We start from the raw sequence: 72,089 nt of genomic DNA on the forward strand, positions 1-72,089 counted from the left end.
CTTAAATTACCTTGAGAGTTCTAAAGCCAACATTCCCAGCTGACAAATTTTATTTCTAGAGTTAATGGTAGAATAAAGGACCTATGTACTAAAAATGAATTGTGGCCCTAGCTTGGCTGGTGGAAGTCATATTGGGGCTATGCCAAAAGCCTTTTAACATGGTCCATGTGGCCTGACACAAAGAGGGGCCTGCCACCACGGCCTACAGCTGGGCTTGGGAGGGTATGCAGGCACTGTCGCTGGACAACTAGGACAAACTAGGCAAGGCTGCCACTAGCTGGCTGATAACAAGTCTCGGTGTGAGCCCTAAATAAAGCAATTATATTAGAACAGCTCAAGGCACAGCCACTTAGAGAAGAAGCCCAGATGCTCTTTAGTTCAGGGTACCAAAATGTCAAGTTTACCTTCAGCTTAGTGGATATGCTCATGAAAGGAAGGGAGAGAAGGAGGGAAAGAGAAGAAGGAGAGGAAGGAGAGGAAGGAGAGGAAGGTAGGAAGGAAGAAGGAAGCGAAGTTTAGCTGAAGGAAGGGAAGGGGAAGGAAGGGAAGGAAGGAAGAAGGAAGAAGGAAGGAAGGAAGGAAGGAAAGAAGGAAAGAAGGAAGGAAAGAAAGCGGGGAGACGGCGCCAGAGCATTTTGGCTTCCTCAGTTGCCATCACAAAGTGCCACAAACCGAGTGGCTTAAACAATAGGAATTTGTTGTCTCCCAGAACTGGAGGCTCAGGAGCCTGGGATCAAGGTGCCAGCAGGAACGCGCTCCCTCACAGCGTTAGGAAAGAGTCCATTTCGGGCCTGTCTCCTAGCATCTTACCAGAAACTTGCTCCTTGGCTTGTGGGGGCAGACCTCCAGCCTTCACATGGAGTTCTCCCTGCGTGTGTCTCTGTGTCCAAATTTCCCTTTCTTATTAGGTTACAGTCATTGTGGATTATGTGCCCACCATACTGCCAGTATGACCTCATCTTAACTAATGACATCTGTAACAATCCTATTTCCAAATTAGGTCTCATTCTGAAGTAGCAGGGGTTAGGACTTCAGCATTGGGGTAGTGAGGGTTAAGACTTCAACATCTTTTGGGGGACACGATTTTCCATTTATAACACTGAGTAGCATAATCGATTAAAGGAAGGTGACGACCAGGCAGGACTTTTGCAATGAGGGGCTGGGTGATCCAAGTTTCTCTCATTTTAGGTACAGATAGTTTGAACTGGTTTGAAGGCTGAAGGTAATTTTTGAACACAGGTTCTGTGTGGGCACGATTTCTCTCTTTACTCATTCCAAGACAGCTCACTGAGGGAACCTAGGCCAGCCAAGGCAAATGCGAAAATACAGGCCCAGAGCAATCGGTAGAGTTAAATTCTGTGCTTGTCGCCTTAACGATCTGACTGATGTTAAAGAGCTGGATTTGATGTGTGCCGGAGAGCGGTGGGCAAATAAACCTGCTCAGGCAAAGACCTTGACATTTTTTGAAGGAAAGATATTATTCAATTACTTCTCCTCTCGCCAGCACTGACTTTCAGGCGGCCCGGCACTATACATTTTCGGCTCTTTGGAGTAAATCACTTAGCAAGAGATTTCGTGTCATTTCAGACTGAAAGAGACATAGGACTTCTTCTCCGCCCTTCTTTGAATCAACGTGGCTATTTTCCAATATTAATAAAAAGTGCCATTTCTGTAACACTAAGCTCGAACTCCATTCTCTCTCCCGAGTTCCAAGGATTTGATGGCAAGCTTGGCGTACTAAATTTTACAGCTCCAAATCAGTGTTGAACACAACAGCGAGCCCAGTGCCCTATGGTAATATGAGAGCGTGATTATTTTTGGACCAAAACCGCTTTACACAAGCACAGCTGCAAAGGTCTTATTCCACTTGCAGGAGATGGTCTTTCTATTCCGAATAGTATCCAAAAGCCATAGAAACCAAGCTCAGACAGCGTTATTAATATGAAATAAAGTTATGTCACACTTAGTTTTCAAAGATAGTAAATCCACCAACACCAGTTAAATGAAATAAATATTTGAAGTCTGAAGTGAACATCTATGAGAGAGCCAGGAAAAATGAAATTTTCAAATCTGGTTTAGGAAAAAAAAATGTCTGTTTCATTAAAGATTAACTGTATATTGACTACAGAAATGCTATTTATTCAACGATAAAACTTCTGTTTAAACTGAAATTGTTAAACATGCAACATGGGTGGACCTAGAGGATTTTATGCTAAGTGACAAAAATCAGACAGAGAAAGAAAAATACCATATGATTTCACTTCTGTATGAAATCTAAAAAACAAAATTAATGAATAAACAAAACAGAAACAAACTCATAGATACAGAGAACAAACTCATAATTGCCAGATGGGGGGGTGGGGGTTTGGGAGGATGGGTAAAAAAGGTGAAGGGATTAAAAAGTACCAACTGCCAGTTTTAAAAATAGTCATGGGATGTAAAGTGCAGCATAGGGAATATAGTCAATAATATTGTAATAACTATGTGTGGTGCCAGGTGGATACTAGACTTATCAGGATGATCGCTTTTTAAGATATATAAATGTCTAATCATTATGTTGTAACGTGAAATGAATATAACGCTATATGTCAACTGTAACTAAAAATAAATTTTTAAAAACTTTTAAAAGAAATTATTAAAGATAAAAACACAGCCCTGTAAAGCTGACTGTACAACAGAGTGGTGAGCAGGGGTCACGAGTTTCTGGAAACATCCAGTCCAATCATGTCGCTTCACTCCTTAAACACTTTCTTGGTACTCCGTTGAGTTCGGAGAACCTTTCAAAAAGCCTTTAAGAATCTAGTCTCTGGTTGACCCTTAGCCTCCTCTCTGAACTCTGCTTATCTCAGTTCCTTAACCCTCCTCCAGGCTCCCATCGCTCCCTTCCAGGCACGTTGTGCATACAATACAGGTCCTGCTCTCCAGAAGCCTTGGGTATCTTCACCCCAGGGGTCAAGAGACAACCTCTGAAATGGGCTGGGTGCACCTTTGTGGTCACCTGTGTTGCAGCTATTACCGTATGTTTCATACTAGAAGGTCTAGAAGTCTACCTCTCTCACCAGCTGCACGCTCCTTAAGAGCAGACACTCAAACAGTCCATTTTATTTGGTCAATACATGTTCAATAATTAACTGTTGAATGAACAAGTGAAAGTTATCATGAGATGTTCACTGACCATATCTCACATGTGATACGATAATTAAACGTGTTCGCCAAAAATAACTAACAAAATTAAACTCTATTTATAGCAAATCAGGTGTCGTGTAAGAGAGAAGGTAAGTCATTTTACACAGGTTCAACAAATATCTGTATTTCCCTGTGTAAAAAGAAATGTATTTATAGGTTCAACAAAAGGCATGTAAAAGAATGTTCATTGGAACACTATTCATAAGAGCCTCAGTCTGGAAACTACCCAAATGCTCCTCAACAGTAAAATAAATAAAAATTATGTATCCACCCAATAGAACACTTCACAGCCACGAGAATGAACAAATTACCACTGTATGCAACAACATGGATGAATCTCACAGACATCAAGTCGAGCAAAAGACACAAGAGTAAACAAAAGCCGGCAAAACTAACGAACTGTGTTAGAAGTGAGGATAAGTGTTACCCTGGTGATGAGTTTGACTCAACGGGCATAAGAACGCTGCTGGAGACTCTCCGTTCCTTGATCTACATGCTGTTTACACAGATGTGTTTAATTTGTGAGAATACACTGAACTGGACATCTGATTTGTTCATTTTTCTGTACCTATGTTGTACTTCAGTACCAAGTTGTAAAAATGGCCTCTACATCCATTAGTTTTCCATATTCAGTGCTATAGAAAAAAGCCGCTATGGCGAAGTCATTGGACTTATATTTTAAATAATTATTCACTAAGAGGATCTGAATAATGTGAAAGTTTTAAAAAATCATCTAAAAATTTATGAACAAAAATATGTGTTTTGGAAACAGATACAAGCAAGGAACTCTGGTCACCTTGATGTATTTCAGAGTCCTGAAATCCATATGCAGTACCAATTATAGATCTCTTTTAGGTTTGTTTGCATGCTGCTTTAAATATATGTTTTTTGTTATTATTGTTGTGTTTGTTTGTTTTTTGTCATGGGAACTCTGGCAGAAATTAAACCTCCTAAAATATTATTAAGCATATAAAAGTATATAGCTATATTATTGTGCTTCCAAAAGGCCTTCCACTTATTCAGTCAAGCAGGTGTACTGATTTCTCAGGCCACAGCCACTATCATTCAGGTAATCTCTACGCAAACAAGAGCCCAACTGCCAGGTTCTTCACACTTTCCAAAGCCAACAGAATAGGTCTGGATATTACTCCTGGAAAAAAAGTATTATTGGACCATATAATTTACAAAAAATATTATTTTTCAAATAGTGGCAGCTTTGTTCTATGGCAGAGGTCAGGAAATGTTGTCTGAAAATATCCAGAGAGTGAATATTTAGGCCTTGCACACCATATGGTCTCTGTCACAAGCATTTAACCCTGCTCTCGTAGCTTGGAATCAGCCATAGACAATAGGTAAACGAATGAGTGTGGCTATGTTCTAATAAAACTTTATTTACAAAAACCTAAGCGTGCCATATTTGGCCTATGGACTATAGTTTTCAAGTCCAGTTCTAGTGGGATAAAAAAGGTGTTCTGATTTTTTTTTTTTTCATTTTTCCTATGTGGCTATCAAACTAGTGTTATCAACATTCACTGGTTCCTAACCTAAGATAACCAAATTTTTGGATGTCCTTAAACTCTTCTCAATATTAAAGTTTGATGAAAATAATACCTTTATCTAGCATGCATAGACTAACAGAAATGTAAGTCTCATGCTTTTCACTAGAAATCCCCCAAGTTCTTATTTTAAAAATATTTTTCCAGCCTCTTTTCCTAGCTAATTACTATTGGCCCTTCAATGTTTAGCTTAAAACTCAAGTCTTTACAAAGCCTTCCCTGATGCCTCAGCCTAGGTCATCTCCCCTCACATAAAATCCACTACTTCTTGATATTACTTATCTCAGTCGAATAAGCAACTTAGAATAATTTATTAACGAATGACCTAGATTCTAAAGCCAGACTGCCTAGGATTAAATCTCAGCTCCAAATTTATTAGCTTTGCAACCTCTGACAAGTTGTTAACCTCTCTGTGCCCATGTCTTCATTTTTAAAATGGAGATAAGAATAGTAACTTACTATACAGGGTTGTTGTGAGGATTAAATAATTAAATGCGTGAAGTACTTCTAACAATACATGCATGTAGTAAAAATTATCTTTCATTAGTAATAGTTAATAATTGAATATTCATCTATTCACTTAGTCAAAAAATATTGATAAGGCAACAACTATATATCATATATCTCTCCATTATAATATGAGCTCCATAAATGCAGAATTACCACGAATTTAGTGGTTTATAATAACATCATGTATTAGCTCACAGCTCTGTAGGTCATAATCCACTTAGATCTGTGCTCAGAGCATCACAAGTCCAACGTCAAGAGGCTGGCTACAGTAGGCCCTTATCTGGAGTATAATGAGTATTCATTACGTGCTGTGTGGTAGGCAGAATTTCTTACTTGAAACTATTCCCCATTCGCCCCTGCCATAGATTCCATGCTCTAATTCCTGGAGCCTGGGAATATAATGAGATGTCACTTCCATAATTATGTTATGCTATAAGGCACAGTTGACCTTAAAATAGGGAGACTATCTGGATAGGCTCATTGTAATCACATGAGCCCTTAAAAGCAAAGAGCTTTCACTGACTGGTGGTCAGTGAAGAAGTCAAAGATTCCCAGCATGCAGGGATTAGATGGATCATTACTGGCTTGAAGATGAAGGTGCTTTAAAAGAAAGGATGCAGATTTCCTTAAGGAGCTGAGATGGGCCCTGGCTGTCAGTCAGTAAGGAAAGACCTCAGTCTTACAACCACAAGGAACTGAATTCTGCCAATAACAGGAACTGAATTCTGCCAATAACAGGACTGAGGAAGAATGAGCTTGTAAATGGATTCTTTCCCACTCTCCAAACAAGAGTCCAGTCCAGCCATCATAACTTCACCTCATGTTGACCAGAGGCTCATATCAATGGAAAATAAGTGTATTATTACTGAATAATGAATAAATGACTTCTGCTTAGTATAAAAAAAAAATGCATAACTAAAATTTATAAAGAATATTTTATAAAAGACTCATTTAGATTGAAAGTTGAGAGTAACTTTCTTAAATAACTGGTACTCACCAGGTAAACAGTGAGAGTAAACTGCTTAATTCATTTACTCAGTCAGCGACTACTTTAAAAACACTGTTATAGGCATTGTGCTGAAGGTTTGATGAAAAACAGTTGAGGACATGCAGAGTTCCTGTCCTCCCAAAACTTACGTCACAGTGGGAGAAGTCAAGGGATAGTGGTTAAGAATGCGGAGACTAGAGAATGACGGCCATCTTCAAACGTGGGCTCCAACTCTCACGAGCTACAAAATGTTGGGCAAGTTACTTAACACTCTGCTTCAGTTTTCTAATCTGCAAAAGTTAGATAACAATACTATGTGTTCATAACAAGTATTGTGAGGATTAAATTAGTTACTTAATTTAGCTGTCTAATATTTGTTACTGGTAAGCACTTAATAAATGTTCAACACATTTGTTGTTAATATATTTAATCGTTAACTAATTTTGAAGGGTAAAAGGAGAGATTTCTCATAAAAGGTAACTCTTACACTGAGTTATTTATTACAAAATCTCATATGTAAAAAGCATGCCGCACAATGTTTTTGCAAATATTGAATCAGTCAACATGAATTTCTCTCTCCTCTCAAATCCTTAAAATTGACATAAACCCCTCATGCATTCCCTCTCAGAAAACCTTTTATTTATTGATAAGAACTTTATTTTTAATTTCGTTGTTTTCTTTGCCTTTCTAGTCTATTAGCAAACTCTTTAAACCTCGGTTATAGTTTTACCGAAGGTCATTTACTTGGAGGAATGGTTTCTTGCACAGAATAATCTAAGAAGTAGAATAAAACCACTCGTGAATGTGAAGTTCTTCTGCCGCCCTACATTCCTGTAAGAACTGAAAAATGGCTTCAACGGAAAGGCTTTCATGTTTGTTTATTTCAAATAATTTTTATTGAAAATCTTCCTGAAATATGTCAAACTTTCGCTTTGCCTTAGTAACCATAAGTCGATGGTAATAACATAAGTTGTCTTTAACGACTGAATAAAGCTTTTCCACTCTATATCATCAATATTGGTTGTTGTCTTGTCACTGGCTTCATCCTCAAGTGCTAAAAATATATCTGCTATTGAAATTTTCAGATTAGTTGTGCCTATTTGGAATTACAACAATATATCATGTTCTCTAAATTATATCTTAGGGGTAGCAAATGCCAGTAAATACTAAACTCTGGCAAAACACAAAGGAAATTAAGAAAGTGGTAGTGTATGGGAGAATTATAATTTCCCAGCCCCTTGAAGTCAGGCCTGGTCTTTATCTGAATTAGCCAATGAAAAGTTAATGTGAGCACAAGTGAGGTCTCTAACTCTGAGGCTGAAAGTTTTGAACCAACATGTGTTCCATGTCATTGTCTTCTTTTCTTTCTGCCCAGAGACTAGGAATATTCCAGATGGAAACAGTTCCATTAGTCTGGATCTCAGAGTAAAGGTGGCATGGAACATCCAACTTGAGACGGACTTACAGCAAGAATGAGAAATATTCAATGCTGTGTTTGTTACCACAGTATAACCTAGCATATACTAACACATATAATAATAGTGATTCTTTTATCAAAGAGTTTTGCATTTTTCTATATAAACCAAGCACAAAGTAGATATTTATAAAGAAATACAAGCAAAGCCTGTTTCTAAAGGAGCTTACAGTATTGTGGGATGAAAATACTACTGACTTGTACTCTCTTCGGCAGCACATATACTAAAATTGAAAAATACTACTAACTGGAGAATTAGGTTACTCGCAAATTGCCTTCCATCTATATTCCTATCCCTGCATTATAAAATTGGCTGGTCTCTATGACAGAGCAGAGAAGATGAAGCATTATGTGAGGCAGAGATAAGAAAACCTCCAGCGAGGGGTCCTTCCATGAACCTAAGTAACAAGGTGGCCGGTCATCTTTTCTTCTCGTAAGCACATCCCATGGCAGGCACATGAGCGTACACAGGGAAACAACGCAGCGAGGAAGTCGCGAGAGGCTGTCAGGAAGTGGACTTCGCTCTCGTGGTCGACGGGGAGGAAAACGGAACCCACTCAGCAGTCAGCACTCTTCCAGCTCGAAAGACAGTGATTCCCAGCAACCCTCGCTGCCGACTCCTCCACCACCCAGAACTGCACCCCAGGTCATCGAACACTACCGTGTGTCATGGGACGTGGGAGGCCTGGTAACAGAACCGCAGAAACTCAAAATGATTTGGCCGTGGCCTGCGTTTGGTTTTCCCAGGAGTCTGATACATGGAAGTGAAGCAAAGGAAGCCAGCACGACTTGGGTCTGATGGCTGTTCTCTCTGCGCTTCTAACAGGGGGACACAGCGTTTTATGGGCCTCGTAACAGAGTTTATGAGGCTTTGATGGGCAGTTGGCAGCAAACGCTGACTACAGTGACCTGATGGAAAACCGCTCTTCTCTGCACCTACAGGAAGGGTTTATGGCTGTGCCTGTTGACTCAGAGCCCAGGCAGAGTGAGGCCAGGGGCATCAAAGCCATGGGGCTCGGAAATGAAGTGGAGAGAAGAGCTTGGCTCTGGCAGGTCAGCACCAGGAGAGGCATCTGCCAGACTGGGATCCTAGGAAGGCAGAGATTAGTCTGAGGGCATTTAGAGATGCTTTTCCTCCACCCTCACACACTGCATTCCTTGGACATCTCTCTGGCTTGCTGTCCGAGAGACTAAGCTTTGAACACATGGGACCAGACTTCATATTCTACCCGCTCCCATGACTTTCTAGCTGTGTGACTCTGGGTAATGCATTTAACCTCTCTGATCTTCTGTGTCCCATTCTTGCTTAATAACAATTCAATGAGATTATTTTGATAGGAGTTCTTAAAACAATGCCTACCACACAACGACCATTTAGAAATCAATGGTCATTCACTAGAAGATCTAGGCTTGAGACTCAGTTGTACCTTCTTAGGCAGGTCAATTAACTTAACAGATTTTTATTTTCTTCTCTGACAGCATGGAGGAGATGGGAATGGGATGGAGGAATAAACTAAGATTTTGGATGTGAACGTGGTTTGTAAATTTTAAGGTGGAATTTTAAAGGAACCACGCAAATCCTCAAAAGTAAAATTTTTAATAATAATAATACTATCCAAGCATTAATATTGTGTGTGCCATGTGTCAGAGTCCCTTCTAAGCACTTTACCTATCTTAATGCATAATCCTCATTCCATGGCTATGAGCTACCTACTTTATAATCTCCATTCAGTAGAATGGAAGAAACAGACAAAAAGAGGTTAAAGAACTTGTCTAAGGCAAAGCGACTATTAAAACTCAGGCAATCGAACTCTTTTTTCCTTTATTAATTTTCTATAATATCCATAAATATTTTCAAATTTAGATATACATTTTAAAATTGTCAGACACTCAGATTTGTGTTTTACTTAATGAACCAGATGGCTGGTTCTCCGTATGCAGTAAGCGTAGCTACTGTGTGGCTTATCAAGATTTATATGTCTTTAGCTTTTTCACTGCACAAATGTTAACTGAGTGCTTACAATGTGTTAGGCACCGTGGTAGACACTGGCGGAAGAACAATGGCAAATTTCTTAAAATATTTATCACGGTTCCTCTGTCTACTAATTACAGAACACTTAGTCACTGCTTCATGCAACCTGGCCTCCTTCAACCTGGCTTGCAACCCAATCACTCGAATTAACTATATTCTCAAATGCCACATTCTAGTCACTTATATCAATGTGTGTGTGTGCATTTTCATCATACCAATTTTATTCAAAGTCTTTGTTTACCATCTTTTATTTAAAATTCTCCACTCACTCAGCTTAAATAATGACACGTTTCCCCTCTGGAGAGTAGTTTTCATTGACTCATTTTTCTCCTCAAGCCATTACACATGGAATATTCAATGACCCCCCACTCTGCCACAAAACCAAACCCTACGCCCTGACCTTCGGTGCCCTTCAAGATCAAATCTCATACTCTTTCTCTGGCTTTACCTCTCACTACCTCCTTCCTATGAAACCTTGGTCGTTCCTCATCCTTCGCTTTTTGTCCTATCTCTGTGTGTTCGTTCATCCAGCTTGTTCTCAAAATCGACTAACTTCTTCGTTTGATTCAAGGTATCCTTCTCACTTAGGCTGAGCCCCAGCTAGAAGCATGTTTGTTTCCTTCTCCATACCCCAAGGGTAACTTCCCATGCCCCTCTCAAGACACTTTCCATATTTTACCCTGAACTATAGACCATTCTACAGTTGTCCTTTAGCTGCTAGGAAGCTGTAAATGCCTTAGGGAATGGACTAGTCTTCATCATTATATTCATTCTCAACCTTAGCACAGGTTTGTACTCATGGTAGATATTCAGTAAGTGCTACTGGATGGTGGGTAGATGGATAAATGTATGGCCACATGCTCACATAACTCATAAACTAATCTTTCTACTAAGGTATACGTTCTATGACTTAGAATAACATTTGATTAAAATATCTTTATTGGCATTTGTTACCTGCTGCCAATATTTTAATTTTAGAAATTATTCTTAATGTTTACCAGTAGCAAAATTACAAGATAAAAGCTTTGAGGGGAAAAAGTGATCGTTGCTGGCGGCACTGGATTAGAGCTACGGCCACACCTCCGCAAGCCCGCAACGCCTCTGTCTCCTCCCCTGAACTAAGACGTGAAGGTAAACAGGGAGCTTCTTGTGTCCTTCTGGCTCTGGACGTGTCTAGATCTATATTGCATCCTCCTTGGGTAGTTTAGACCCAACACATGATATTTCTTCAAACAAGGAAATAAATATTAGGAAGGACATTCCATCATACGCCATTAACAGCATTATTTATTTGCCATGGTGGCTGGGAATAAAGCAGGTTTCACGCTTGCCAGTGGGCTGCTGTAGAGGAAATTCTGAAAAGGGTATTAATGAAAGAAGAAAATGCCAGCCACCAATAGTCCCTGCCAAGCCTAAATTTCTAGAACTGTGTGTGAGACTCTGAATTATGCTGAACAGTGGTTCTCGGGAGATACGCACAAAGACACATATCCACATGTGTATATACATACAGACATATACATATGCATATACATGTGTGTGTATGTGCACATATACACACGTCCACCTGTATATGGATTGTATGTACATATGTATATATACATATATGCACATATACATATTTGTACGTGTGTGTATTATAACACATGCAAAAAATAGGAGCTTTAAAGGAACAAAAAAACAATAAAGTCAGAGAAGTGTGGTAGATATGGAGAGAACACCATTCGGTTGACATAAAACAGTTTTTCCATTTATGTGCTGAAAAACCAAATGAAATGGACCCTATTTATCATGACTCTGCTGGTGAAGTTTAGCTCTGTACTTGTCAACAAGGAGCACAGAGCAAATAACAGAGAAGAAATATGGATAAGCAATAAATATATTTTCTATCGTGTCCTTTATTTTATCACTAAATTCTTCCCAAATAAAACAAAATAATAATAAAAGCAAAGTAACCTTTTTTTCATTTTTCATAAAGACATTTGCTGAGAAAGGGACTTTAAGAGAGCCTTTGACTCACCTGCACTTACTCAATGTCAAGTCAAGGTGACAAGAGAACAAGGGACGAGTGGGAGAGGCATTCTACAGCGCATCAAGATTCGAGCCCTCGTCTTTTTTGAAAAAGAAAATAAAAAAGAACTGCCATTAACGATCATCAGAAACAAGGTATGGGCCTTACCGGTGAGACTGTATTCAACTAATTTCTTCAGAAAAATGAAAAAGCTTGATTTGTTTGGACTTAGTGGCGTGGTTGAAGCGGGGGACGGGCGGTCCCTAAGATGGCTAATTGTTCCATGTCCATCAGACGCAAGGCCTTTTACAAATGTCATCCCATGGATTCCTCAGAGGCAAAACCCTTTCCCCCCTTTTTAACATACGGGGCTATAGAAGACTGAGTTCTAAGTAATCAGCTTAAGGTCACCCAGATAGTAATTGGTAGGCACAATATAAGTCCAGTACATCTGCCCCAAAGGCTATGCTCTGGGCTTCATAATAATATTCTTGAATTCATTTGTTACTTTATATTTCAATTTTAAAGTTATCTCATAATTTTGCCTCTTACAACAAATAAGAGATAACAAATAAGAGATAAGGTTGAGGAATTATAACTTTAATTTCATAGATAGGTAAACTGAGCCTCAGGGAGTTTAAATTATTTGGCCAAATTCATTTTTAAGTGTAGCACCTAAGACAAAATATTCTGCTTCTGCTTTTAAAGCTAGTTCTGCTTGACACAGAGCAAACTGTATTTCACCAAACCTCCATATCAAGACATATGTTTTAATTCCTTAACATGTGGCCCTATTTTGAAATAACAGATAAGAATTATACACACACATATACACACATTCACACACACTCACACAGATACACATATACTGCACTATAGAGTTACTTTAATATATATTATATACTGAAATGTGTGATTTGTCATTAACACAAGATTCTCAAACTGTTACACTGTAGGAAAGCTGAATAAAAAATATCAGAAACTCCTTCTGCCAAAGAAAATTGCATAAATACAAAAAAACCCTAATAGCTGTACTCTGTAACAGTAATAGAGGCACGAGCTTGTCTTTGCTTGATTGGACTAAAACGGCATTTTAATAGAATAACCTTCAGTTGACATTTAGCTAACTACTATTTCACGGAATCATGTTTCATTATAAAATGAGAGCCAATCTTAGTAGTGATTGCAGCACTAGTTATTATAAAAATGTTTCTTATTTTATTCTTCCAATCAATACCAATCCAACTCCCATTTGAGGATTTGTTTTCCTGCTTCTGATTTGAAGAAATGAATAGGGGACAAGGAACGTTCCAAAAGGCAAGATCCTGAGAAACGAGGTTGCTTTACCGTTCCAAAGAGCAGACACGTATGTTAGCACCTTTTTACTTAGAACCACCATTGGAAGCTAACTATTACTTCTCCTTAAATAAAAGAAGAAATTGAAATCAAATGCATCCAATGACTTTGCCAAGGCTGCAGAGCTTGTGTGTGGCCGAAATGAGTCCAAACTCAAATCTAGTCATGTCCTGTCCACTGTATCCCTTCTTTATACTAGAACTTAATTTGACTTAACCAAAGCTGAGAAAGAGAGAGAGGGAGGGAAGGAAGGAGGGAGGGGACACTGGAGGCTTCTCCTGTCTCCCAGAGATATCCCTTTCCCTGTCTGGTCTCTGGATGCCCTGTAATAATGTCTACGGAAATGCAGATGATCATATCTGATTCCTTCAGGTATCTTGTCACACCAATTTATTCAATAAATATTTATTGGGTACCAGAATATACTAGGCAATGTCCTAAATTCTGGAAATATGCGATAGTAAGCAGAAGAGGCAGAAATCCCTGCCTGACTATGTTTACAGTCTACTTACTGTTGATATCTGTGTCATAACTTCTAGTCCTAGGTAAGAAAGTCCCTGCCCCTGTGACCTCCTCGTCTCAACCCCAGGCCTCCATTTGTTTGGGAGATCGCTAAACCCGTGCAGATACCTTCTTCAATTGTGTGTAAACCACTTTCTATGCATCAGAATGCACTAATGTCTTGCTAAATACAAGGCTGGAGTTGCCCCAGGCTACGCCCTGATGAATAGAAAATACTGTTCCTTCGAAGGGGATCAGTAGAAAATTGTACATAGACATCCCACTCCTTGCCCTTTGATCCCCGTTTCCCTGACAGACACCCAACCCAGAAGAGAGCTTTCTAGGTCCCCTTTCTCTCTTCTCTGTTTTCTTATAGCATGTCCCTCTCATGTCTTATTTCAATCTCATGATCTAATCTTAACAGAAAGAAAGTATAGCTATCCAAAAGTATATATATCAAGTATTACAAAAATACTGTCTTTATTCAAAAATGATCCAACCATCTTCAAGTTCATCGAGGCCAGTTTAACAGGAGCCATGCATGAGGAGAACTTTAGGGCAAACACACAGCCATGGTCATGGTAGTTAAGGCAGCTGTAATGGCAAGGATGACGCCTAGTCTCTTTCTGCATAACAGAAGAGATGGGGGCATTATTCGCCACCTCAGAAGACAATAGGAAATCTGTTAAGACAGTTGGCTCAGTTTAACATGCCGGCATTGATGTATTTGTGTAATATGTGATTGACCATGTCCATCTATCTTTCAAAAACTTGGCTGAGGATCAGTCACATGAAGTGATATTTGAAGCCATGGAGAGATTATCTCCAACGATGAGGTCTACGGTCTGCAATAAGTTAGGAAGACAATGTTTCAGATGGAAAGAGAAGAAAAAGGAAACAAAATCTATACATTTCAACCAAAATGTAGGCTCAGAGATATTACACATGTGAGAGAATTTCAAACTATCCGTAGATGAACTGCTATGGGTGCTTTCTGAAATACTCACCACATTTACCTGTCATTGAAGTAAATTCATTAAAAAACAAAAGATACCCCAGGGTCAGAAGTCCTTTGCATAAACTAGTGGTGAGGGATAAAAAAGCATATTTGAGATATCTCTACAGGAGAGCGTACAAATGTAGGCTTCCTGCAGAAATGAATAACTTTCTCGAACAAATTCTTTAAAGTCTGTGGCTATGCTTTATAGCATGAATTGAAGTGACACCCCATGGGAAAAACAGCACTTCCCAGGGGGGAGGGGACACCAACTTGCCCCTCCACTGGTTCTCAAACAGCTAAGCAATCAACTCTTCTGAAAAACAATCTCCAAAGATTTCTCCTTCAGATTTATCAGAGAACAATTAGTCACACTAGGACAGCCCGACAATTCAGAACGTGCGTCACTATAGAGTTATCAACTGGGGCTCATTTTCTACTATCAGTTTAACGAAATTACTTCTTTTTCACTCAATTTTATGTCAAGGTGTCTATTAGAAAAGTTGGTTCTGTAATTTTAAGAGCTTTCAAATTAAGAGCACTATAAATTTGCATAAGTGTCTCATGGGGAAGTAATGGGAAGGCAAGCTCTCTCCCTCCCACATAACCATATGCTGCTCATCCTTTATTCCCCAATCTAGTGTCGCAGTACCTCATGTTCTCAACGTAAGGTCCAAACATTCAAGATGATACAACACAATCAGCTCTGGAAAACGAATTATGGAATGAGAGATAATCATACATTAAATTATCTCTAGGGTTTTGAAATGTAATCTACCATTCTGTGAAACATCACACATTTTTTTTCTCCAAAATAAAAATATCCAAACAAGGAAAAATCATTTAAAATGTACTCATAAACCCCATTGCCAAATAAACCTATGAGAGAATCTGTTTATCATTCATCCATTCATTCATTCATTCATTCATGTAATAACTAGAGCTGGGTTCAAATCCCAGCTCTGTCACTGGTCACATGTTGAGTTCCAGATACTCAGCTAGCCTGTGCAGAGAAATGCCTTTAAAAAACTTAAACAGTGACCTCAAGCAGCTTACAATCCAGTGCGAAGTTAGGCATGCAATTAATAATTACCAAGTGAGTTACTGGATGATACTGATGCTGATGGTGATGATGATGTTGATGGTGAAGATGGTGAAGATGGTGAAGATGGCGATGATGGTGATGGTGATGGTGATGATAGTGATGGTGATAAATAATGATATAGTGATGATAGTATTTATGATATAATGGTGATAGTGATAAGTAATGATAGTGATGATGATATTTATGATAAGCATTGATGATGATAAATGGTGAAATGATAGTGAATATAGTGAATATAATTATGAAAATAAGCGATAAGATGATAGTGATATTTATGATGATGATGGTGATAATGCTTGATGATAAGTAGCTGATAATGGAAATATGATGACAATGGTGATAGTGATGGTGACGGTGATATTGATATTTAAAGCCGATGGTGAACATTTAAGTGAAAGATAAGTGAAATATTTGCGAAAATAAGACAATAATGATAGTAATGATGATAATATAACAGTGATGATGATGGTGAAGATGGTGATGATGATGATAGGTGAAGATGGTGATGATGATGATGGTGATGGTGATGATAGTGATGGTGAAGATGATGGTGATGGTGATGATGATGATGGTGAAGATGGTGATGATGGTGATGGTGAGGGTGATGGTAGCAGTTACATACACAAGGGAGCTCAGAAGAAGGAATAGGTAGGTCAGAGAAGGCATTCTAGCAGAGCAGAAACTTGAAAAGGCCTTGATGGAGGAGCAGACTTCTAGGCAATTACAGAAAAGACGAGGTGCCACACAGGGAGAAGCCTTGGCAAGGCCTGAGAAGATGATGAGGCGAGGACGAGCTGGCCACGGGTGTGTTGTGTTTTGCCATATCCCCCTCACTCGAGTGCTGACCTCTTTAGAGTCCTGCCCTTCTTTCCCCAAATCCCTACTGCAATCTTCAGCCTAAGACCATCCTGTACGTGAGACTTTGCCTGCCTGGCTTTTCTCGTTCCTAGCTCAGATTTTAAGACTGCTTCCCCTAAAGAAAGGAATTATACAGATAATACTAAGATGTCTAAAAATTTGTTGGCTATGAATTAGAACTGCATTTATTTCTCACCTCTCTTCTCTACCAGCTGTGACACTGAGCATAAGTTTAACTTTCTGAGCCTGGGTTTGCTCATTTGCACAGTAAAGACTAAACTTATTGGGTCATTTGAAGATTGACTGGTCAATACCATATGGCCCTAAATAAAGACTGAAAACAATTTCTTCAATGAGAATATCTGAAGATAAATTTTTGGCAAATTTGATGTACATTTTTATAAACATATTTAAAATATTTAAATGCATACTTATAGTAATTAAATTGTTATGCACTCATATAAAATAATGCTTTATGTAACTAATGCTTGGATTTAAAATACTGCTTTTTCAACTCATTAAATACAACCTATTTTATTCTAATTGTTTACATACATATTCAACATCGGTACCTTCATCACCACTCAAGTCAAGTTTCAAGTCTTCTAACACCAATCACCAAAGCACATCATCCTCACTTACCTGAAATACAACACTTTTTATGCTATAATATCCTTGTATAATGCTGTCTCTGGAATTTTATCCCAGGATGCAAGTACCCATTTGCCTTCCCTGGATGTGCTATTAAAAATATCCAAAGTTTTAGTCCAGCTGGGTAGAGAAAAATCAAAATAAAGAATTGGAGAATGACAAAATTAAATTTAGAAAAAAAGGGAAGGAAAGGAAGAGAAGGAAGGAGGGAGGGAGATCACCGAAATATAGCTACATCTATAATGTTATTAATATAATTAGAAAATTATTGCAAATATAAAATTAAACATGGAAGAGAAGATAAACAATATTCTAATGTAATACTAATAACACTGAATTTAAAACCCTAAGTCGTTCATTATGAAGAGGAAGTTAGGTGAGGAATTAAGAAGAAATAAAATAATACTAAGCGTTCATATTGCTCGGTAGACAATCAGATTTCCTTTTGTTCTTTTTTATGTTTTCAATCATAAATAAGCATGCATGTATTTAAGGAAGAATACTTCTCCTTTTAAAACCACAAGTAATCTCACTCCACCTCATTTTCCTTTCCCCAGAGCAATCACTCTCAATTTTTTGGGCTGAATATTCTTATTTGCCTTCTTCAATCATGCTTTTACTACTATTACTTGCTTTTTCAGTTTTAGAGTTCATCTCTTGCCTTCTCCGTGGAAGATGATTTAGCTCTATTTCCATTGTTAGCCTCCAAAATGCACACACGTTCTCTCTCTTCCTCTCTGTGAGTCTCACGTATGCTCACGTGTTTTTCATTACCCACAGCCTCCCGACATGGTTAAATGCGTTCGCCTTATTGTAACCATGAAGTGCTATGCACAGGTAGTAAGGTGAGTTACCCTCCCCCACAAGGTTAACTTTTAGAAGAAGGCTCTTTCGGAAGCACTAGCTCGAACTGGAACAGACTATAATCCCCTCACCCTCCAGGAAGTGTCGGCTCACCCACAAGCCTGGAGAAAGGAGGCTCACGAGATGGGCTATATCCCTGTAGTGGAAGTTGATCTCGGAGCACAGCTGATGTTGGGCACTCGCACATCTTCTCCCACCTCCACGAGGCATTCTGAATCCTGTAATCTTGGAATGTTCTGGTGGCTTACCCTGGTGGTGTGATCCAAACCTTAACACCTGATTGGAACACTTGATAGTCATATCCTCCTGGGGTCTGGGTTGCTGCGCATATCCATCCACGGTTACAACGGGACAGGTGTGCACCAGAAGGTACCTGAGAAGGTCATCTGAGTTCCTCGTTTACTCCTCCCTGCCATCATGTGTAAGCAGCCCTATCTTTTCCACTCGATAAGGGTCACTTGCTCCTGCCAATCTCTCTGCCTGCTGGTCTCAGGGCACAAAGAATCTAAAATACGCTGGTAGCAGAGATAAATTATAATTCAATGGGTCCTTTGCTTTATCTGTTGGTCTCTTTTGAGATTAAAATCTCCAGCCCAGCAGAGCTCAGAGTTGAGGAAACAGCAAGAACAAAATCCTCTAGTGGGTCACTGCAGATGATGGTTAGCGGGGCCCTTCCCTTCCTGCTTCCATATCCTGGTTCTTGGACCCGTATGACCATCCTTGTGTGGTCAGTGTCATGTAAAGGTCTCTGATTTAATAGTATAACTCTACCCTAAAGAACAGCCTCCCATCTTCTGGAGTGTTTTCTGGAAACTAGCACTTCAGTTATACAGCTAGAAGGCTGTTCTAGTGTTCTAGGAAGCCAGTTGCTTTGAGATGACATCGTACATGACATGTCCGGTGGACCCAAGGATAGGGCAATGGGCGTGGTCTCAAGCCTCGTTCACTAATAAGTTCCCTGGTGGGATGCTAAGCTGTGTGGAACTCAGGAATATGGATCAGGCATTCCACAAGGACTTGGATAGTGGTAATAGCTAAGACACTGCAGGCAAGAAAAGAAATCTATACCTGAAATAGACGAATGGCTAATTGAAGGTGGAAGGGACCTGATGTCAAATTGCCACCAAATGGCTAGATGGTCCCTCTGAAGAATAGTGCCACATAGGGCTTTGGGCTCAATGTTCATCTCTGTTGCTGAAAATTGGACAACTCAGAGGCAGCGACAGCTGGGTCAGCCTTAGTAATGCTTGAACCCGTACATGGCCTCCATCTCTGCCTCCGTGACACTACAGCCATATGCCCATCATGCCAAATCCAATGATCAAATGTTAACCGATTGAATAATTTTGTCTCTGTTATTTGCCAGCAGTAGTAGGTAGTTGCGGTAAATAACCAGTACGTAATTCTTCACCTTTCTTCTCCCCTATTCTGGAGACTTGAGTTGCGTTCACACACAGCTATAATAAACACCCAATACCTAGAGATCACCCAATAGATCATTGATTCTATTGCTCGTCTGACACTTTGCTTGGCACTGAGAGGTCTATACCCTATCTTAAGCATATAATTTATAGCAAAATTTATAACAAAGAAATCTTCTGTTGTAGGTGTTTAAAAGGGAAGGAATTCTGTAGGTTAGTACTAAGTATTTCTTGAGTTGTACAACCAGTTAAAGCCACTTCTCAGTATGACTCACAGTTACAACTTAATGACAACTATCTCCAGATCCTTAAGTAATTACCTTTTAAGTACTCATTTCTCACAACAAAGAGAGAAAAATCTATCCGTTTGTATGACTGGGAATCTCATGGAAATAAAATATTAAACGTGAATTCTTTTAAGAGCTTCTAAATAGGAGCTGCAGGGGTCCCGTTCGGTCAAAACTCAGCTGTCACCCCTTCCTCTGTTCTCACTGTTCCCTGGACATTCCTGTGCTTTTTCTCACATCTCTGTCACTTTCTATTAAGTGATAGCGTCTTTGAGGAATCCTGAAGTATCGCCGGGGCTCAGTGGAGGCTGGATAGCACTTGGTTCTAAATGCTGTGTTTCGTCAATGAATTAAAGCACTGCCTTTTGATAGTGTAACAGGAGTGTCACAAAAAGCAGGTCAGAAAGGGAGAAAACAATTACAAGTAAAATGACATTGTCTCGACATAGAATTCTGTCAGTCTTTGAAATCATTTCAAGAATAGGAGCAGGTGGGGACGTCACCAACTCTTAAGATACCTTATAAATCAGTGACATAAGCAGCAAATGAGGAAAAATCCATCCCGCTACTGGAAACCAGGGCAGGGTGACACTGCACAGAGATTTTTATCAGAGGTGATAAGGAGCAGTATAACAGTGCTTACACAACGAAGATGTGTGTTTTTCACTCACATAGCCGTCCAAGCATATGCATTCCAGATGTGCTATACCGTTGCACATTGTCAGAACCCAGGCTTATTCGATCTCGTCTTTCTGCCACCCTTAATATTCTCCCATGTCACGTCTAAGGTGACTCTTCTAGCAGGAAGAGAAAAGAAAAGGACTATATGCTTCCCTTTCCCTTTAAAGCCATGATATCACACATGCCACATCTCTTTCCCCTACCTTTTCCCTGAATCTAATCACATGGTCAAAACCAACGGGGAGGGAAGATGGTTGATGTTTTCTTTAGCTGGTCAGGTACATGACCAGATAAAACATCTATGTGTATACAAAAAAAATAAAATAAAAGAGAGAGAGAGAGAGAGTTATTGAGGAAAAGCTAATAGTCTGTGCTGTAATACAGTTTGGATATAATCAGATTAATGTAAAAGGAATAGTAACTCCTTTTGTATGAAGAAGAGGTCATATTGTATCTTGGGAAAAAAAATGGACAAGAACTTAACAAAACCACTGCTATCGAAATTGGAAAGTCTAGTAGAGAAGGTAGAATGGACTTGTGACCCACGAGAACTCCTGGCAAGGTGCTGGCAGCTCTGACGACAGAGGCCACAGAGATCAGAAAGTCCACAGCAGCATCTGTGGGTGTCGGGAAAAGAGAACTACCTAGGAGTGGGTTTCAACAAAACGGCAAAGCAATTACCTGGGCCGGAGGAAGTTGTGGCATCAGCTTCCCTTTTCATCCCCACCATCTACCTGTTCCCCTTCACTGAATCTCAGAAATGGCTAAATGAATGTAGAGTAAATGGCAACTCTTTCTTTATCTCCTCATAAAGGGGTCTGCGAGAATCAGACAGGAAGCTCGCTGCCAGGACTCATTTCACCCTACACAATCTATACAAAGGCAGCAGAGCTCTCTCTTTGTGAAGATGAGCAAAAAGAGAGAACTGTTGAGACATATGAAAGACACTGCGTTTGAAAAGAAAGAGAACCGTCTCGAGAAAGTGCTGAATGGGTGTCAGCAGAACAGATTTGCTGCAAGAAAGAATATCTTTGAAAATATCTCTATTTTGTTTTTAATGACTTAGAGAAGACATATTTCACTAAACGACTAGAAAGTAGTCATTACGCGGGCACGATCTAAGACCAGGAAGGATTACGCGAGGATTAAGCAGAATCGCTGAATCGAAAACTGCAATGTAGGTAGTAACTGAATACAATGAAAGAACGAATTAGTGAAGAAAAGAACTAGCCTATTAATTATTCTATATGTCAAAATAAAAAAAAAAGAGATGAAAACAAAGAGAGAAAAGATTAAAATAATGCATGAAGATGCAAGAGTGTTTAACATGTGTTTAACATAACACTTCACATTTCGAAAGGTCATCCAAAGACCAAGAAAAATAAGTAGAAAGAGATACACTCATACCTATACTCAATAGCATCTTTACTTTTCAAAAATAAAAGAGAAAAACACCCACATGTACCCACTCAGAATAAGGAAGAAGAGGAAGAGGGAGGGAGGGAGAAAGGAAATAAAAGATAATGTCTTTGAACCTCTAATAAATACAGACAAGTTCAAAAATGTCAAAGCCTGTAACCTTGTTCACTTGTCTACAGCACCTACGAGGTGCCAGCGGATAGTAAGTTCTCAATAAATGGGTTAAATAAATGAAATTTTAGTATTTGAAGTGAACAAACTTTGGAATCCACAATTGTACAGCAAGCCATATTGTTGTCCTGTTCTGAGAAAAACAGGAAGACGATCTCATAAGCAAATTCAGAAAGCACACGTCGCTCCCACGCGCTTTGTGAAAAACATACTCAGATCTGCATGGCAGTTCCCTGCGAAATGAGTGGAAGAATGGACATCAAGATACAGCGGCATCACGGGATTAACAACCGATAATGAGAAATTAAACTAAACGTACAGGAAGTCTAAACAGTATTGTTAAAGTTTGTATACTTGCGGCAAATGAGGAAATACTTTCTTCAAAGAACGATAAATAAAAATAATATGTAATTAAATGCTTATAATGTTAACATCATAATTACATAATTTAAAATACACGTTTATTCTAAATCTAGGTTTTAAGTCCCAGATAATGTCAACAAAAATTGGAATGTGGGTTAAAAAGTAGCAGAATAAAACCATGCTGACTACATGCATAATTTTTCATTGTTGATAATTTCAAAAAATGTTACAAGTCATAATTTTTAAAAGTGAATTTACAAGGAAAGATGTGAACGGATGGACTGCAGTTTGCCTAAGCTTGTACTCAGATGCCCAGAACGCACGCTGGGCACGGCTTCACCCCTGTCCTTTCTCGGTCCAGATGCCTGCCTTTCTGCGGCTAACTTGTCAAAACGGATTTCAGAAAAATTTCATGGTGCACCAGGAACTGAGAAAGTTCCTACCTACCCTGAAATTTGCATCCCTTCACTGGTAGCCATGCAAGTAAAGGATTCCGGCATCCGGCCCAGGGATTCTTGCTGCCTACCCCAACCCTCCTGCCCGCCCACAGACACCTCAGGCTCACACCCACAGCATTCCGCGAGCCTGGGGCCATCAACAGCTGCTTTGTATTGTGCTTTCAGAGTTCAAGTTGGTGTTAAGGGACTTTTTGGCATTACTCCTCTGTTATGACATTTTGACTCATGTGGACCTGAGATTACCCACATGGAGATTTTTGGCCAGGCCCTCGCAGTTTCCAGCCAGGGTTTACAAACACAGTTGGGAAAAGATGCTCTTCCCAGAGGTGTGCATGGATTATCCCAGCAGGAGTAAGCATAGGACTAAGGAAGCTTCCAGCTCACTAGTTCTAGCTAGTGGCCCTGAATCTGAATCTGAGAGCCTTCTCTTGTGTGTAAATTCACTTACATTTGCATGCTGGGGTGAGCATGTGGGTGGGGGGGGTCCCCAGGAATTCATAACTCTTCACATCTTATAACAAAGCCACCCTGTGAAGGACCAACTCAGCAGGACCTAGAAATGTATCCATGGTCCCCATCCTGCCTCCCACACAGCATTCTCGCTCCCTGAATCACTTCTCAGACGAAGGCGAAGGCGGCAATAAGGAACTGTTGAAAAGCCACTGTACTCCCTCGCCTCTGTTTGCTTTTCACACCTTTCCTGCTTTGAGGGGGATGTAAAGGAGCCGCTTCTGAGCACTGGGCTCCATTGAGGAGCGAAAGTAAACAGGAAGGGAGAAGGTTCACAGAATTCTTTGTAACCTGTATGTGAAATTATGTCAACAGGATGCTGAGAACAAGCTCTGTCGAGGAAATTCCACAACTGGATGATGAAAATATGTTGGTACCCGAACTCACTCACTCACTCACTCACTCACTCATTCATGGAGAGGCCCGGATGGCTTGCTTTGATCTAAGGACCAAATTACAAGGAAGCTTAGAAGGAGAGAGTTTAGAAATGAAAAAAAATAAAAAGTTCCTAATGAGTGAGACCGTTGCTTGGGGGCAGCTGGACTGGGCTTCCACCCGAGGAGGAGCAATCAAGTCACAGGTCCAGACTTTCTTTTGATTTGGGTTTAGAGTTTAGCTCCCGGGAGAAGTGATATACGTTAGTTTGTCAACAGCATTTAGAAATGTTTAAAATTTTTCTGGAAGGGGACTAACTTCAGTCTCAGAAAGAGCCCATCCAAGTTAATAAAGAGATACAGGGGCAAAAGATTCCCTCCCTCCTCTTCCTTCACCTACCCCAGGAAACCTTCCCTCGTGGGAATACTTCAACTCCCCCCTCAGTCTTTCTCAGAGACATCAAAGGACGCTGTATTAGGTTTAATCGTTTACGATTGGAATTTGTCTTTATGAAAACACCGGGCTGTGTAATTTATGGAAATCAGGCATGCAGGCATCTCCATTGTGCTAAGAGGCATTATAATACAGTAGGGTTGCAACAGATCTCATGATACACGAAAATACTTTGTGTCTAAACACTGCCCAGAGGCTGGAGGGGGATTTAAAATCCCACTGGTCATCACGAGGGGACATTTCAAGAATAACCTAGTTTTGTTTTGTTTTGTTTTGTTTAATGGAGGAAGGAAGCACCTTTTTATATTTGTTGCATTTTTTGGCCTGCAGACTACATGATACATCGCTTTATGTTAAGGGGGATTCCAGTGTGCTGTGTTTCTTTGCAAATAAAAGGCAGGATTACAAATGCTTCAGATAACGCTGTTTTAGGGTAATTTTCATTCCTTTGAGCTAGAAAGTCTAACAATTCTGAAAAATATTAGAAATTAGAAAATCAAATTTTCAGAGATGTCTGGATGATTCCTTTTTCTCTTTAATAAAGTATTACTCAAGCATGAACTTGGCGAGTGAAAAAAATTGGGGGTTGAAACATTTGGTCTGCGATGTTAAATTTGAAAGAAATGCATTTCTTTTTCTTGACTCCACGTTTCTTGGAAAAAACTCTTCTCTGAAGGTTTTAGAAATAAAAGTCAGCAACAATAATAATCATGATAGTTGGTAATAATAAAAATAGCTTTCCTGTACACATGCCATTTGTTTTTCAAATGCTAGCCACATATATTTATTAGTTGATTAAAGTACTTTCAAGTGCCTGAAAATTTGGTCTAATTTGCCTATACAATATTTTGTCTCAGCCAGTCACAATTGGCCAGGGTAGGAGTGGTTTTTAACCAGCAAATATTGTCCTGTCAGGAATCCAGTGACATTTTAGCAGGTGTTGCTTTGGCTTTCTGGAACTGCATAAAGAAATTCCAGCACCCTGACATGTGCTGAAGGCTCCGTGGAACCGCTCAAAGACTGCACACTACTTAATAGCTGGTTGCATCATTTTTTCCTGCTAATGACACTGTGAACATACAATATCTGATTAAAAAGGAGAAATGGGGATTAACTTTGATTATTTGGAAAGAATGTGGCTGCATATCACATAACTTCCTAAAACTGGCTTTAAAAAAAAACTGGCTGCAAATCACTGAAAAACATGAAACCCAGTGGAAAACTGGATCAGATGTGCCATATTTATAGCCATAGAAATAAACACATTTCAAATTCTGTTTGTTGGAGGTCTTATTTGGAACAAGAAAAATAGTGCTCCTTTTGAAATGGGAACCCTGCCATCTAGTGGGTATTTTTGGTATCACATCACAGGTCAATTTTTGACAAATAGGTAACTAGACTCTCAAATACAGGATTTTATTACTCACTCCACTTCATTTTATCCAACAACACTTTTTCAATCTGTATTGCCATTTATCCAATGGATACCTTTTTAATTATTCACAATTAGTCTATAAAATAAATTCTATGTCATTTTCTAGCTAATTATTCCTTTGCCTGGAGGCCAAATTTCAGTGGCTCACAAAAAAATGCTTTCTTTTGTTTTACTTTTGATTTTGGCTTTCTCTCAAGAAAAAATAATCCAAAGGTAGGTAATAATATTCTAAGTCATTTTCGTGCTTCATTGAGTCTTTAACTTTACTTTTGAATTTCCTAATAAACAGTTAGTCACTTAGTTTTTATTATTATTAGTTTCACGTACGCAGTACATTGGTTACACATTTACATAGTTCATTTAGTTGTTTAAAAATCATAGCACTATGTATGTTAAAATTCATTTTCTAAATTTGCTTTAAAAAATTTTTTTTAACAAATTAGTAAAGGACTATCACTTCACTAAAGAAAACCACACAACTGGGAAAAATTATTGTCCTATCATATTAAAATATTATCTTCAAATAGTAAGGATTCATTTACATGCTTATTCAACAAATGCATTTTGGATCCCTATTAAGTGTCAAGCCCGGGACACTACAATAAATAGCATGTAGTGCTTCCTGTCTTCAAGAGCACCTGGGTACCAGCGTCGGCACACATACGGACAAATAATGGTGCCTATCATGGATGCTCTCTGATAGAAGCAGGTACATAATGCACAGCAGAAACTGGTAAGCTCAGTAGTTATGCTGATCTGAAAAGGTTTCACAGAAGGAGAGATACACTTGATCTGCACAGGAAGGATGAGGGGACGTGTCCCAAGTTTGACGACTGGGTGGAGGGCATTTGGGGAGGAGGAACAGCACAGAGGGTCGGAATTGTGGAGTATCTTGATGTGATTAAGAAGAGGAAAAGCTTAGTGTGATCGGGGTATGTGTTTAGAGGTGCTGTTCAATTAATTAAACCAGGAGGCTATTAGACTGAGGTGGCTCTAATACCATAACAGCTTATATAAGCAAACCCAAATCCAAGTCTGTAAATAAATGCCTCAAGGTTGTGAAATCAAGGAAAACCAATTGCATGAGCCAATTCCTTAAAGTAAATATCTATCTCTAGAGACAGAGGTAGAGATAAACATATATCCTATTTCTTTAAGTTGAGCAAATCTGCTCATATAACAAGGTCAGTAAAGCAAATAACCATCATCACTGCGATGCTTTTGGAGGTCCATCCCCACCCAGGACTCTCTTCGGGTCATTTTATTTCACTCCAATTTCCTCCCTGCTCTTCACATTTCACTTTCTTCCATGCATTACTTCATTACTACTCCTTTGATTTAGCGATAATACCAGAATTCCTCAAGTTTGACTTTCGAAGATCCACCAGTGTGTGTGTGTGTATGTGTGTGTGTGTGTGTCTGTCACTCTCTCTCTCTACACACACACACACACACACACACACACACACACACACACACACACACACACACACTCTCTTATTTTCCTGTGATAGGTAGTATCTTGACCCCACAAGACACATCCACAGGACTAAGGCACTTATTCTCTAGAATGAGAGTAAAACTACCTTCCATACAGGCTTGCAGTGAGGATTAAATGATATATTATGTGTAACCTACAGGGAAGGAGCAAAAGTCAGGTGGCTGCGCTATTTTACTATTATTATGAGGCTTTAACAGCCAGGACAGGAAGCAAGGCAAAAATGGGTCAGACTTAGGAACTAAATTTTCTAGTCTCTGTTCTCCGCCTGATGAGGATTCTGGTGACAGCCTTCAGAGCTCCTACCTTTCTTGTAGATCCTTCCTCTAATTGGTAATAGAAACCTTTCATAGGTCCTAACTCCTGATGTCGTGACTGCTTATCCAAAAACAATACAGCTCTTGAGATTTCTCCAACTGCATCACCTGGACATAAATAACTGCAATCTTGTGGCAAATGTCACCAAGTTACTTACTACATGCAGCCTTCATCAGTCCCTCTCTGAACGTGAACCTGACATGGCTTTTGAAAGTCTATGAGAAAAAAATGTCAAAATCTTTAGCTGGATATTCCAGGCCATGCTCAACTTGGCCTCAATCTATCTTTCCTTCCCATTTCCCTTGACTCATAAACACAAACTCTGCTCCTTATCTAACTCAATCCACATAGTTCTTTTTAATGTACTTTCCTTGCTAGATACCTTTAATTAAGCTTCCCCACTCACTCTGAGCGGCTTGACCATATCACGTGTACCCTTTAAAGGACACCGTGAGTCCTTTTTACTCTGTGGAGCACGGTGGCATCCTCAAACACAACGATCTCGGGAATCCTATGGCAGTTACTCTTCTGCCTTGGAACATCTTAAATGACATTCGGAAATCAAATTTACTTTGAGTATTCATTAAGTGGTAGAACTACGCAAGGTCTGGGACACGGGTATTGATATGTTACACAACACTTCAACTCTTAAACCAGTGAGCAGACACATATTTAACTATAATGTTTTTGGAGATGAAAATTAAGATCTCTTTTGTGGAAAATGTATGTATGTGCAGCCGAGAAATGGAAGCGACGCACATGTCTTTCGACGGGTAAATGGTAAAGCCGTCCATGTGACACACCCGCATCATGAAACACCACACAGTAACAACAAGGAACAAAGCCCTGATCTAAACACTGACTTAGATAGCAAGGGAATTATGCTGATTGAAAAATAACAGCCTAAAAAGATTATATTCTATATGATTCCACTTATATAGCATTCTTGAAATGACAGAATTATGAAGAAAGAGAACAGATTAGTGGTTGCCAGGAATTGGGTTTTGCCTTGGAGTCAGAAGACTCCAAGAGGAACACTGACATAAAAAATATAAGCTACAGACTTTCTTACATATTCCCTTATTATATTTGACTATGCACATATGTTATAGTTTTCTTAGAGAGCGTGGAGATGAGTTGGTCCTAGGTAAATAGAAAATTCGCCAATTAAAAATACAGGCAATGATGAGCTCCAGGAAAAATTTAAAAGTTTTCAAAAAATGAGTTCTAACCTATATACTTTGGCACACCAGTGAATAATATTGATACAATCATAATACCATAAACATTAAATATTGATGCAACCAATTTGCTATAATTATATTATGTCAATGAATGAAGAGCAGTATTCGAAGAAATGGTGAGGAGAAAAATAAGGATTTTACAAGAACCAAACCTTTGCCTTTCATTACAGAAAGACATTAAACGATGTCTAATCTTGGAAAGTTTCGATCCAGCAATAGAAACATGTTATTAGGTGATGCGATCTTAAATACTATAAGAAAAGAAAGAACAAAACTTTTGAAAGTTATTTCCCCTAAGAAGGAGAAAGCCAGGTTTGTTTTCAGTTTAAAAAACATCTAATACTATTTTAACCAGAAAATCATCAGAATTATTAAACTTTCAAAAATTATGAACAAGTATTAATATATAAATATAAAACTAATCATTTAAGATCATATTCTTTGAAACCATTAATAGCAATGCTATAACCTAGATAAAAGAAATAATCAGAAATGCAAACACAAATGTATTAAGATACTTCTCAAAGAGTTCATAATAAAGATTGAAAATAATCTAAATATCCTCCATAACTTTGAAAAGCATAAGCCAGTAAAATGTTTGCAAAGAACATTAATAGATTAGAAAATCCACACATTTGGTTAATGCTATGTAGTAAAAAGAAATGTATAAATGATATCGATCTAGTGTAAACACAAGTATGACACAACTATGCATCTGTGTATAAACAGAGGGAAAAGATTTAAAGGAAATAACTAACATTTTAATAGTTGTCAAGTCTGATGATAATTTTTGCTAATTCTTTTCTGAATTTTGCAAATTTTTCAAATTTCTAAATACCTTCCTTTTATAATCTGAAAACAAATATTTAGTCTTCAAAAACAAATCAATCAATTGTCTTTAATAAGTTTAGAGTGTAGGATTTTAAGTAGGATCCGTTTGATGTGGTGCTGCCTTCACTGTCATGTGGACAAGAATCATCTCTGCTTTTTATACCTACAGCATGGACTGCCCAGCAGGAGCTCAGGGAACACCTGTGAAGCCTAAACCGGAAGCCCTTCTGGGTACAGATTTCTGAAGACCCGTGTGGTCATGGCTCCCAGCTCCCAGAATGATAACCCTTCCGGTAAACATACCTATGCCACGTCCACACGTCCTCACTATAAAAGCAGCATTATATTTTACACTGCAGAACTTCATCTTTTTTTTTTTAATATATATTTTTCAAATTAGACCTGCTCATTTGTGGTGAAGCCTTAGAGCAGCTCCTGATCAGACTGCCTCATAACCACAGGAAATTGTTTGAGCAGTGTGTTGTTAATTTGCTGATCATGTATAACATCGATTGTATGTGATAGAGCAAGACAAGTTTGGGTACTAAAAAGCTCCAGGAAAAATATAATCAGAAAGAAGTGACAGCACACTAGACCAACCCTAGAACAAAGCAATTAACGTCAAGTCTGCTGAGAGGTACACATGAGCCCAACTGGGCAAAGGGAATATGATCTATTTTCAAAACTTAAGTCAAGTGCCATGACACCACTTTGAATTTTTGAGTCAGAATCGTGCTTTGATTGACTGAAGGTATATATACTCGATAATTATGGTGGTTGTCAGAGAAAGGCAGACATGATACCGTTCAAGAACAAAGTCAATGCCAAGTTGACTGATTTAACTAAGTCTTCAAATGTGATTGGAAGTTGAGTGAAAATGATTGAACTTTCTGCCCTTGCACCTGCAGCACACAAACCTGTCTACATTTTCACAACCTATCATTTTAAAAAGTTTCTTTTTTGTGTCAATACAGGTGAATCTGAATTTGTATAAAAGATGCATTCTTATGGCCATATGATTGTCTAAAAACTGAGGCAAGCTTTCTCCCAACTCCAAGTATCATGCCAGAGAAATATTCCACAGGATAAAAATATTCATCCCCAAATCTTTTTAAAAATAAAATATTAAGCAAATATTTAATGCACCTATATGCACCAAACATTGTGAGAGGTACTGTCATTTGAATACAATAATTGATATTAATATGACTCGCAGGTTCAAACATCAGGTCTGCCACTTTGTAAATTTTGTAAGTCAGGCAATTTACATAACCTCTAAGTAGGACAAAAATATAACTTGTCATCTAAAGGTGAACTTTTTGACTTTGAAAGGGACATTTTTCTCTGCCGAGAAAACAGGTGTAAGTCAAGACTGTCCTGGCAAAGCAGGGTATACGGTCCCCCTACCTCTAAGACTTTCTCTTTCTGTAAATTGGCACAGTATCCCTAAAGGTGACGAGAGGACCGTTAGAGGTGACGGGCATAGAAGCACCCGCCAGAGTACTTGCACGCAGCGGTCTCTCACTGACTAGTCGCTCTTTCTCTTCATGTTCTAATTCTCTTTCCCCAGAATTTACAGGGGAAACATTCAAGACAAAACTCATTTCATAAGCTCATTCCACAAGATCTTTTTTCTTTCAGTCTTGTCTGAATCTGCTTTTCCAGATTCACTGTCATCATATTTTTATACCAATTTTCCAAACATGCATAACCATGCTGAAACACACATATACACACACATTCCATATTCTACATCATATGATCAGTATGAACCTGACTTACTAGGTTTCTCACTTTCTTAGAACAAAATAAGCTTTTTCATGGATTTAAGCCTATCTCTGTAATGCTTACCCTGTCTTGAATTACCAATTCTTTTTTCTTTATCTAGCAGTCTTTTTTTTTTTAATTTCAAGATCTAGCTGAAATCTCACTTCCTTTCTGAGAGCTATCAGTAAACATTTTCTATTTAACCAACTACCCCACACCTTAGGGACTCATGATTCTGTGGATCAGCAGTTTGGGTAGGGCTCAGCTAGGTGACTTGGGGCTCACCTGTGTGTCTGCAGTTGACTGCCAGCCAGGTCAGCTGGGGGCTGGCTGGTGTGGGATGGCTCAGTTACAATCCACATGGTTTCTCATCCTCCAGGTCAGGCTGGGCTGTACAAAGGGAAACTGGGTAAGATTCTGTGAAACTGTAGAGGAGGAAAAAGTTTTCCTCTACCTACTTAGGGTCCCTAGCTGGGACCCTAAACTGACAAAGACATATTAAAAGAGGAAAGCATACAAATTTATTTAATACAAGTTTTACATGACACAGGAGTCTTCAAGAGGAAATACAGACCCAAAGAAACAGATGTGTGTATTTTATGCTGGGTTTGATGAAGAGTGGACAGTGGGAGAGGAATGTGGCAGGTTGAGGAGTAGGAGGAAACTGCAGTAAATTGGGGGAAACTTAGCAAGAACCATTTGTTAGGATTCTTCGTGATGTCCCTTCATCTCCTGAGATAAGGATGCTCCTTTATCTGGGATTAGGGAGGGCACCCCTCACATGAGTGTTTTATAGCCTGTTTCAGGAAAGAAAGGGAGAGGAGGGGAGGAGTTCACAGCGACCTTCCTGTTTCCGCCATTCCCTCAAACTCTTCCAGCTTAAAACAGTCGACATGCCAAGGTATCATTATTTGGGGGTAGCATTTCCTGAACCCCATCAAAAGCAAGTGGATGTGGGAAAGGCCACTTAGAGCCTGGGTCCAAACCTGACACAACGTGACTTCTGCGGTCTTCTATTGACCAAAGCCAAGTTGCCAGGCCAGCCCAAAGTCAAGGAGTGAACAAATAGATTCTACCTCTTGATATGAGGAGCTGCACACGGTCACTGAAGAAAAGGAGGTAGATACAGGGATGTGTGACAGATTGGATTTATCTGCATAATCGATCTGTTAAATCTGCCTCTACTCTTCTAGAACGAGTTAGTAAACTTATTCGATATGCTCCCCTAGAATTTACCCCTGCTTCCCCACATATTTTTAACCTACTATGTGCTTCTAAAAACACATGCCTTCTTTTGTTTAGCTTGGTGTTAATAAAAGTATACTACAGATATTATATAGCACCTGTTGAACTAATGAACTGACAATATGTAAAGTACTTATATATTATTGAATGTAAAGTGATTAAACAGTGGTTATTTTAAGTTGTTGCAACTAAAGCTGAAAGAGATAGATATTTAATTGCAATACACAAGAAGGATCATAACATCAATATTTCCCCCAGTGGTGGGAATTCATTTTCAGCTTAAAGTCTAAACAAAAACTGTGATCACTATATGATAATAACAATAGCCTTAGGTTGTTCCATGTAAAATTCTTAATAGTCAACCATTTGACCTACAAAAGAACAGCAAATTTTATAGTTTAACCTAATAACAATGAAGCAGTGTTATTCTTTTCTGATCATCAGTGAGCCTGAGAAAGCAACACAGTTTATTTTAGACAGTGGTGCTGAAAGGCTGAGCAAAGCAAAGAGCAGGCATGCCAGAGGGTTTCATCGTAGGGAGTAAATCCTTTTAGAATTAAACGGATAAGGATGTATTATTGACAATAGTCTTGGATGCACGTTGAGAATAATTAAAATTCATAGATTGTATCCTAATAACCTTTACAGACTAGCGGCAACAGAAAATGTGAAGTTGATAGGGAAACGATTATTGCGACAACGTGGGAAGCTGTGGTATGTGACATTTCTCGTAGAATCAAACCTCAACATCGTGTTTGCCCACTGAGAACTTTGTGCTGCACTACAGCAGCGAACAAATCTACTATGAGAATGATAGGAGGCAGGAACTAATTCTGCAAAGAGAAGCTCGTGATCACAATGCCTAAACACTGGCAGAAAATTGAGTCATGAATACAGGTACAGACTGTATATTATAACAATTCTATGACTGTGGGGACGTCTTCCCAAAGAAAGAGCTGCTCACGATCCTTAAGATGAGCAGAGATGACTGTGGTTTGTTCCACTGCGACTTGAGTGGGGAGGACACGCTTGCAGTGACTGCTCATGTTTGTTCAATCTTCTGAAAGACAGTAACTAACGTGCATTTACTGCTTACTAAGTGCCAATCAATTTGCTATGTGCTCTGTGGGCAATCTTATTTAATTCTCCCCAAAACTTTGGGAGACAGATACTGTTATCTCCATTTGCTAGCTCTAGAGAAAATCGATGCTTAGAATCCTTGAATGATTTGCTCAAAGTCACACAGTAAGAAATTTGCAAAAATCGAGATTTAACACAGGATATGCCTTCTTAGTTATTATCTTGTCGACATTTTTTTAAAACCTACTTCTGGCCAATTATTTTCTAGTAATTAAAAAAGAAAAGATTGATTTTGGTTTCAAATTTGTGTTTACTTCCCCATAAAAGTCCCTGATTCTTATCTGTATCTCGAACAATTCAAAGACAGTATTTTAAACAATGTAGGTGTTTAATAGATATTGTTAGCTAAGTCAGTGTTCTAAAGCATGCGTTAGCAAACGTATGTCCCACAAACCCAATCCATCCAGCCTATTGCCTGCTTTTGTGAGTAGTTTTATAGGAATACAGCCAAACCTACTCATTTACCTATTATGACTATTTTCATGCAGCAGCAGAATGGAGTAGTTGCAACAGAGATCATATGGCCAACAAAACCTAAAATATTTACTATTTGGCCCTTTACAGACAAAGTTTATGGAATCCTATTTTACAGTAAAAGGAAGCACATCCAGTATCCAGCAAAATGATATACTGAGTACTTCTCATTCTTGTATTATTAGAAAAGTTTCAAAACTGAGAAATTCCAGTCTAATGGAGGTATGTCTACGAACTGCAATTATTTTGTTAATCCACTCTTTCAGCATCGTAATTAGGCTCACTGGCAGGAACATTATGTGTTTTCTTTCTTTTTATTTATTTATTTTTATTATATATTTTTTGTTTGGAAGTTCTTTATGTGCTTTATTTCATTTAATCTTCATAAGGCACAGTGGGTAGAGATTATCACCGCTATTTAATCAATAAGCAAAGTAGAAGTTAGAGAGATTTGTCACTAGCTCCTTGGAGGAACCGGAATTTGAACATAGCCATCTTGGTCTCCAAAGCCAGGATTCCATTTTTGCACTGCAGTTTCAATCCATTCTTACGTGGCAAAAGTGTCTTGATTAATTACTTAAGAACATATAATGCCCTTTATTTTAAAATATCAGCAGTCATTTTTTCACCATTGTCACATAAATCAAAACATCCCATTAACACTTGAAAAATGTCAAGTCCTGAGAGGTCAGGTGACTGGTGTTCCCCATTATGCAATGATTTACAGTAAAAGACAGGAAGAGGCAGCATATCTGCAACTGAAGGCATATGATTTCTTAGTGTTCCCACGTAGTTTGCAACCTTAACATCATAGAATCTTAGGGGCGGACAGTTACTTAAAGATCATTTTATCCGAGGCTTGAATTCGCCCTGAGTATGTTGAGAGATTTAGCAATAGGATCCACATTGATGATGCGTTTGGTCAGGTCCAGATACTGTGATGGACATCTAATGTGTTTCACCCCATTTAATCTTCACAGCACCTCTGGGAGAGAGGTATTAATTTCATGAGATAAGAAAACTCAGGCTTGGTAAGATCAAGTCATTTGCCCAAGGTCACGCAACTGGTAAGTAGAGAAATTATTATTGAGAGCCACACTGTCCAACACGAAAACTCATCCTCTGTCTTCTTCGTCTCTTCCCATCATCAGCCCAACAAGTCTGAGATATTAATGGACCATCTAGTGAGACTCTTTGTAAACTCTGAAAGACCGTGAAATCACAGAGTGACAGTGAATATATTTCCTATTACAGCAAATATACACGTGGGAAGAACTAATGACATAAAAGTCATAAAGATCTTAAAATCTCTCAGAGACAAGTTTATTATAAATAAGTTGTCAACCACGCCTCTCTGACGGATGTTAACAGAAAACCCACACCATCTACGACTTTGGGCAACACCAACCAGCTCAATTTCAACCACATTTCAGCTCCCTCACAGTTTGGGCAGGGACAATCATACTATCAGGTCTCTGCTGGTTACCACCGAGCACCCTGGTCCAACAATCATACTTCCATCAGTCTCTGCTGGTTACCACTGAGCACCCTGGTCCCAACAATCATACTATCAGGTCTCTGCTGGCTACCACCGAGCACTCCTGGTCCCACCTGGGATAGACTCTATACAGGAAGTAAAATATTGATAGACATTACATTTGGGGGACAGCTTTGTTGCCAGCACTGGTCCAACACCCCAAGAGGACTCCGCCCCCTCTCCACCCCTCTCACTATTCATGCATACTCCTATCTCTACCACTCCAACACAACCCTTTCTACAGGACCGGTCCTGGGCAACGCCGAGTAACATCATCTGAAACCTTGGTGGGTTTAAGGAAGTGAGGAAGTGAACTAGAGTAAAAGGAAGAAAGAAGATAGGTTAAAAAAACGATGGTTACCGACAATGACTGTGTACTTAAACAGGCACTGTGCTAAGTGCTGCAGACCCGTTTATTCTGTAAAACAGCACTTTTATTGTCCCCATTTCAGATGATAAAAGTGAGCCTTAGGATTAGCTTGTTCAAGCTTACACTGAGCCAAGATCTGGATCTTACAAGCAATTTTAATAAAGAAATCATCGAAAGAAAGGAGGATAAATTAAAGCGCACATATACACACGCATACAGACATGCACACTCACTCACACAAATTCAGAGCGAAGGCTCTCAGACACCAGACAGGGCCAGTATTCTCTCCCGTGGTCTTCCAAGGAAGCTATATTTTTAGAGAAACCCCAGGGTCTTCTGGTTCACTTCTGACATCTCCCCCACTTTTCCTTCATGGTTTTTGGCCTGGGCGTGGGAGCCCCTGTTCCCCATTTGTAGTTTCCTGTTCCAGCTTCATCCTTTGATTCGCTTTTATCCAGACCTCAAGCACTCATCTCTGGCCTTCCTCTAGCTCCACGCCCGCCCCTTCCCCACACACCTTACAATGTCAACTCAGCACACTAACTCAGGGCTTTCTTGAGATAACTTGGGAGACACCAGCTAAAGTCAAGCTTTCTGAGTGTTACTGTCCTCATTTTTAGGCTGGAGATCATAATGCCTGCACTGAGGATCCTTTGCAGGTTAGAGATGGTGAATGTAAGTGGTAGGCAACGAGCAACAACTAACTATTATGAAAATCTCAAGCCCAGTACCTCCATCTCATGTAAGGTTTTTACTTTAACTATTGAGAAAACCCTAGGTTTTGTTTTCAACGGGACATGGTCATTCAGCAGCTGATTTTATAGCTCTAGCTATTCATCGAGTCAAAAATTATTACGGCTGTATTTTTTGTAAAGGCTGAATAATTTTATTGCCCTCAATGAGATTGGTAGCTGAGGAAGCTGAGGCAATGATGAAAATAATTAAATCATGTGCTTCAGGGCACAAAGCAATCAAACGCAGATGAATAGAAAGAAATTTTGCCTTCCCGTCTGATTCTTTTGACCTCCTCCCAGCACCCCCACCACCCACCAGACCCTGATACTATCCACTGGGAGAGAAGATGAAGCGACTGTGCCTTCCGTAGCCAAACAGGCTCTGATCCCGACAGCCAGATAATGAGGTTGTGCCAGAGACCAGCTTTATTTTTTGGCTCCCCTCCTCCTTCAGCTGACTGTGTGAGGACTCCTAGTAGCATTATTTATTATAATTAATTGTTTCACTTCACTGATCAAAAGCTGCTTCCAAGGACAGTCCCTGAAATTCATGAATCTTGACATTGTAAGCCCCATAAACCTTCAATGAGAAAGGGCTGGACTTGAGTGCAGAAACGCCCCTGGCGCACTTGAGCCTGCATCATCCATTCTCCGTGCTGAGTGGCGCAAGTGTCCAGCTATGTCTAGCTTTGGGACCTTTTGATGTCTTCTCTTGCCTTGAAGCCCCCGAATTAAACAGTGATCTTGTGCCTCAAGCTGTGGCTGTCTCTTCAAATAGCCTTTCAGTGAAAGGCATCCTTGTTAATGCAACACGTGACATATGGCTCATTTCTAGATGATTAAAGAGAGCAAACTTTGTTCCCCAGTGACATCAAATGGGCTCCCATACAAGCTATACCATTATGATGTCATGCTACACAAAAGCTTCAAGAAATTCTATTTTAATATCCGATGTCTTCCTTATAACTTAGAGACTCTATGATTTGAAGACTCTTCCCTCCCAACTCTTATAGAAATAAAAAACGAAATATCATCATCATCATTGGGGTAGGCAACTAAGCTCTGTGGGAAAGTTTACTGTATGACGGTTTCATAAGAATGATTCCAATGACACATTTGCTAGCTGTCCTTTCCTTTGTTACAGCTCAGCATATAGTCTGTAAGCACCTGGAAAGTGATTTATCCATCTCACATCTGCTTTCCTTAACTTCCTTTATCTTCGCTAATGCGTAGCTTGACCCAGACATAATACTCAAGAAATACTAGCTGGCTGATTCGCTCTCCCTTTTAGACTCACACTCCCTAAGCATTTGTTCTACTGTTTATTTGCGGCCAGCACGACTCTAGCTTTTTTCATCTTAAGTGTGTGTCTCCTCCACTGGCCTAAATAGAGGAGGAGTGCAGGAGAGAGATGAAGAGATTCAGCCAAAGTTAGCATGTGTCCAGGGGGCGGGACTTTCGGCACAGGCAATCCATCAAGGACACTGTGTATCGCAAAACATTCATCGCTCACATTGACTTCCCATCAGAGAGCTTCTGCAACCCGCTTCCACTCGTCCCTGTAAAACCTTTACCATAGATTCCCTGTGGATTACTTGGACATTGCCCCTTACTGCCCCCAGACACTGGTGTGCCTTTTCTTCATTCACTGAGAGGTGATTTTCTGAGAGGAATTGACCCTCTAGTCCATGGATCACTAGAATATAGGGGTGGATTACGGACTGTGATATAGAATAGGGTTACTCCTTTATTGGGGGTAATAAGGAAACTTTTGAGATTTGTATTTCAGACAAAAATATAAAGCGCTATTTACTTAAAGATATGAAATTTTTTATACTTTTCTATCATATGTAATTCAAAGATAAAGAACTTTATCTGCTTCTAGTTTATATTCTAGATTTCCTTTTCTCAGTAAAAGGAAAGTCTCAAATCGCCAAAGACTGTCACTTTTTTTTGTTCGAAGTAAAAAAAGGAACACGTAAATTTTTCTCTCTAGGGGATGACAAATCCAATTCTCAATTAACTAAATGATTACTTATTGAGTTGCCAATACAGATGAAGAAGACTGCTTAGAGCATGGGAAGGTGTAAGTTACAAGGAATGATTAAGAAACACTTCCTATCTACAAGAAGAACATAATACAAGCTTATGGGTTCATTCAAACTCCTGTGCTCCTAACATTCCCAGTGTTGATGAATTACAATAGTCACACAGCCTCCCAAGCCAGCGGTATAGATTCTACCTCTTTAACATCTCCGAATTACTTTCGCCCACAACATCCTGCTTCAGTCCAATAAGCCAGTAGTTCTTAATTCTTAAAGTGCCCCCTAATTAGTCTTCTTCAAATCCTGAACACCTTTACCTCCTCAAACCATCCTCTACACTACAATCAAGTTGGTCTTTCATAAGTAAAGTTTAATTGAACTTGTAATTTCCTTACTTAGGATAAAAATGTAGGTATTTTAGCTTAAAACATAAGGTCTTTCATAATTTGATTCTCTAATTCATCTTTTGTCATTTCCTAAAATCTTTAAACTTGAGGAGGATGGGGTCAACATCTTTCTTGTACAGCACTGTATCCCTTCAATGCCTACCACAGGATGTTCCACACGGTAGGTGCTGATGACTGGGATTAAATAAACCCTCTGCTCCAATGAAACTAACCTACTTGTTATTTCATGAATGGCCCATACCAACATTCTGTCAGAGTCTTTGGCTATGCTTTTGCCTCTCCCTGCAATGTTCTTAAGGACAAGCTCAGTTTGAGGAAACCTTCCTCCAGAAGCCTTTCTTGTTCCTTTTGACTGATTAAGATGCCCCTCCACTGTGCTCCCATGCCCCTCTGGCTTAGCTCTGTTTGGAACTTGCTGCACACTCTGTGATAACAGATTAATTATCTCCAGGTTCCTCTGGTGTAAATGCTCCTTGACAGCGGGACTCCTGTCTTAATTGGTTTTCTACATCCAGCGCCATCATTGTACCAACTTAAATTAGGCACTTGATGAATGTTTAATGAACGTATGAATGAGCTGAATGAATGGACAGATGCATAAAAGGGAGCAAATAAATGAATGGATAGATATATAGAACAGCTACACAAGGCAGTATGTTCTATTACGTGTAGGCACGTAAGGAAGAATACAATCTCCGAGGAGGAAGACCTCTCTCTTAATTAACTCTTTAAAGATGACTTTCACTTTAGTGTTGAGGGGACTTTCAGGTGTGAAGAGCAATCATCACTATTCTTTCCTAAGTTTAATTTACTAATTATTTTATAGTTAATATTTTTCTAAATATTCACAACTACTTCCGTAACTCACAACTCAAAACTATATGGATTTAACAAATTAAATATCCCCCACCATTCACATCGATCATATGCTTCTTAAGTCAAAAAAGTAAAATTCTTATAAATACTCTAAACACCTTAAAAAGTAAATATGAAATAATAGAGTAAATACAAAATAATCAGTACAGAGCCTGGCGAATCCCTGTCATTATTCAACTCTCAACCAAGCATCATTTCTCAGATAGGTTTCTTTGATCACCAACCTCCATCCTTCTACCTTATGTTCCTCTGAAATTCCCTTTGCACTAATTGAACTTGTACTTATATTTTTCTCTCTAACTGCATATTTTCTCTCTCTACCGCTAATCCATATATATTCCACACGAGCAGAGTTAATATCTAATTAGTTTAGCTCTATGTATCCAGTATATAATGCAGTGCTTGCACATTACTCGGCAATCAATAAAGATTCATTGAATGATCGCATGTGTTTGTTTAATACCTATAAGCTCCCTGCGAGCAAACATGTTAATTTTTTTTACCACTGTTCCTTTAAGCACACACAGAGATATATACCTGATATATATACAGTACTAATAAATACTTGGTGAATAAGTGAATAGAATAAAGTTGCTATCTCTTTTAGACTCCTGGACCCAGTTCCAATGTGTGTTGGGAGAGGTGGGGCAGCTTTCCACACAACACCAAGAAACTCTCTGATACCAGCAGGGTGCCCACGATTTCAAAAATCCTGACACTACCAGGAGAGAACATCAGATTCCACAGGTTGAGGGCTCAGACATGAAAGGCTGCCCCTTCCTTTACTTCAGCCCCCAGTCCCAGGCTGTCACTTGTGCTTCTGACCCACTAGCTACAAACAGAAGTTTCCAAAGACCACCTCCAACTCAGGAGGCCAATCAAAAGTCCAGGTCTTTACCTGTACTTCAGACAGACTGGCTATAAATTAGAGGCTCCCATAAACTATTCCTCCTTGGGTTCGATTAATTTGATAGAGGGGCTCACATAACTCGGGAAACACTTTACTTACTAGATTACCAGTTATTATAAAATGACATAATTCAGGAGTAGCCAGATGGTAAGGCAAGGTACAGGGAAAAGGCATGGAGCTTCCAAGCCCACTCCAGGCACCCACACTCTCCCTGGTCTCCAACGAAAGCTCTTGAAACCCTGGCCTTTTGGAGTTTTACAGTGGCTTCATTACACAGGCATGACTGAGGAAATCATTGGCCCTTGGCAACTGATTCAATCTTTAGCCCCTCTCCCCTCCCTGGAGGTCAGGGCTATAAGACCGAAAGCTCTGACCCCCTAATCACATGGTTGATTCCTGTGGTAACTAGCCCGCATGTTTAGTTGATCTAGGGGCTTTCTAAAAGTCACCTTATTAACATATCAAAAGACATCTTTATCATTCTCATCACTTAAGAAATTCCAAGGGTTTTAGCAGCTCTGTGCCAGATACTGGAGGAATATCACCATATCCTAAATATCTAAGAAGCTCATACAATTGAATAGAAAAAAATTAATGTGATTAAAAAATAGACGAAAGATCTGAATAGATATTTCTCAAAATAAGACATACGAATAACCAAGAGGTATATGAAAAGGTGCTCAACATCGCTAATCATCAAGGAAATGCAAATCAAGACCACAAAGAGATACCACCTCACACCTGCAAGAAAGCCTGTCATCAGAAACACAGAAGATAACTAGTGTTGGAGAGAACATCAGAAAAGGGAACCCTTGTACACTGTTGGTGGAAATGTAAATTATGGAAAATAGTATAGGGGTTCCTCAAAAAATTAAAAATAGAACGACTATACGATTCAGCTATCCTTCTTCTGGAAGGATATCCACCCAAAGGATATCAGGATCTCAAGATATCTGCATTCTCCTGTTCTCTTCAGCATTATTCGCAATAGTCAATATATGGAAACAACCTAAATGTCCATTGATGGATGAAATGGATATAGAAATTGTGGGGTGTATACATATACACACACACACACACACACACACACATACACACACACACACACACACACACATATATACACCACACACACACACACACATATATAGCATATACAAAGAAATATTATTCAGCCATAAAAAAGAAGGAAATTCTAACACTCATGACAACATGGATTAACTTGGAGGACATTGATCTAAATGAAATAAGCCATATGCAGAAAGAAAAATGCTGCATGATCTCACATACACGTAGAACCTAAAATAGTCCAGACCATGAAGCAGAGTAGAATGGGGGTTATCACAGGCTGGGGAAGGAGAGATGGGGAAGCTGTTGGTCAAGGGGAACAAAATTCCAGTTAGGCAAGATGGATGGTTCTGGAGATACAATGTACAACAATGTGACCAAAGTAACAACACATATAATATACCTGAAATTCGCTGAGGTTACATCTTAAGTGTTCTCACCAAACACAAAAATGGTAACTTTGTGAGGTGACATGTATGCTAACCGGCTTGAGTGTGGTGAACATTTCACAATGCATTCATATATCAAATCGTCAAGTCGTATACCTTAAATACACACAATTTTTAACTGTCAATTATGCCACAATAAATCTGGAAAAAAAACGTATCTAGCGGTACAAAGAAAATTTTTAAATGACTAATCCAAGTTGTGAAGACAGCAATCCAAAGGCATAATTTTAACTGGGCCCCAATTAAAGAATTTACATACAACCATTTAACCAATTGGTAATATATTCATGGAAATTCAACCAGAATTGAGCACCATTTATTATCTACCAATGTATTACGATGGGGAATATAATGGCAGAAATAAAAATACACAAAGAACTTTAAAAAAATGGAACAAAAAACTCCAACCAGCATTCTATTTAAAGTTTTCCCTGATGGGGAAATTGTAATTCTCTTTTCTTTTCTTCGGGTTTAATTGTGGAATGTCTCCCAGTACCACTGGGGATGATGACACTGTCTCACAAGGTTTTCGTGATGCTCAGTGAGAGGCATATTCCAATGCGTAGGATGAATTAAGGTCTGTTCTTTCACAGGGAGGAGGAGTTCCAATAGGAGACAAAACCGATATTTGGGGGCCGCGGGTTACACAGAAGGAACCCAGTGATTTCACCTTGATGAAAAGAGGTTAAAGGCTCCTGTGGTAACTGACGGATGGCCTATGGCTTTCCCTTTGGTTAGATTCTCTGTTCTTTATCAGCCCAGAACAGGGGGAAGGGGATGGTGGGGGCGGCCTAACACCTGCCTGGCAGCTAAGGAATGGGAGCTTGGGACCACCCACTTCAACCCAGCTCTGGAATAGGCCTAAGAGGAAAAAAATTGGGGGATGAGAATTCTTGAGATTTCTGTGGTGTACAGTCTAGTTTGCCAGGATCAGAGAACAGACTAGAAGGTGGAAAGGAGCCCTGTGGGTATATAAATAAATATTTGCCTGCTCTTGTCCTTGGTACCTACATCTTCCTTAATAAGGATCTTGAAAGGGTGGCTTAGGCCATTATGAATTGAAGCCTACTAAATAGCCTTCTAAAACGTCTCCCCATGTACGACCTTGAAGCCTTTCAAACAATTCCCCATACGACTACCAATATGATCTTGCAAAACTATAAATCTTGTGATACCCATCCCCTACTTAACCATTTTTAGTGTCGTCTCTTTGTTCTTAGAAAAACTCCCCAAATCTTTTTAAAGCCTGCAGAGCCTCGCCTCTCTCATTACATGACACTTATCCTCTCTCTTTTTAAGTCCTTATCACACAGAGTCTTATCACTCCTGAAAAAAAGAAATCACCGTGGTGCTTCTTCCCTAGGACCCTCTTCCCACATCCTCATTCACACTTGCTCTTCCCTCTACCTGGCCCAGTCTCTGCTTTTTTCTTTTTATATTCACATCTCAGAATAATATCACTTCCTCTGCGAAGACTTTCGTGACCACCTCACCCCACCATCTGGAAAGCTCAGACCCCCTCTGCCGTATGCTCCCTTATCACGCTATACTTTTCCTCTATAGCACTCACCACGATATAATGAAATACCAGATTCGTAGCAGGTTAATTAAAGTCTGTCTTTCTAGCAACTGAGATGCATAGGTTCAGATAGTACATAATTCTCATTCAACCCCAATTTCCTAGCAGCTCTCCTTATCTAATGCATGAACTCAGTACGTGTTTACTGAGAGACTAACTGAATGAATGAATCTGATGTGGGGTATTAACATTCGAACACCCAGCTCATTATCACTCCCTGTACCTTAGCCGCTATGGCAGAAAAGAACATCACCCAAATTGCTGAATCAACTACCACCTCACCCCAGTCCCAAGCTAGTGTTTTAATATTTGGTTTAAAACTGAAGATGACCTATATCAATATATTTCTCCCGCACACTTACTCTCTCAACCTTCTCAAATGAATGATTTCACCCACTTCTTCAACCTTTCATTAATCTATTGATTTTCAGACTCTTCAGTATGCCAGTTACTCTCCTGAGGTCATATGACATTGAACACTAAACACAGCTCCCTGAGTATGATCTGATTCTCTGACGCAGAAAAAGGCTAATTCTGCTTTCACTTGAAACACTGTAAGTCTAAGATTTCAACCTGAGAACTCATTATTATGAGCAAAGGGGACAAAACACCCAGCGCATTGGGTAAATTCCCACTTATTTTAGTTATTACAGTTTTAATGCCTTACCCTTTGGCCTTAATTTAGGGATAGATTAAATTTAATAAACCAGTCACAGAATGGAAAATTTGTAAAAAAAGAAAATCTCCTAATCTCTATTACCTTTGGATCAAGATATTCCTAATTTCTACCATTCTTTTAAGAGCTGTGACACTTTTCAGGGCATAATTATCTGTTTTACTTTATTCTCAAAAGAAACATGAGTAGGCATGATACCTCTTTAAAATCCTGGCTGCATCATGCTTTATTTTCATTCCACATATTATTCAAGGTAAGAGACACTTTCTTACTGAATCTAAGTTCGAAGTAAACCTTTATCCTTATAAGTTTTATAAGATGGAATAGTTTTTATAATTAAAATACTCAGATGGGAGGAGAGAGGGAGAAGGAAAGAGAGAGAGGGAGAGGGAGTGGAGAGGGGAGGTAGGGGAGGTAGAGAGAGAGAGATAGGTCTGGAACTATGAACATATGAAAAAGTTCAAGCCGCCATCGTCCCACCACACGGCCCCCGTCCTGCAGGGATTACGTAACCTCACTGGCACCTGTCTTTCATGACATTACATGTTATGGCTTCAGTAGTTAAAGACAGCACTTTGAGAGAGTTTTCAGTATGCAAAGAAAATTGTATATTCCTTTAGTGATGTACATGCATATTACATGCACGTTAATTCGGATGCCTATAAGATATTTCACTTGTAGTATATTTTCTGTGTTTTCTTTTCTTTGAATCTTAATACCTATAAAAGAGATTTATAAATATGTTTTCGTGATGCAAAAATTATAATATTTTAACAATATAAAAAACAAAGCCATTTTTCAATAGAGACATGTCAATGCTATAAGTAACTTCTTGCCCCGGCTTATTAAAGTTATCACGGGCTATCTTTTTAAAAACATTTTTTTACTCTCATGATGTTTATTTTTATTTTCTCTTCTAATTTCTTACACACCTATACATTGCTTTTCTCTGTGCACATGGTAAAACTCATGAACGACTAAAGAGAACCAAAATGTATAAGGGCTCCACCATTCAGCTCAGCAGGACAGCTTGGCGGTACTACTAACGGGTGTTTGAAAGCACAAATGATGAATCTGTGAGAAATAAGAAGACAATGTTTATGAAAGAGGAGTTTTTTTTTCACTGCATGGTCCCACTAAATATGCCCCTCACTCCCTAGCTATATCACTGCAGAGATAGCATTTATCATCTATGGATACCAAAAACAGTTCCAGGACCGCCCAGATGCCTCATCTCTCTCTCTGTGCCTCTATGTTGTTTATCAAAAGCATGGGGACAAGGGACTTCAAAGGGAATTCCTTCCTCAGATCAGCTCAGCGGGAGGCTGAAGGGGACAAGAAACATGCTCTCAGTTGGTATTTATTGAGTGCCAAATGTTTCCTCAACACTGTACAATACACAAGGAAAGACAAGGTCCATGCCCCATGGGGTTACCATCTAAATAGGACCGATGAGGTGAGGCATAATTGGCTGAATTCTTACTCTGTGTTGATGACTTCTCTATGGGAACCCAAATCACACTCTCTGAAGCCTGGTGCTATTCACCAAACCTTAACAAGCGCGTTATGTCCTCTGGGAGCCTGGCACAGTCAGCCCTGTCAGGAGGCAGAGCTCTGTGTGTGTCGTAACTGCCTCGGATTCAGTCTCCCTCCCCAGACACAGTCTTCAATGGCCTTGGCAGCAACAGGAAGTCAATAGAAGTCTTTGTGGATGATCCAGGAGAATCAAGAAGACGCTTATCCTGGAGACAAAAGCTCAGCCTAATACTTCTAGAGTCGCTCTCCTAGCCGCCATGTTGAACATAGCACTTCGATGGTTACAGCTCCCCAGCAGACCTCCCGTTTCTTCTTACATTCAACGGAGACCTCTGAATGCTGCTGCAGATTTGATGCTGTCCTCTTGATGGCCAGATTATGCCCTGTGGCCAGGCCTGCAGACTCTCGTTTTGCATAGCCTAGGAAAAACTACTTGTTCTCCCCGAGACAACATCGATCTCCTTCCATACACCTGTTCTGAGAAACTTAAAATTAACCCAGTCTGTGTTATGGTTGGTCTACCATCTCGAAACCTACTTGTATAGTTTTATTCTTTGTTTCTAAATATTGATCTACTTTTGCTTATTTTGACTTCCCATTATGTCTCACAAATATTGTTATCTATATCCACTGCTGATGAGACTGTAGATAGAATAAAACCTGATACAAGGCCCTCATGATACAGTCCAAAAGCCACTTTCTGAGCATTTCTAAGAGGCTCCTGTATAGTCAAGAACAGGTTAATGCTTCGTTGTTGCATATTTTAATCTCTAACTTCTCTCAATTCTAAAATTTATGCCATTATTATCTGTGGCTTTTATTAATCTTTAAGTTTAACTGACATAGGGGAAAGAATTGTGGGTTGGTGCAGACCAGGGAAGGCAGAAAGCCCCAGACTCTCTCAATCCCATAAACCCTAGAGCCTCCCAAGTGTCCTGAACTTGGGTCACTCCGTTGCCAAAGCTACTGGAAATGTGGCCAATGAAACTGTTCCATGTAACAATAAGCTGTGTTTGACTAATCAAAATGCTAAGCAGTGAACTGACCAGAGCCACAAGCAAAGGCCTGTGATATTAATAAATGACATAAAATTGAAGGAATTCATTTAATTACTCAAAAAATATATATTTAGAATCAAATATAGTCCAAGCACAATTCCAGGTGTTGGGAATTCAATGATGAGCAAAAATCAGGTATTATCGATGCTTTCTTAGACTACACACTCTAGAGGGGAAATTAAAATAAAACATAGAAATGAGTCTAAAACTGCAATTCTGTTAGGTTCTGTGAAGGAAAGGCACGTAGCATTAGGAGTGCATCACAAGGACTTTGACCTTCCAAGGATGTCATGGAAGATTGCCCTTTAAAAGTGATGACTGAGCCGAGATCTGAGAGCAGCATGGCTTTAACTAGGCCAGGAGTGGAGGGAGAAACCAGCCATGCAAAGAGAGCACGTATCGCTGGCAAAGGTGTCACTGTTCGAAAGAAGATGGAAGTAGTGACAGTTTTTCTAGCTCTGCATCCAATCCTAAAACGGCATGTCCTGGACCATGTGCCCCACTGCTCTCATTTCATCTGGACTCCTTTTATGGGACTTGAATTTCCACCTTGCGCTAGAGTGCAGTATGATCCTCTGAGACACTCCTCAAAGACAAGATCTTCATGTGTTCTTTGAAGCCTCTGCAGTTCCTGGAAGAGCGCGGGAATACTATTATCAAGCGGAACAAGGGGAAGAAACCAAAATTATGACATTTAAAAGTGTATGTATATACATATATTTACACATGTTCCTTAAAAATGAGAATGGGGTAGCCTTATTTTGAAGACACCTCATATGATAAAGTCTTACTGAATTTCAGTCACAGAAATAACCAGGGACCAAAAATAACCAAGCAATGAAAGGAGAATGGTACAGTAAAGGTACAATCATGTAACCACAAATGCCCAGAGGGCATTGGCTGATATCAGAAACTAAAGCCTAGTGGTTTAATGTCATGTGTGAAGACTTTAGCCTGGGCAAGGGAGATCCCCTTATAGAGTGTGGAAATTCTAAGTGTCCTACTGACAAAGAAAGATTATATAAATGCTTGTTTATATTGGCTTTGGCATTAGAAAGAAAAAATTAAAACTAGAAGGCAAATCACTAACCATAGATCTGCCTTCAAATACAACTACATTACTGTTTTATCTAGAAAACCCGTGCCAAAAAATTTCGTAATGTAGTCCAAAAGTAGTGGCACCTCCAGTTGCTAGGCAGAAAGAAACACACATTCTCTGTGAAAGAGTTCTTCTTAACCTAGACCCATACAGATTTTTGCAGATTAAATTCACAACCTAAACTTTAACAATTCATGAGAAAACAAGTTACCATGAGTAAGAAAACACATCACAAAAATAGACTCTGGGATTCCAAATAGTCTAATTATCAGATCCAAAATATAAAGTAACTATGCTTGAAATGTTTAAAGAAATAACAGATGGAATTCAAAATCTGAATAAGAAACAACAGATTGTAAAAATATAACTAGACATTGTAAAAAATAACTTTTCTAAAAATGAAAAATGTCAACACTTTAGTTAAAACCTCAATATATAGCTAAATAAAAGCTTTGACACAGCTGAAGAATACGGAAGGGAAAGACATCTAAAGAAGCTACAGAACTACAGAATGCAACATGAAAAGGCAAAGATATGAAATATGTGAAGGAGAAACAGAGAAACACTGAGGACACAGTTTTTCAAAAACTAACATGCATCCGATGGGAATTCCAGAAGAAGAGAATAGAAAGGATGAAAGACAAGTAATGCTGGAAGGGATTGTACCTGAGAATTTTAAGAATTGATAATGACATAAAAAATCAGAAAAGGGATGCACAAAAAACACCCTGCAGGAGCAAAAATAGAAATTTACTCCTAGACATCTCTTAATAAATTTGTATAATATCATTAACAGCAACAACAAAGATTTTTAAAGCAACCAGAAAGAAAAAAAAAAATGGTGACTGCCTAGAAAGGGAAGAAATTAAATACAAGAATTCTCGATGATGACTCTGGAAATGCTGAGAGAAAATATCTGTAAATCTAAAATCATATACCAATTTGATTATTGTTTTTTCAGTCAGAAAAAAGAAACAGAGAGATGATGGCCTAAATAGCAGGAAGAATGTACTACCAGGAAGAAGGCAAATGAAAACCAATAAGAATTTCCAAAATGTAAAAAAAAAAAAAAAAAATCGGCAAATAAAGAAACTAGTAAACAAATGTATGAGTAAATCTAAAACATTGACTACATAGTACAAAGTTACCTAAATCTAATTTAGGGGATTAAAAAATGAGATAGAACTAAAAAGGTTAGTTACTTGCAACATGAAAGGTGGAAAAGATACCTGGAGTTAAAGCATTCTAAAATCACGTGTTGTTTGGATGGAGGAAGATTCATTCATGGAACAAACATGGATTAAGAAGTCTGTTTACATTAGAGTTCAGTTAAATATGCACATTACATTTTTCAAGTAAATAATAAAAACAAAGTGTATAATTTCTAAATCACAAATGCATTGGGAGAAATTGAGTAAAAAAAAAAAACCTCAACCACTACAATAGTAGGCAGGAAATGAGGATTTTTAGTGCATAAATAAAACAGTATATCTTCATGTTGATTTCAGTTTTTATCATTTCAGCTTTACGAAGCCCCAAGATTACTTCATTTTCAAGTGATATTAGCTTATTTATGCCAACTGAGTAAAAATAAGTAAATAAATAAATAATCCCAAGATAGACATGGCCTATCAAATTTAAAATAATTAGATGGCAAGTTGAAGACTTCAACTCATACATGCTAACAGTTCTTTCACGATTCAAGAATTTACGATGTTTGGGAATTATACAGTAATAAGTCATCAAAGATGATTAATAACATTTATAAATGAAAGTTTTCTTTAAATAATGAAAGAACATATGAATGCTCTGTCAAACTTTATACAAAGCCCAGATTCTACAATATGGTCCAAAAGAAACCTTTGGTTTCTTTCTCTCTCTGTCTATCTCTCTGTGTATCCCTCTCTCTGTATAGAGTCATGAGCCACATTAATGATGTTTTGGTCAATGAGAGACCACATAAGATTACAGTGGTCCTAGAAGAATAGAATGGGCCTGAAAATTTCCTACAGCCTAGTGATGTCATAGCCATCATGTCACAGTGCAATGCAGTCAAAAATGCAAGTGTAACTTTTGACTCTACAGTCAGCCCTTCCCATCCATGAACTCAACCAAGAGATCAATAACACTGTTTCAATCCCCAGTTGGGAATCTGAGGTTGGGAAACAGTGCCTGGGCATGCAAAAATATTGTTTTTGATTTGCAGTTAATTGAATCTGCAGATGTGAAACTCATGGATACAAAGGACTCACTATATTCATTTAAAAAAAAAATCTGCATGTAAATGGAACTGGGAGGTTCGAACCCATGTTTTTCAAGGGTCAACTGGACTTGATAACGATAATAAATAACTATATTACTGCTTTATATAGTTACTATATTACACGTTTTATTGTTTTATTATGTTGTATACTTTCTACTTATTGAAAAAAAAGTTTACTGAAAAACAGTATGGGTGTTACTCCAGCAGCAGCCTCACACATCTTAAGTTTACTGTGTCTCTTGATTGCATCATTTTCTCCTGGGTTTGATTTAATGTCATGTCGTTTCATATAGTAACGTGCTGTACAGGCTTTTAGCCTAGGAGTGATAGGCTAGACCATACAACGTAGGTGTGTAGTAAGCTGTACCTTCTAGGTTTGTGTAAGTGCACTCTGGGATGTCCACACAGTGATGCATATCTCAGAATGTATCCCTGTTAAGCTGCGCAAGACTATATACATATATATGTTTTATATATTCTACATATGTGCATGTTTTACATGTGTGTGTATGCATGCCTGCATGTGTCCGTCTATTTCATAGCCTTTTCCCCAGATCCAGTTTTCTTGCACTTTAATCTTTTGTATTCTGAATACATGTGTATGGAATGAGATACCTTAAACAACCACAGCTATTTCGGTGCACAACACAGGGCAGATGAATGTGTTTCTGCATTTAGTTCATTGTGGTTGCTGCTCTGCTTTCACCCCAGAGTGGCCCCCCAAAGTCACCCCGCGGGGAGTGTGGAGCCATCTGTTTTGCATTTTGCTCTGCTCATAGTGCAGTGTCCTATTTCAGCTTTCTGTGCCACATCCGAACGATGACATTTGAGGTAGCTACGACCCATAATGATGAGGATCGCAGAGATGATGGGCTCGTTAAGCACATCTCATTTTAGACAAACTGCAAGTGGCATTTTGTTTATATGGTTCATTTCGCCTACAAATTAGATTTCAAATTGATTGCTTTCCAAAATGGCTTTGTTCATCAATTCTGAGACCAGGCAATTACAATCAGAATCCTAGTAATTAATGGTCTCCTATATTAAAAGTGTTTTTTAAACAGCAAAGCACTCATGAATTTCAACAAAATGTAACATCTATTCTTGACTTGTAATCCCTCTCAAGCACAGTACAGTGTAGAAATGAAATAAAGGCCTTTGCACAAGTTTACTGTGGGGGGTGTGGGGGGGAGATATGACAGCCCAGACCAAAGGCGTGTAAGCCGCTTAAATCCCCTTATCATGAAGTAACTAAAGACCCAGCAGAATACAAATAAAATGTTTAACATCCTGGCCTAATAAAATCAATGGTATTGGACTATATAATTGAATATTATTTGTCATTTTACTCAAAAAGCAATCTCTAGCATGTGACATTTTTGTTTACATTTGTGTGCAAGGTAAGTAATTTGGTGGAGTTACTGATCGTTCTTCAAGTTCCTAATAGTTTTTATCCTGCGTCTCTGAAATCAAATTAGAAATTGAAGAAAGGGGATAAGGAGCCTCCACGGGGTTTCCTTAAACTTTAATTGGCCAAAGTGATTAGTAATTAGCTCCGGGTTTTTACTCGCAGGAATGGCAGGGTACTTCCGAGTCCTTGTGGAATCATCGCTGTGTTCGAATCCTACCTACACCACCAACACTCTGATGATTTTTGGATAAATTTCACAATCTTTCTATTGTGAAATATAATCATATAACCACATAATATAATCACATTATATAAATATAATCATATAATCACATAAATAAAATGTGTAGCTTAATTAATTGTTACATGGAAACCACCCAGGGCAAGAAACAGCCTTTTGCCCTGTTTGAAAAGTCCCTTTCACAGGCCGTATCTCTACTACAGCCTCTTCCTCTTCTCATCATCTCTTAACTATTATCCTGACTTTTATTATATTCACTTCCTACATTTTTAAAAACAGTTCAATCTTCCAAATGGGTAACCCTAGATGTAGATTCAGCCATTTCTCCAGAAAAGGTTATTTTGCATCTCCCAGTAATAACCCAGTAATCTGTAAAACTCAGACCGTTTAGCTCCCAGGTGTTTACATATGTGTCAGCCTAGCTCAGCACAGAAAAGGTGCTGGCCTTGCTCTTCTTCGTCCCAATTCTTCTCCCTAGAAAGGCAAGACGGCTTGCAGAGAAGACAGCAGGGACAGAGGTCAGACTCCAAAGGAAAGGGAAAATCTCGTGAAAGCCTGGCAAAAAAGAGCAACACAATGAATTCATCCTTGACTGGCACACTGTGAAGGAAAAGTCATGAAAATCCTCATCGCTCTAGCTATTCATGAAAACGTCAATTCAGAAGTGAAAGACTTTCACTCTTGAGCATGTTCTCTATGCCTTCCAGGATCCTGAGACTTATAATTTTTATCTCAGCTCTGGCTCTAAATGATGTTGTGATATCTGGTATGCTCCTTGAATATTTGTGATTTCTAATCCGGAAAGAATGAATCACTTTTAAACTCAAAGTTTTCTCCACCCTGTAAAGTTGGAGAAATCAAACAAAGCATGTTTTTCAAGGTCAAATCGCAGAAACTCCGGTCTCTTCAGAAACATCTTGCTTATTCTCTTATTTCCCTGACTCAAAATCTTGCAGTTATTTCTTGCCCCTAGAGAATAAAGTCCAATCACCTTTGTCAGGCATTCTTATGCGACATTAGCCCTCTGACATTGCTTGACAGGTGAGATCACTTTCCTACACTGACTAGCTTTTTGGAGGGGAAGAATGATCTAGCAGCCTCCTCTCTGTATAATGAGAGTAGTTCCTGAGGCAGATTCTGTGGAGCAGAATGAATGGTGAGTGTTAGGCTACAAACAAGAAGCGTACAGGGCATGGGGTTGAGGTGGGATACTGGGGTCCACTAGGAGGAGGATGGTGGTGGAACGAGTATTGTTGGAGAAACCGTGGAAGATTCGCCTTGGGGAAGAGAGGAGGCGGTCAGCCTCAGAAAAGAGATTTTAGGAAAATGACAGAGTGGTTCAAAATGAGATTCGTGAAGTTTGGTCATATGACGTGTCGTGAATCCTTTTACATCTCTCCATGACATCTTTAGGAAACATCCATTTCTTACTTATGTATTACGTGGGCACAAGTGTTTCTGGAATGCACCAAAGAATAGAGCGCTATCTCAAGACTGGCATAAACACAGTGGCTCCCCATAGGATCTGACAATTAGTAACTACGCTTGGACCTTTCATTTCTTTTATTCATGCCCTTCGCTGCTTACAAATATTCTTTCCCCTCCACCTCTATAGATGCATGTGAGTATATATGTGATACATATTTAATGAAGGCCTACTATATCATCAGCACTGTTCAACATCACATGTGTTACGCCATTTAATTCTCAGAATGCCTTAAGGTACTTTTATTATATCCGTTTTACAGATGAAACTCGGTAAGATTCAGTGGTTAGCCCAAGACACAGGGTTAGCAGGCAAGGAAGTGGGAACGTGACTCAAGCAGCCTAACTCCAGATCCCATGCTCTTAACCACCTTGCCTCCCTTGTATCATTCCTCCTCTACAAGCCAATCACTTATCCTTCCACGCGAATATCTTTTATCTTCTCAACTTAATGACAAGTTCCCTGAGAGTAAGTACTTTGTCTTTTTTCTTTGTTTACCCTCTACAGATCTTTTTGACCTGGTATTTGGGTGAGGTGAGGAGTTTGGATTATTACCTTCCAAATGTTTAAAATTAGAATAACTCTTATAATAAATGAGGTCTGACTCCAGATGCCAATGCATGGAATACATAAAAGCATAGATTCTCTGAGCTAAGTTAAATAATCTGCCCCATGTCAATGCACCAGTGGAAATGTTAAGAGATTTTAATCTAAGACATTCTACTCCCTAGCCCAAATTATTACCTACTATGTCCTTATATTATAAACCCGTCTCAAGCCATAGCCTTAAAACAACAGAGCAGAATATTGCATTCATTACCTGAATAAGTAGGATGATATGTTAAGAGGATGAATTTTTATAATTTTTTTAGTATCATTCATTCAAAAGTTCATGTTGAGTGTTTCTATGAACTCCTACGAATGAAGCACATCTGGCAGCAAGAAATACTTCCCTAAATATATAAGTTTTAGGGAAGTAGATTTTAAAACTGGGTAACGCAGACCATGGCTAACAACTGGAAATGTCTGAAAGTGTCAAAGATGGTAAAACGTGAATTTACTACATGAACCTGTGAATTCCTGGTGGCTGGAGATCTAACAGAGAGGCGTCCAGACAGCAGTCCCCTGGAAAGGACTTCAGTGTGACTTTGGCCAGAGCACTGGACTGCAGGTCCTCTGCATGCCGGCCCTAAAAGCTCATAATTCCATTTTTCTAACATCACCTAAGCACATAAAGGACATTTGACAAATGCCATTACAAATACATACACATGTCATTTGATCATGACAATTACAAATACATACACACCAATAGTAAATATATGTATGTCATATATACATATATATGATAATGCTAAGAACATTATGCATATCTTAGTAATGTCATTCATTTAAACTCTTGTCTTCCTCAATGGATACAGCAATCCTTCCTATAATTTAAATTCAAATTGACAATATTTGAATTTCTTGTTAGAAGCAATAATTTTCTGACAAATGATTCTTTGTTTGCCTGAATAGCATAAACTCAAATATTTCCTTCATCACCAAGCAAAATTTATACTTTCTTTCCAAATTAATGTCTCCATTTGTATTCCAAGGACAACCATGTTACATGAGGAAACTAAATGCTCACTACTTTGAATAGGTTTAATGTCCATTACAGTTCTCTCTATAGGGCTTTTAAGATTTTTAGAAAGGGAATGCAAATTAAATTGTGTGAGGAAGAGATAAATGCCTGTTTTATTCATAATAAATTGATCTAAAAGCTTACTGATCATCTAAATGCTACATCTGGACTTGTTGTTATCACATGAAAATTCATTATAGAAAATATACTATGCAGATTAAGATGGCTAATGCAGCGTGTAAACTATAATTTCTGCTATGATTTAGAATTATACTTTCTCATCTAAGTGAAGATTGCTTTGACAGGCATTCATCGGCTACCCCATGTTCCTGCATTTGACCCAAAGTACTTGGAACAAATATTTGTAAAAAACACAGATCCTGTAAAAGTCATGTGTCGTGAGGTCATGTTATTTGCCTAATCTTTGAAAAATAAACACTTCTTGGGTCTACATGACACTATCTTATTCAGCTATCAAGTGAAATGTTAGCAACAAAACTCAGGTTTTTGATGCATATCAAATGGCTACCTAACTCATGATCCTCTGAGGTAGTGTTATCCAATAAAAATAAATGTGAACCACAAATACAGGACGCACATGTAACTTTAAATTTTGTGACGACATTAAAAATAGTAAAAGTAAACAGTTGAAAATAATTTTCATAATGTATTTCATTTACTCTATATGTGCAAAATATTTTTATTTCAACATACAATCATCATAAAAATATTAATGATATTTTTTACCTTATTATTTTTTTTTTTTGTAATGTCTTTGGACTCCGGTATGTATCTATACCAATAGCACATCTCAGTTTGAACTAGCCAAATTTCAAGAGCTCAACACCTACTAGTCGTTCCTTCAAGACTTCAGGAAGATGAGCAAAGGTAGCTAGCGGCTACTCTACTGGACAGTACAACTCTAAGAGCTAAGTTTTCCACATTTCATCTCAATCACCAGTCCCTACTGTTCAGCCTTTTTTTCCTATTGTGGATAATGATAATAGTCACCTATGTTTCAGCATCATTTAACCCTAATTAAGTGAAAAATAATTCTGGCAGGATATTAAAATCTCCAACCACAATAACGAATGGATATAAAAGCAGTTCAGGCTTGTACTGTCTAAATTCTCAAACTTCAGGGGAACAGGGCAAGACAGTTTTCTCAGCCTCCCTTAAACTCAGGGACTGTGGATAGGCAGTTAGACTAGTCCCTGCTGATCCATTCTTTGGTACCGAGAGTATTTTTTGTTTGTTTCGTTTTTGTTGTTTTGTTTTTCTTTACCCTAACTATGCTAACACATCCTAGTGGAGCCCAGCTCTGTACCACAGAATGCCACCTGCAGATGAGGACAATTAAAATCCTTACCTAGTTCTGCCCTCTACATTCACTCCCTGAGTCCTGCTGCCCTTAGACTCAAGTAGAAAAAGAAATGTCTTCAGAGGACTCTCCATGGTCCGCATTGATGTAAAAAGCCCCCGATGTTCTCCACAGTGTTATATAATTTGAATTTGTTGAAAATACTTAAAAATCAGGAGATTTAAAAAGAATCTGATTCACAATTTTGGTATGATTCCCATTCCCAGTTCTTGGATGGGCTCCTGACGTTCTAAACCTCTATCCCAGCTCGTTCCTCTGATCTGACCCATTAAGGGCTCCAGGATTGTCCGTGCCCCTTGATGGGTGTGCTTGTGGTACTGAATTTGGACTGCTAAGCACAGCCAAGGACAGAAGCAAGCCACCCTGTCTTACTTATCCTGCTCATGGCTCAGTGTCACCTTGCTCTTGTCTCTGTGCTGGAGCCCTGACAGCAATGACACTGATGTCTTGGCCTATGGTAATTGTTTTCCATGGTCACCAAAGTGTGCATGAAACAAAGCCATTGTTAATCTCTACTATAGAACTTACTCGAGAATCAATGCCCATGCTCATACTGAATTACATGTGAAACGAAGCACTAACTCAACAAAGAGACATATCGCTCTCTATCAGGATTACACATAAAACCTCATTGGATTGAAGAATGACTATCTAGTTTAAACTGAGAAATTCAATATTACAGGCCTCTGTAAACTTCCTTGAAAATCATGCTTCATAAACTTCATATTTGGCTCCTAAGTCCTCAACTTCTCCTCTACTCGACTTGTAGGAAAATCTTGATTACTGGACTCATGCTTCTATTTTTGTCAAGCTGCCTGTATTAGTTTCCTAGTGCTGCCAGAACGAATTACCACAAAGTGGGCAGCTTAAAACAATTATCACTCATTCTCTCACAGTTCTGGAGGCAGAAAGTATGAAACCAAGGTGTGAGCAGGGCCATACTCTCTCCAAAAGCTCTAAGAAAAATTCCATTCATACCCCTTTCAGTTTATATTCTTTATTGTTGAAGAGTTTTGCTCTCTAGACTTGGGTTCAAATCCCAGCTTCGTCGTGTGCCAGCTGTGTAGACTTAGGCAGGTAGCTTCACCTCTCTGAGCTTCGGTCTCTTCACTGTAAATTAAGAGTGATGACAGTAATCGCCTCGTAGCATGGTTTGTGGGTTTAAATGAGATGACGCTTGTAAGCCACTTAGAACAGAGCCTAGTACATAGTAAAAGTTCAGAAAAATTATTATATCTTTTTTATTACTAGAGACACAATAATTTTTAGAGTTACATTAACCTGGATTTTTAGCTCCTTAAAACTTTGCCTATAATCTGATCTCCATTATCATGTCATAATAAGCAAATGCTTAATATATCAAAATGTTTATTAAATAAAACCCACATAATTAGAATTAAATCATAGCTATTTTTAGGAGTCACTGTAAAGAACTTTTATGCAACTATTATTAGCAAAATATTCTCTGTAGTATAACTATTCTCTGTAGTATAGCTATACTGATTTCTGAAAACACCGAAGCCGAAAGGACCAATAGGCCATTGTACGAGCACCCCTGGCACACACACTACCTCTCTGATGACACAACTTTAATTCCCTCTCCTTGGTAAATACATTTACAATTCAAATCTTCCCCCTGGAAGTCGCAAGCTTCCATACTACACTCCAGAATTCCAAAATAATTATACTAGACAGATTCTGCAAGTACGTTTGTTGTCCAGGTGGAGAGTCAGATTCCTGGTACTTCCTACTGTGCTACCTTCACAGAATCCTTTCCTGCCTCAAATCTTCACCCTTCTCTGTATTTGTGCCCTTTGCTATGCGACTTTATATTACCTCCCACGAAAGGGGTGGAGTATATTTTCCCACCATGATTTTGGGTTTAGTCACTTGACTTCATTGGATAAATACATCAGAAGTAGTGGCACGCCAGTTCTGAGCCTAGGCCTTAAGAAAAGTTGTAGGTTTCTAACCCATTCTCTTGAGCTTCTGCTGTCACTATAAGATCATTCCCAAGGTGGCTTCAAGAGGAAGATGAAGAAGATATGATACAAAGTTCAGCTGTCTAGCTGGGTCCGGCCATGATCGGCTGACTTCCTAATGTATTAGCAAATACAACCAAGATCGGCAGAGTCTCAGCCAAGCCTAGTCTAGGTCAGTCAATCTCCACTTAACCCACAGACCTGTGAGCTAAATAAAAGCCACTTATTTTATATCACTAAGAGTTTGTAATTAATAATAACACAGTATTATCGTAGCACAAATAATAAACATACAAACAGCCTCCTACTCTTCACCACACCCTGTGCCATAGAAGATGGGACTTTAAGAACTCCATCTATGGGCTCCCTTGCCTTCCAGCTTTGAGATTTGTGCATCCAATGGAGAACAGCATCAGGAAACTGGACAATGAGATGAGAGTGTGGAAAGAGTCTATTCCTCTATCATATGCACATCCACCCACTGGAAGCAAAAAGGTACATTGCTATTCAGATTTACATATTAGAATGATCACTTCGGCTATAAAATATAAATTGGATTGGGAGGGGCAAAAATAGATGGAGACGTGATATTTTTGTAGTTCAAACAAGACATGGCATCAGCTTGGATAGAAAAATAATGGTGGAAATATAGAGAAATAGGTGAATTCAAGATGGGAAGAAAGCTTCCAGGATAGACTCTAACATTTCATTTATGCAACTTGATGGAAGGAAGAAGCATCACTGACTGAGGAGAGTGTTTAGAAAAAGAAATCCAGGTTTGCTGATGACAACCAGCCATTTGTCTTTGGACGTGTTCAATTTCAGGTGGCTTTGAGACATCCAGATGGAGATGTGAAACAGACAACTGGATACACAGATCTGAAACTAACGAAAGGTCAGGACTTGGGGATTTATATTTGGGAGTTCTTGGCATATGGTGATGATTAAAACTATGGTTGTATGTGAGGTTTCCCACTGGTGAGAATAAGGTATAGGCCCAGGTCTAAGGAACTCTACCATATACCAGCCAGTTAAAGGGAGAGAAACTCAGAAGAATTAAAAAAATTTAAAAAAAAGGAGCAACAGAGACTCAATGGATATACATGACACCAGAGGAAGGTAGTGTCATAGAAGACAATGAAACAGCATATAAAACTGTGTAAATGGTGTGTATCTCCAGCTGACTAAAAATATGTGAAAAAATATTTTTCTGTCTCATTACAGTCCCTTGTTTCTTTAGGGAATAAATGTTATGTCTTAAAGGAAGGGATTTCTTATGCCAGATTCTACTGCACTTAGGTTTCCTTTGATTTTGACCCTTTCTAGTGACTGCCCTTCTCTGCAATAGAAGACAGTTTTCATAGTTCTTATCTGTAATAAAGGCCAGTGCTACATCCTGCTGCTTCTGGTTATTACTGCTTACCCCAAGCAGGACTGATAAATTGGATCCAGCGCTAGGAGCTTGGATTCCAGGTAACTAAGGTTTTACTCTAGCAAACTCTGGCTTACCCATAAAGAAAAATCAAACGCACGAAGGTCAGCTTTCCCAAGGACACACACTTAGAAAACAGCAGAGTTGGAGTTGAACTGATGCTTTCTGATTTTCAAATCTCCTTTTGTATGACACATGAAAACAGCACCATAACTACAAAATGATAGTCTTCCCTTAACCTCCATATTGCAAGCAAGATGTAAGAAAAACAAAAACTCACTAAATGGGAGAACATACATATCGAAAACGCTATTTGAACATACATATCAAAATCAAAAACGCTAAAATTATAAATTTAATAATGCCAGCAGCCTTAGCTTCATCCTTTGAAAAATAAATCTTTGTCTCAGTGAATTCAGACCATTTGCCATAGCAGGAAAAACAAACAAACAAACAAAAAACTACAGACTGGATGGCTTAAACCACAGATACTTATTTCTGAAAGTTTTGGAGGCTGAGATGTCCAAGATCAAGGTCTTGGCAGATCTGGGGTCTGGTAACATCCTGCTTCTTACCTTGCAGGTGGCTCTCTTCCCCTTGTATCCTCACGTGGTGGAGAGCAGAGAGCTCCCGCAAGCTCATCTGTCTCTTCATATAAGGGCACTAATTCATTCATAAGGACTCTGCCCTCGTGACCTAAACCTCTCAGAGGCCACCCCCTCCAAATATCATCACATTAGGGTAAGGATTTTAACCCATGAATGCTGGGGGGACACAAATATCCATTTCATAGTAGCCTTTAACACCCTTGGGTGTTAAGTTTTCCAAAATTATGAAAACCACTTCTTATTGTCAACAGTGCAGACTGCTTCCCAGTGTTATAACACGATTGCATGGTTACCTTGCCCAAGGCTCAATGTACCAAAAGACATTTTGTTCTGCTATTACTTCTCTTATTTTGTGGATAAACTACTGACCTGCCAAAACCAAAACCAACCTGTGGTCTTGCTACCCAACACAGTTGAATAAGCTTGTATTAATTTCTCTGTTTCATCTGTTCCCTTGTAGTTCACGTACGGTTCTTTCACGTGGGTCTGCTCTAAGAAAGAGTGGGTACCACATCAGAACATTGCTCCAACAGTGTAAAAAGGCTGGACAACTGCAACAACAGGACAATGAATTTGGTGTCACAATTTAATTAAACCAACTAATGTTATCATGAGTACCATGTAAAGGCTGTGTCCTCTGTGGCCTTGGAGGACCTAATTACTCAAACCACCCCATTGGCTGAAGGACAACATTGTGCCTAAGGAGGAGTGTATGACATTTGTTTCACGACGAACAAACATTATCAGGCTGTGGTAAACTGAGGTCTATCTCAATTGTTAGATTATCATTATCTAAATTAAACTAAATAGGAATATTTTTATCTAGCACAATATAACAAATTAATCCAAGGAGTGGGTGTGTAGTTGGAAATTAAATAAAGCCAACAAAAAGGCAAAATTTAACACAAAGTCGAAGCCAAATTAATACATGTGACTGATGGACTCTGTGCTGCTTGAGTAATAGTGCCGAAGAAGGTATCCTAGAACCTTATGACAATCTACTGGCTGTCATCACTTACTAGTTCAGTGCTGTTACCAAACTAACACAAACTGTCGTCTCTTGTTCTGCCTTGGAAAACTGTAAAATACAAGAAATTGTCCATGCCTTGCCCATCCATTGTCAATAAGTAGGAAGATCGAAGATCAGAATATACCATGGACCCTTGGACAATGCTACCTGGGAGGCTGTGGCCTTGGCCATTTGTCCTGGGATTTTTTTTCTTTCACCTGTGATCACATGGTCTTGGTGAATTGTCATGGAGACAGCATGGTAGAGAAGAGCAAGAACATCAGAGTCCCAGAAGCTAATTCTCATCATACATTATCACAAGAGGAGACCATAACAGATGAGCCAGAGCTATTATGCAGTCATATGACATCATAAAAATTTTTTAGTGCTTTCTATTTTGTAACATTTTTTTTAAGAACTAGAAGTCCATTTCCCAGTGCCCTAAATATAAAAGATGTTCTAACTGGATAGCCACCATGTCAACCATCCTATAAAAAAGAGACAATTCATGTCAGGAAAGACAGACAGGGGCCAGGTCCCATCCATGGTGCTCAAGACCACCCTCCCTGACCCAGGCAGTTGTGAGGAAGGAGTTTCCAGTTCAGATCATTTGTCTCAGTTTCCTAGGGTTGCCATGACAAAGTGCCACAAACGAGATGCCTCGAAACATCATAAATTTATGACTTATGGGGGCTATAAACCCCAAATCAAAGTGCCAGCAGGATTGGGTCCTTCTGAGGTATCGAAGGGACACTGCTTCATGCCTGTCTCCGGGCCTCTGCTGTGGGCTGGCAGTCCTTGGCATTCCTTGGCTTGTAGACATGTCACTCCAATCTTAGCTTCCATCTTTACATAGTTTTCCTTCTATGTTTTTCTCCCTGCTGTTATCGTAAGGAGACCATTTACATTGGGTCAAGGCCTACCTTACTCCAGTATGACTTCAACTTAATTAACTATCTCTGTTACAACCCTATTTCTAAATAAGGTCATGTTTTGAGGTTTTGTGGGTTAGACTTCAACATATCTTTTGGGGGGACACAATTCGAGCCACAACACCATCTAAGCCATTCTGAAAGAGGATCTCGCAAGAAAATGAAACCAGTGCAGGTAAAACCTTATTTTTACTATTTTTTTAAACAGAAGACAAATAAAATATTTTTTTTAAAAAAACTAACATATGACTTAATGCAAAATATATATGACTTACTGTTTAATTGTACACTTGAAACTTACTAGATTTCATTAATCAATGTTACTGTAATAAAAAAAATTTTTTAAATAAAATAAAGAAAAAAAACTGAAACTTTTACTCACTGCATTTTATAAGGAAATGCTAACTAATATGTGGCCTGACAAGAAGGGAGTCTCCTCTGATCTTTGGTGAAAATATTCCTGAAAGAAATAATATACCCCTGGGAATTGTCATGTGTCACTCATCATCCATGGTGGATCAGAGCTCTAGTCTACGAAAGTGTTTCAATAAATGTGTCTTGAATATTCTAACCCAATACAGTTTCCCTCTATTAGGAGCTATGTTTCTGCAGCTACATGTAGAATCTTGCGAACTCGGAAATAGCTAATTTAAAGCAACATATAGTGCTTGACCTTGTATTTAATCAGCCATATCATTCTGTCCAATTGAGTCTAGCTAAGAGGATTAACAAAATTGAGTTTTAAGTCAAGCCACAGAAATATTAGAAAGTGTATCCCTCTCATAAAGCAAGCCCGTCTCAATAAAACAAGCCTAGAAGTGGATTACGATGTATGCACCTAACACTGAATTCCCAGGATCCCTTGACAAGTCATCTCACCTTCCAGGATCCGATGCCTAAAGAAGCTTGGCAAGCAGCATAGGGCTAATGCCTTCTGGAGAGCTAGGCCCTGTCAGCAGAGGGATTTCTCTTTGCCAAGTGCCCACGGCTCACTAATTGCAGCTGCGCTTCCCTGTAAGTCAAAGTCGATGACTCCTCTGACAGTCTTCAAGACTCTGTCTCCTTCAAAAGCCAAAGGTCAAATCGAAGGCCATTAGCAGCTCTGGCTACATTTAGGCACCAGGAATAACAGGGTGTCCCTAATTAGAGGTGTGGGGCAGCCTGACTCACATGCTCAGAGATGTGGCCAAGTATGCTGGAGAGAGAAAGGGTACAGCAAACAAGGCCCCCTGCTAATACCTCCAGCCTGGTCTCTCATCACTTCATACTTCTCAATCTCTGCTCCAGTGAGACTGAATTTCATTGCCAGGTGGACATATTCACTCATTCTCTTTCTAGTTCACATTCTTTCTCACCTCTGGGTCCTCGCACATGCACCCCCTACTGTTCCTAATGCCTTACGCATCTTGCTTTATTTAGAAAATGTCAATATGTCCTTTAGAACTTAGATTCTAACTGTGGTTCCTCTCGAAAGAGGTTACTACCCCTCAAATCTGTGCCAGGTGCTGCTTCCCTCTCCCAGTGCCCCCTGAACTTGGCTCTCTGAGAGCACTTACCACACTCTATGTTGTAATTGCTTGCATATTTTACTGTCTCCCCCACTGGATTTGAGATCCCTTGAAATCAAGAACCATGTCTTATTTACACTTGTAGCCTAAGCCACCAGGACATTGACTGTCATACAATAAATATTCAATGAACACTTACTGAACAGATACCAGTTTTGAAACCAGAAAACCATTAATACAGTTCTAGCTTTGCCACTAGCAAGCTTTGCTCTTTCAAGAAATTGTGATCATTGCTGTCACATTTATGACCTCGGCATCCTCAGCCACAATGGAAGAATCTTTGTTTTTCATACTTGCACTTTCATAAACGTCTACTTCTATTTTCTCTACAATTGTCAGGTAAGGATGATTCCACCTGCATGGCCGTTGGTCGGAAAAGCTGTCATAAGGTATATGAAGGAGCTCTGCAAATTGCACAGCCCTACAGAAATTCAAGATATTGATTCTTGGTTGAAAGTGGCAGAAAAAGTAAGCTGAGTATCACCAAGTGTAGTTTTATTGTGGGAAACATATCAGAGTAACATGGCACATCCACTAAATATCCTCCTCTTCCTTTCCTTTCTACCAGGTAGGTGGGGCATGGTGTGGGAGGACACACTCAGGGACTGGCCATTTTGTTTTGGGCACCAAAATGTCTCTTGGTCACTCGTGGTACTTTTTATATAACCAATATTCACCTAATTTCAATAACTAGGACTTTTCCTGACTGAGATTTGAATAAGGTTTATTTACTTATAGTTCAAGTTCAAAGACATAAACAAAAAAACCCCTATTACTTGACTGCACTAAACAGTGAAGTTGAACATTACAACACACATGTAGGTTTCACTATCAACCAGCAATGAATCCTTCTTTAAGAATATGGTGAGTCTCTCTCTGCAGAGATGAAGCGATTGCTTCTATCCTTATGTGAGTTTCAAGGTCTCACGAATTCCCTCTGCAAATGCCCAGTTTATAAACCTTTCCTCTTTGGGTTCTGATGCTTTCTCTGGAATCCTGGAAGATTAAAGACTGGTTCTGGGACAAAAACTGCCAGAAAAGCTTTTCACGCACAAGAAAAAAGCATAGTGCATCTGTGATGCATTCTGGTTCCTTTCCATTACAGTATCTTTCACTATAATTAGGGTGAAAGTCATTAAATTATATCAAAACTAACCCTTTGCTATTTGCCAAAAACAGTACAAAATAAGCAGCCAAAAATTCACTGGTGTCTACTAAGGACACCAATTTTTAACTAGGCATTGGTGAGAAATCAGGGGAAAATCATGACAGATTGCTTTTTGTCAACTCTAGAGTCTACCTCTTCTGCAAATATCCTTTGGCTAATCTATGGTGCTAAAGAAAGTCTCCAAGAGCATTCACTGCTTTAAGCAGGTCACAATAAATAGGGAACGCCCCATAACGAACTGGGAAAAGAACCATTCCAAAGCCTATGGACAAGAAAACTATAGCAGCCTATAAACCTGTGCCTCCACAATCAAGCAGGTAACACAGGGAAGAAATCTAGTTCATGAGCCAAGATGAGAACCAACACACAGATACACACACACACACATACACAGTGACATGTATACATAGACACACACTCACATGCACAGAAACACATGCATACATATATGCATAACACTTGAGATGAAAAATAAAAATATTTCTCCCAAACATTTGTATAATTGCCTGACTGCTGCTCCCCACAAAAAGTTTTCGATGTAATTTGTCCTCACCAACACAGATGATGTGATTAAAATAAAGAAGCAGCCGGGGAAGTTAGAAAATGGGCAAAGGCACACAGTGCGGTGGAAAGGGTCTGGCCCCGAGATTTAGAACAGGTCCTAACCCTGGCTTCCCAATAGGGGCTCACATATCAGATGCTGGATGTAAATCAGGGGAAACCTTTAAGGTACACTGCCTCCCAATGGTAGCCTAATGTTGAGACTACTCAGTTTTTGAAAAAGAATGTGAAATCGGCTAAGTTTGATTGAAATGTAAGTAGTTTAGTCCTATTGTTTTATGCCTCTAGAGGATACCTTCCTCTATCATGCAAATATCTGAATTTGTGACTCCTATTTTAAATTAACTGAGTCTAAATTTTCTCATTGTCAAATGCTGTTGGTGGGCTTAGATAATTCCTAAGTGACCTTTCAGCCCCAGAATTATTTAGAGATACATACAAAGCCTGATTATTCTGACATATTCTGGGGAAAGAAAAATAATACAATTGTAATATAATATCCCAGTCTCTAAGCCAATCAAGAAAATACAAATGGTATAAAAGTAAACTTTGAATCCTATCTCCAGTCCATCATTTTGTGATAAATCTGTTTTGTAAAGTGGGAAGGAAGTCACTGAAATTTTTTTTTAAAAAACAATCTGAATGAAACTGACAAGCTAATAAACAACCCTACTGCAACTGCACGACCAAAACATCAAATAAGTGTGGTGCCTTTACTGTGAATCAATAGATGCTGATGTGAAATGTAACACTGGCATCAACTCCAAAAGGAAGAACATATAAAAATCCAAACACAGATGTACTGGATGGGGCATAAACACCGCGCTGAGAGCCAACCATTTCCTCCTCGGCATCTCATCTCTCTGTATAAAAGACTACAGCTGGCATCAGTTTCCTTCGCCCTGTGTATTGTTAATCCTGCCTTCATGGGATTCATCTAAATGCAAGCCATGTCTGATTTTCATTCATAAGGAGCTCCATGGTTTACGTAGATTCTAATTAGAAAATTAGTATTGTTTCAAAAGCACCAGTTAAGTCTCAAAATGAGATGCCCTCAGTATGACATGCATATCTAATTTCTTCCATGGCTGCATAAAGTAAGCAAGAAAGGCATTCTCGACCACTCCTGACAGCTTTTATCACAGGCTATTCAACAAATGTTTTCTGTCCACTTGTCCGAGAAAGCTGATTAGGCGAAACAGCCGGTCGAGACACAAAGAACATTCATTACTTACCAAGGGAATATAAAAGATATTTAAGATGAATGAATAGTTGACATAAAAATGACTCTTGGAAGAACTGCATACACATTTTTTTGATTGTCATTGTCAGCAGTGGGGTATACTACCATGTTAGAGGTGGAATTTCCATTACATTGCATTGAATTTCCATTACATCAGTGTGATTCTTCTGCTTTAAACTAAACGGACTGAATATGGGCTCCTATTGCATACAACATTCTTCTCTGTATATTTCTTAGATCACTACTATAGAGATGATTTCTCAGAAAATCTTGGTGATCTAGACTGTCCAGAGGACTTACTGCCTCCATTCAGAAAAGATACCTCGAAGCTCTGGGTCCACTGTTATTTTTCAGGATCAATTTGCTCCTTTCAAATGAAGTGATGGCATATTGGTGAATGGTACAGGGAAAGGAAATTCAGCTGTCTTCCCCATTCCCTCCGACACGCAGAGGAAGGAAGATCTGTGTTCATCACAAAATTTCGAATGCCTATGTTCTCGTATCTTAGAGTATCCTTTCATTATAGTCAAGCACAATTCTTAGGCTAGCTGAACACCTCCCCAATGCTTTTCTCCATCATATTCCAGTTTGCCATGCCTTCTGCCTGTCGACAGTACGTCTGACAGACACAATCTGTGAAAAATGAGGCTAGATTGGAGAGGGAACAACAGAGTCAAGGAAAAGAATGGAGCGGGCTTTGAGTTCTGTGTCTGAGGAGCGAATCACTCCTCAGCCATGCCCACTCCAGTTCAAGGTCACCTGTGAACTTGGATAGACAGCCAAGCCAACTCACCACGCCCATCCTGTCCAAACATGACTAAGGAGTCCCAGGAAGGACCTTGGTGCCGTTACAGGTCAGTTTAAGAGTTGCCAAGGAAAACTCTGGGTGAGAATACAGGAATTATCCCCAAAATTACCTTAGAATCCATATCCTAGCTGATTTGCACAGGTTGGTGACACTTTTTTGTTTTCTTTAGAAGTGAAGAAAGGGTCTGGGATCAGACCTCTTGGATTCAAACCTGAGCTTTACCAATAAATAGCTATGTAAACATAGACCAGTATGTTGGCTTCTCTGTGCCTGTCTTTGCATCTGTAAAACAGGAATGGCTATAGTATTTAATTGATAGGTATTAAACACCTGGCTCCTTGCAATTGCTCAATGAATATTTTTACCCTTTTTCCTCCATACAGTAAGAATGTTTTAAACTAGAGGTAGTTGAATTTATCTACAAGGTTAGAGGTACCATAACCAATATAAGATATTTGAATATCTTATATACATATATATGTAATACACATACTCTAAATGTTCGCAATTGGAAAATAATAAAAGTAAAAACTACCATAACAATGAAATTACCATAACAATTTCATCTAAAAGAAATATAGAGAAAGAGCAGTGGCCTGGGCTACGGGGAGGCAGTTATTCTGCTTTCTGCCAAGCAAACCATGTTTACCTGAGCCCGTCTGCCCCCGGGGCCTCAGTTTCTTTATTTATAAATGATGCAATTTCTTATTTTAAATGATTTAGGTATACATGAATTTACTAATCAAAAAGGTGGACTTGATTCAGATAATCTCTGCACTCCCTTCTTACTCACATTTCTCGCCTGGACACTAATCCTACAAAAAAAAAGATTTGAACATCTCTGTATAAAAAGCATTTCACATACATTGTCTCATTCGCCCCTCGTGGTGAATTCAAGGGAATTAAATTCAACTAACATCTATGATAGACCCACTCCGTACCCATTACTCTGCTGTTTTTATTTTACTTCTCATCTTTTACCTTCAAAACAAATCTTATAGAACAGAAAACTATGTTCCCTTTTCTCGGTGGAGGACTGTGAGACTCAGTCATTAAATGATTTGCAATAGCTTGCCTAACACAGAGTCTGTAGTAAAGTGAGTGCCCGATAAGTATTTTCAGGGTTTCTGATTAACTGACTGACCGGCTGAATGAATGAATGAATGAATGAATGAATGCATTTGTGTATTTGATCTGAATTGACTCTACCTTGGGCTAATCCCCACCCCCCCTTTTTTGAAAGAAAATACTTCGAGGCGAACTCAAAAAGGATATTAATATCAAATATTTTAGAAACAGTCAAAGGCCTCATGAACTCGGGGTCACTTTCCAACCATATGCTTTTCATCTCCTGGTTCAGCTGATATAGTATGGAAGTAATTGGATGGCCACTCTTTTTTAGGATGTCAACATACATTTATCAAGGTTTCCAGGCGGTTAGTTTCTCCTTTGAAATTTTAAAAGATGTGACTCTTGGCAATACTGTATAAACAATGGATTATTTTCCTGATTTTTGCCTAAGAACTATCATTTGATGCATCTGCCAAGATAACTTCATTATGTCCTTGAGGCAATTCAATACGCTAGCTATTCGTGTCTCCATTTTTCAAATTCACCGAGCAAGAACTCCAAATCTTGAAAGAAGCCAGCACAAACTTTTAGAAACAGAGGGAGGACATAACCATTGTGAGTTCTTAGATGCTTGTTTAAAATAAGATATGGGAGTCTCATCCATTGTATTAATTTCTCTTGTCTTTTCTTCTTTTTGTCAATGAGATTTGGATTAATTTATTTTTTATACTAACTTAATTTTTGTAGACATCAATTGTAGTTCTTTAATCACATGGTGCCTTGTGTGATAGTGGTAGATAAGGGTTATCTTTGACCAGAACAAATATACTGCTCCAGCCAAGTTCCACTTCAATCGCAAGGTGTAGAATGTTAAGGCTGGGTTGGCAAGGGAGAGAATATTCTAGAATCTGGCATCTTTAGGACTAAGAAAAAGGGGCATCAGCCAAAATCTCAGTGTCTCAAGGAAGAATGAACACTTAGCCAAATCAAGACTGCTATGGCATTTCTTAGGAGGCTGAGCAGCTGAGTCCATGTGGCTACAGGGGTGTCTGAACAGAGATGGAATCACGGGTGGGTGTATCGTTCACCTGAGATGAAGCAGCCTTACTCTCATCAGCCAGGAGTTTAAGAAGGCGGCTCTGGTCACTAGTGGTGGGGACAAGAAACTGCCTAGAGGTAGCAGGCCAGTAAAAGGGCCCGGATGAAAGAACATCGGCATTGGAGAGAAGTTGCCTGTAACAGTGACAGAAAGGGACATCTACTAAGGAAGATAAAACAGCTCAGCAAAAGCACAGGCACACTCTCAGAAGACTGATGTAGAATTCCCCAGGCGGCCACAGGGAGGCAAGGCGGAAACGTGTTTAGAACACGGACTTCTGGTCCCGTGGACGTGACAGTAAAGCTGGCTCGTTTACTTACCGTGTGTATGACTTTAGAAAAGTCACTCGGCCTCTTTGATGCCTCAGGCTTGTGTCAGTAGGGATGCTTTCAGCAGCAACTGACAATCAAAACGAAACTTTTGATCCAGGTTACATTTAAAGAGAGTAAATGCACTGGCTCGTCAGACCAGAAGTCATCTCCGGTTGCGTCATGATGGCAAAATGTCTGTAGCAGCTTCTGACTTCATAGCTGTTCACTATTAAATCGAGAGGAAATGAGATATTTGCTTTAAGGATCCCTCTCGTCAGGGTAAAGGATCGATCTTCTTTCCTCCGGCAAGCCTTTAGCTTGATTGAGTCACAGGCCTGTTCTTGCACCAGTCCCTGTGGACAGGCCTCAGAGCTGGATTCCTGAACACATTCATTGGCGTGGGATGGAGTCACCATTAAACCAATCGGGGCCTCACCGAGAACTGGGGACAGCATCAGTGTCCAGGGAACCATCTGGAATGCATTGCAGAGGGGTGGATATGTGAACCAAATCGGGGCATGGATAGAAAGGAAATACAGCTCAGGTAAGAAAGAAACAATAGCATCTACAAGGTTCCTCATCTGTAAGTGGGGAGTAACAATAATAATTACCACTTAGGATATTGTTAAGAGGAGTAAATGAGTTCATTCATAGAAAGCACACAGCACAGTCCCTAACTCAGTAACTGTGGTGCTCATTATTTGTTATTACTACTATTATTGTTTTCCTGACCATCTGCGAAACCCACTTGCTTCATTTTGCTGTTCCCTCACCTGCTTTACCCCTGGCGTTTGAGTCTCATTCCACTCTCTGCTAACCGGCTCATCTATTTGTTTCTTGACACTAGGTTTGCTCATTGGCATTACTCAAGAAACAAGTACACCAGCATCATCCTTTAAAGACGAAGGTTCTAATTTCATCCAAACCAACAAACAGTTATTAATGGTTCACGACACTAGAAGCAATGAGGGACACAAAACTGAACCAGACTAGCCTCTGACTTTGCAAAGTTCACAATACTGATGACCAGCAGTGTGGCTAGCACACAGTTGTCATTCAGTGAACTCTGCTGAATTAAATTCATATCTAATGTGAATAACATGTGTACACAAATAATAGATGTAAATCAAGCTGTGATGAGTACAAAAGCGGATATATGAATAAGGCATTTTAGAAGTCAGTATCAGTTGACGAGGAAATATTAATTCAAATTAGGCTGTAATTTGGAAGGATTTCTTGACAAGTTGAAATCTGAACCAGAGAGTGAAGAATTCTAGTACAAGTTTGAATGTATCTGCTCAATTCCCAGCCACCAGATGTATTATCATATCCCATCTGTCTATTCTACACATGAAATAAATTTAG

Source organism: Pteropus medius, unplaced genomic scaffold (genome assembly GCF_902729225.1).
Source record: "Pteropus medius unplaced genomic scaffold, Ma_sr-lr_union100, whole genome shotgun sequence".
NCBI classification, from domain to species: domain Eukaryota; kingdom Metazoa; phylum Chordata; class Mammalia; order Chiroptera; family Pteropodidae; genus Pteropus; species Pteropus medius.